This window comes from Bombina bombina, chromosome 2, assembly GCF_027579735.1.
Source record: "Bombina bombina isolate aBomBom1 chromosome 2, aBomBom1.pri, whole genome shotgun sequence".
NCBI lineage: Eukaryota > Metazoa > Chordata > Amphibia > Anura > Bombinatoridae > Bombina > Bombina bombina.
This window is the reverse complement of record NC_069500.1, coordinates 493997861-494069417: the sequence shown is the minus strand read 5'-3', so window position 1 is coordinate 494069417 and position 71557 is coordinate 493997861. Positions and strand designations below refer to the sequence as shown.

Here is a 71557-nt window from a genome sequence, read left to right as displayed (position 1 = left end):
CCTGAGATTCTCTTTTCTGGACAAGCATTACCAGTTTGTGGCTCTGCCGTTTGGCCTAGCTACAGCTCCAAGAATTTTTACAAAGGTTCTCGGTGCCCTTCTGTCTGTAATCAGAGAACAGGGTATTGTGGTATTTCCTTATTTGGACGATATCTTGGTACTTGCTCAGTCTTTACATTTAGCAGAATCTCATACGAATCGACTTGTGTTGTTTCTTCAAGATCATGGTTGGAGGATCAATTTACCAAAAAGTTCTTTGATTCCTCAGACAAAGGTAACCTTTCTGGGTTTCCAGATAGATTCAGTGTCCATGACTCTGTCTTTAACAGACAAGAGACGTCTAAAATTGATTGTAGCTTGTCGAAACCTTCAGTCACAATCATTCCCTTCGGTAGCCTTATGCATGGAAATTCTAGGTCTTATGACTGCTGCATCGGACGCGATCCCCTTTGCTCGTTTTCACATGCGACCTCTTCAGCTCTGTATGCTGAATCAATGGTGCAAGGATTACACAAAGATATCTCAATTAATATCTTTAAATCCGATTGTTCGACACTCTCTAACGTGGTGGACAGATCACCATCGTTTAATTCAGGGGGCTTCTTTTGTGCTTCCGACCTGGACTGTAATTTCAACAGATGCAAGTCTCACAGGTTGGGGAGCTGTGTGGGGATCTCTGACGGCACAAGGAGTTTGGGAATCTCAGGAGGTGAGATTACCGATCAATATTTTGGAACTCCGTGCAATTTTCAGAGCTCTTCAGTTTTGGCCTCTTCTGAAGAGAGAATCGTTCATTTGTTTTCAGACAGACAATGTCACAACTGTGGCATACATCAATCATCAAGGAGGGACTCACAGTCCTCTGGCTATGAAAGAAGTATCTCGAATTTTGGTTTGGGCGGAATCCAGCTCCTGTCTAATCTCGTTGCATCCGGGCGAATGGTCTCTTCACCCAGAGGTATTTCTTCAGATTGTTCAAATGTGGGAACTTCCAGAAATAGATCTGATGGCGTCTCATCTAAACAAGAAACTTCCCAGGTATCTGTCCAGATCCCGGGATCCTCAGGCGGAGGCAGTGGATGCATTATCACTTCCTTGGAAGTATCATCCTGCCTATATCTTTCCGCCTCTAGTTCTTCTTCCAAGAGTAATCTCCAAGATTCTGAAGGAATGCTCGTTTGTTCTGCTGGTAGCTCCGGCATGGCCTCACAGGTTTTGGTATGCGGATCTTGTCCGGATGGCCTCTTGCCAACCGTGGACTCTTCCGTTAAGACCAGACCTTCTGTCTCAAGGTCCTTTTTTCCATCAGGATCTGAAATCCTTAAATTTAAAGGTATGGAGATTGAACGCTTGATTCTTGGTCAAAGAGGTTTCTCTGACTCTGTGATTAATACTATGTTACAGGCTCGTAAATCTGTATCTAGAGAGATATATTATAGAGTCTGGAAGACTTATATTTCTTGGTGTCTTTCTCATCATTTTTCTTGGCATTCTTTTAGAATACCGAGAATTTTACAGTTTCTTCAGGATGGTTTAGATAAGGGTTTGTCCGCAAGTTCCTTGAAAGGACAAATCTCTGCTCTTTCTGTTCTTTTTCACAGGAAGATTGCTATTCTTCCTGATATTCATTGTTTTGTACAAGCTTTGGTTCGTATAAAACCTGTCATTAAGTCAATTTCTCCTCCTTGGAGTTTGAATTTGGTTCTGGGGGCTCTTCAAGCTCCTCCGTTTGAACCTATGCATTCATTGGACATTAAATTACTTTCTTGGAAAGTTTTGTTCCTTTTGGCCATCTCTTCTGCCAGAAGAGTTTCTGAATTATCTGCTCTTTCTTGTGAGTCTCCTTTTCTGATTTTTCATCAGGATAAGGCGGTGTTGCGAACTTCTTTTGAATTTTTACCTAAAGTTGTGAATTCCAACAACATTAGTAGAGAAATTGTGGTTCCTTCATTATGTCCTAATCCTAAGAATTCTAAGGAGAAATCGTTGCATTCTTTGGATGTTGTTAGAGCTTTGAAATATTATGTTGAAGCTACTAAATCTTTCCGAAAGACTTCTAGTCTATTTGTTATCTTTTCCGGTTCTAGAAAAGGCCAGAAAGCTTCTGCCATTTCTCTGGCATCTTGGTTGAATTCTTTAATTCATCTTGCCTATGTTGAGTCGGGTAAAACTCCGCCTCAGAGGATTACAGCTCATTCTACTAGGTCAGTTTCTACTTCCTGGGCGTTTAGGAATGAAGCTTCGGTTGATCAGATTTGCAAAGCAGCAACTTGGTCCTCTTTGCATACTTTTACTAAATTCTACCATTTTGATGTATTTTCTTCTTCTGAAGCAGTTTTTGGTAGAAAAGTACTTCAGGCAGCGGTTTCAGTTTGAATCTTCTGCTTATGTTTTTCATTAAACTTTATTTTGGGTGTGGATTATTTTCAGCAGGAATTGGCTGTCTTTATTTTATCCCTCCCTCTCTAGTGACTCTTGTGTGGAAAGATCCACATCTTGGGTAATCATTATCCCATACGTCACTAGCTCATGGACTCTTGCTAATTACATGAAAGAAAACATAATTTATGTAAGAACTTACCTGATAAATTCATTTCTTTCATATTAGCAAGAGTCCATGAGGCCCGCCCTTTTTTTGTGGTGGTTATGATTTTGTATAAAGCACAATTATTCCAATTCCTTATTTTATATGCTTTCGCACTTTTTTATCACCCCACTTCTTGGCTATTCGTTAAACTGAATTGTGGGTGTGGTGAGGGGTGTATTTATAGGCATTTTGAGGTTTGGGAAACTTTGCCCCTCCTGGTAGGAATGTATATCCCATACGTCACTAGCTCATGGACTCTTGCTAATATGAAAGAAATGAATTTATCAGGTAAGTTCTTACATAAATTATGTTTTTCTAATACAAGATACGACGAGTCCACGGATTTCATCCTTACTTGTGGGATACAATACCAAAGCTACAGGACACGGATGAAAGGGAGGGACAAGACAGAGACCTAAACGGAAGGCACCACTGCTTGAAGAACTTTTCTCCCAAAAACAGCCTCAGAAGAAGCAAAAGTATAAAATTTGGAAAATTTGGAAAAAGTATAAAGGGACGACCAAGTCGCAGCCTTACAAATCTGTTCAACAGAAGCATTGTTTTTAAAAGCCCATGTTGAAGCCACAGCCCTAGTAGAATGAGCCATAATTCTTTCAGGAGGCTGCTGTCCAGCAGTCTCATATGCCAGGCAGATGATACTCCTCAGCCAAAAATAAAGAGGTAGCCGTAGCTTTCTGACCCCTACGCTTTCCAGAATAAACAATGAATAATGAAGATGATTGACGGAAATCCTTAGTCGCCTGCAAGTAAAACTTCAAGGCACGGACCACGTCCAGGTTATGTAACAGACGCTCCTTCTTAGAAGGAGGATTAGGACACAAGAAAGGAACAACAATTTCCTGATTCATATTCTTATTTGAAACAACCTTAGGAAGAAATCCAGGTTTTGTATGCAAAACCACCTTATCAGAATGAAATATAAGAAGGCGAATCACATTGTAACGCTGAAAGCTCAAACTCTTCGAGCAGAAGAAATAGCAACTAAAAACAGAACTTTCCAAGATAATAATTTAATATCTATGGAATGCATGGGTTCAAACGGAACCCCTTGAAGAACTCAAACTAAATTCAAACTCCAGGGAGGAGTAATTGGTCTAAATACAGGCTTAATTCTAGTTAGAGCCTGACAAAAAGACTGAACATCTGGCACATCTGCCAAACGTTTGAGAAGGAAAATTGACAAAGCAGAAATTTGTCCCTTTAAGGAACTTGCTGATAACCCTTTTTCCAATCCTTCTTGGAGAAAAGACAATCCTGGGAATCCTAATTTTACTCCATGAGTAACCCATGGATTCACACCAATAAAGATATTTACGCCATATCTTATGATAGATTTTTCTAGTGACAGGCTTTCAAGCCTGTATCAAAGTATCGATGACCGAATCAGAGAATCCTCGCTTAGATAGAATCAAGCGTTCAATCTCCAAGCAGTCAGCTGTAGAGAATGTAGATTTGGATGCAGGAAAGGACCTTGAATGAGCAGGTTCTGTCTCAAAGGAAGTTTCCACGGTGGCAGAGATGACATGTCCACTAGATCCGCATACCAAGTCATGCATGGCCACGCAGGCGCTATCAGGATTACTGAAGCTCTCTCCTGTTTGATTTGAGCAATCACACGTGGCAGGAGAGGAAACGGTGGAAACACATAAGCTAGGCTGAACGACCAAGACACTGCCAAGGCATCTATCAGTTCGGCCTGGGGATCCCTCGACCTGAATCCATATCTTGGAAGCTTGGCATTCTGACGAGATGCCATCAGATCCAATTCCGGTCTGCCCCATCAGAGAATCAGTGAGGCAAACACCTCCGGGTGGAGTTCCCACTCCCCCGGATGAAAAGTCTGACGACTTAGAAAATCTGCTTCCCAGTTCTCTACTCCTGGGATGTAGATTGTCGATAGATAACAAGAGTGGGCCTCCGCCCATCGGATTATCTTGGTTACTTCTATCATTGCTAAGGAACTCCTTGTCCCCCCCCCCCCCCGATGATTGATATAAGCCACAGTCGTGATATTGTCCGACTGGAATCTGATGAATTTGGCTTAAGCCAACTGAGGCCACGCCTGAAGCGCATTGAATATTGCTCTCAGTTCCAGAATATTGATTGGAAGTAGGGACTCCATCTGAGTCCAAACACCCTGAGCCTTCAGGGAATTCCAGACTGCACCCCAGCCCAGTAGACTGGCGTCCGTTGTCACTATCACCCACGAGGGTCTGCGGAAACACGTCCCCTGGGACAGATGATCTGGCGACAACCACCAAAGAAGAGTCTCTGGTCTCTTGATCCAGATTTATCTGAGGAGATAAATTAGCATAGTCCCCATTCCACTGTCCGAGCATGCACAGCTGTAGTGGTCTGAGATGAAATCGAGCAAACGGAATGATGTCCATTGCCGCTACCATTAATCCAATTACCTCCATACACTGAGCCACTGATGGCCGAGGAATGGACTGAAGTGCTCAGCAAGTATTTAGAATCTTTCATTTTCTGACCTCTGTCAGAAATATCTTTGTCTACCGAGTCTATCAGAGTTCCCAAGAAGGGAACCCTTGTCTGTGGAACTAGTGAACTCTTTTCTATGTTCACCTTCCAACCGTGAGTTCTCAGGAAGGACAATACTATGTCCGTGTGAGATTTTGTCAAATAAGTTGACGACTGAATCAGAATATCGTCTAGATAAGGCGCCACTGCTATGCCCCGCGGTCTGAGAACCGCTAGAAGAGACCCTAGAACCTTTGTGAAGATTCTGGGTGCTGTGGCCAACCTGAAGGGAAGAGCCATGAACTGATAATGTTTGTCCAGGAAGGCAAACCTTAGGAACTGATGATGATCCTTGTGAATAGGGATATGAAGGTATGCATCCTTCAAATCCACGGTAGTCATATATTGACCCTCCTGGATCATTTGTAAGATTGTTTGTATAGTCTCCATCTTGAATGATGGAACTCTGAGAAACTTGTTTAGACACTTGAGATCTAAAATGGGTCTGAAAGTTCCCTCTTTTTTGGAAACCACGAAAAGATTTGAGTAAAACCCCTGTCCCAGTTTTGGAACGGGACAAATTACTCCCATGGTAGAGCGGTCTTTTACACATCGTAAGAACGCCTCTTTTTATCTGGTCTACAGATAATCGTGAAAGATGAAATCTCTCTCTTGGGAGAAAATCCTTGAATTCCAGTTGATACCCGTGGGTCACGATTTCCACTGCCCAAGGGTCCTGAACGTCTCTTGCCCAAGCCTGAGCACAGAAAGAAAGTCTGCCCCCTACTAGGTCCGGTCCAGGATCGGGGGCTGCCCCTTCATGCTGTCTTTGTAGCAGCAGCGGGCTTCTTGGATTGTTTACCTTTATTCCAAGCCTGGTTGGGTCTCCAGACTGACTTGGATTGAGCAAAATTCCCTTCCTGCTTTGTGGAGGAAGAGTAAGCAGAGGGTCCTCCTTTAAAGTTTTGAAAAGAACGAAAATTATTTTGTTTACCCCCCATCTTAACAGACTTATCCTGAGGTAGTGCATGGCCTTTACCTCCAGTAATGTCAGAAATGATTTCCTTCAATTCAGGCCCAAATAGGGTCTTACCTTTAAAAGGAATAGCTAAAAGCTTAGATTTTGAGCCATAACGCTCTACACACTAAAATGGCAAATCCTGCATTTTTCGCCGCTAATTTAGCAATTTGAAAAGCGGCATCAGTAATAAGAGTTAGCTAGCTTGAGAGCCTTAATTCTATCTAAGATGTCATCTAATGGAATCTCAACATTCAGAGACTCTTCTAGAGCCTCAAACCAAAAATCTGCTGCAGTAGTTACTGGAACAATGCAAGCCGTAGGTTGTAAAAGGAAACACTGATAAATTAATAATTTTTTTAGAAGACCCTCTAACTTTTTATCCATAGGGTTTTTGAAAGCACAACTGTCCTCAATAGGTATAGTTGTACGCTTAGCCAGGGTAGAAATAGCTCCCACCACCTTAGGGACCGTTTGCCAAGAGTCCCGAATGGCGTCTGATATAGGAAACATTTTCTTAAAATTAGGAGGGGGAGAGAACGGTATACCTGGTCTATCCCATTCCTTTTTTTACAATCTCCAAAATTCTTTTAGGAACTGGAAAAACATCAGTGTAAGTAGGCACCTGTAGATATTTGTCCATCTTACACAATTTCTCTGGTGGTATCACAATCATCCAGAGTTGCTAAAACCTCCCGAAGCAACAGGCGGAGGTGTTCAAGCTTAAATTTAAAGGACATCATGTCCGAATCTGTCTGAGGTAACACATTTCCTGAGTCTGAAAGTTCTCCCTCAGACAGGAATTCCCTGGCCCCCAACTCAGAGCACTGTGAGGGTACATCGGAAATAGCCAATAAAGCATCAGAGGATTCAGTATTCACATTAATACCTGACCTACTGCGTTTACCCTGCAACACTGGTAATTTAGATAATACCTCTGTAAGGGTAGTTGACATAACTGCAGCCATTTCCTGCAGAGTTAGAGAATTAGACGCACTAGAGGTACTTGGCGTCGCTTGTGTGGGTGTTCAAGGTTGTGACCCTTGGGGAGAATTGGATGGCATATCCTGATTCTCTTCAGACTGAGAATCATCCTTAGGCACACTAGCTTTACTTAAAATATGCTCTTTACAATGTAAGGCCCTTTCAGTACAAAAAGTACACAATGTAAGAGGGGGTTCCACAATGGCTTCTAAACACATAGAACAATGAGATTCCTCAATGTCAGACATGGTGAGCAGACTAGTAATAACCACCAATAGTCGTTTGAACACTTTATTAATTGCTTTAAATAACTTTTTGAGAACGTGTACTGCGCCTTTAAGAAGTAAAAAAGCATACAATTTTTCCAAAACTGCTTTAAACTGTTAATTTACTCATCAAAATGAACTAATCCTAAATAATGGCTCCAAAAATTATTGAACCCCAATAGTAAGGGGGAATTAACTTCTAAAATGTATTTATAGCCACAATTATGTTAAAGTCGGCAAAAATAACCTCTGCATCTCGCCACAGCACCTGCCCCCAGGGTACTTCGAAATGACTCGAAAACAATCCGGAGAGGAAAAACTCTCTGCTTAGGCTCCACCGGAGCTAATGCTTGCTGCTTCCCAGCCAGAATACAGAGGGCGTGAAAATAAGCCCCGCCCGCAAGTAGTTTCCAATATAAGCCATGTGGATCTTTACCCCTAAGTAACTTTCAATACGGTCCAAGTGTTTCCCAAACATCAAAACCGCTAAACATATCTACCAGTGTCTCTTTATAATGTAGCACTCAGCACTCTGTCCATTATAAATGTTTTTGGCCCAAAATGTCAACTGAATAAAATAAGGTATAGGTTTCAGTAACACCTCCTTTGTTTAACAGGTCTACTGCTTACCCCTTCCCTTACAGGGAAATAAATGTCAGCCAGCTCTGATATACCAAGTCTCCTCAGAAATAAAGGGCTGCACATACCTCAATGCTGCTTGTAGCATAAACCGTTTTCCAAACTGAAGATGTCTCATGGTTACCTTCAGAAGCACTGTGGGAACCAACGTGGATCTTAGTTACAGCTGCTAAGATCATTAACATCAGGGCAGAAATCTTCTTCCATATCCCCCTGAGGAAAATAGTACTCACCGGTACCATTTAAAATAAAAAACTTCTTGATTGAAGAAACTAAAACTAACACCTCACTTTACCTCTTCCTAGTACAAACACAGGCAAAGAGAATGACTGGGGTGGAGGGAAGGGAGGAGCTATATATACAGCTCTGCTGTGGTGCTCTTTGCCACTTCCTGTTAGCAGGAGGTTAATATCCCACAAGTAAGGATGAAATCCGTGGACTCGTCATATCTTGTAGAAGAAATGGGCTTGGCAGCAATAATAATTTTGTCTGGAAACTACAAGTAAAGCATAGCAAATACTTATATAGTGCAAATAACACATAAGCAAATTTTTAAGAGGTTTTGAAATGTGTAAAGTTTTTGTTGGGGGGGTTTACTATCCCTTTAATTCATTCTTTGTCCCTTTCATTGCAATACTTCACAACAAGACGGTATTACTTATAATTAGATTGCCCAATATCGAATCTCCACTTATATTAGTTTTCTGAGTATCTCGGCAGAGGTGACAATACTTTTACATGAGGCTTAATCTTCCCTTATAGATATCACATTGCGGGTATTCACAAACACTATATCCACTATAGCCTTGCGGCCTTTTGATTTAGCCTATTTGTGTCAATCTTCTGAAGTCATTGATGCCTTGTTTACATCGCCCTTCAAATTTATCTTTGACAGACTGTGGGTTTATAGTATATTTGAGAGCTTTGCTAATGTGAGAAGCTTTGCATTTGATTGGTAGATATACAATTTTACCTTGCAAGGCCCATGAGTGGTCTATCATTTCTTATGGAGGTCCACTCATATCTATTTTGGTACATAAGTGGCCTTTTCTTTGTTTTTCTTTCTCCCTTGTTTCTCCTTCTATTCTACACCAGCCAGTTAGGTGGTTCAACAGTGGCCACTATTTTGCATGTGGTGGTGGGGGGGGGACTCCTTTTCTTTGTTATAGATATCCTTTATAGATAATATAGAAGTAATATTACCTCCTAACTTTTTACAGATTTGTTTTAAAAATGAAGCATATTATCTGGCTTTGGCTACATAAAATTGTATTTTACTCCTTAAAGATGTTATGACTATTTTGGTTTTGTGAAATAGCAGCTTTAAACATATCATTGTGTTTGACCTGTAACTATTTGACTATCTACTTTAATTTAAAAAAAAAAAAAGATAGTGCAGTATTATAATCCAGAAGGTAATGTTTTAAATAAATATAGACAATAATGTGCATTTTAGAATAAAGCAATTATTCTGGAGTTTGAAATTCCATATTTGGGGACCTGTATATGATAATTTCCCATATCAACTTGTCCTGTGTTGTGTGTTTTTTTCTCTCCTGTGTATTTGTTTTTATTGTAATTTCATACAGTACACAGCTTTAGTTTTATTAAAGGGAGAAAATGTTTTTGTTTTTTTTAAAATGTCCTGAGAATTTTGTGCAATACAACATTAGACATTTAAGAGTCTTCTCTTTTGTGATGGTAGATGTCTTTTATTCCAAATAGCTAATAGTTGTTCCCTGGTTGTGTTAAAAAAAAAAAAGATGCATTTTATCCTCCTGCCTGTCTTATGGTCTAACATTTTTGCATGAGAAGGCCCTTGTGCAGTGGTCATTATGTCTGGATAGGGTTATACTGGGGGGGGGGGAAACGGTCATATTTGCATATAATAGTCAACCTACCTCTCACCCTAATGTCCCCTGCATTTAACCTGTGCAACCACATAACCTTTTTATTATTAAGAACAATATGACAGAATTCTTTATAACATATCGTTTTTGCACTTTGACCTGTTTAACCTCCACAATGGGGATGAACATTGTACAGGTAAAACCCGCTCAGGAGTTGCAAGTCAGCTAATCAGAAATGGCAGCCTCCTGTATCGTTAGCTTTTTCTGCTTGGACACTGCAAGGCTTCCAAATGGGACTGTAACTCCGTTTAAGGGGACATAAAACCCAAAACTTTTCTTTCATGATTCATAGTGTCATTTTTTTATTGTAATATGCAGCATCAGTGTTCTTGCAGTTCTATAACAGATGTAAATCAAAGTGGCAGCAATGTTTCCTGTCATGTACTGCTCCAGAAATGTGCATGGTACCTACCTAGGTATCTCCAACAAAATATGAGAACAAAGAACATTTTCTAATAGATGTAAATTAGAAACTTTTATGCTCTTTCTGAATCACAAAAGAAAAAAAAATGGTTCTCATGTCCCTTTAACACCTTTCTGGAGGTTAAACACATGTATTTTACCTCCACAACATGTGTAATTGCATGAAAATGTCCCTTAGAGGGACAGTCAATACCAGAATTTTTGTTGTTTAAAAAGATAGATAATCCCTTAAAGTTATAATACACGTTTTACATCTGTAATTACCTTGTATCTAAGCCTCTGCAGACTGTCCCCTTATTTCAGTTCTTTTGACAGACTTGCATTTTAGCCAATCAGTGCTCACTCCTCAGTAAATTCACGTGCATGAACTCAATGTCATCTATATGAAACACATGAACTAAAACACTCTAGTGGTGAAAAACTGTCAAAATGCATTTAGATTAGAGGCAGCCTTCAAGGTCTAAGAAATTTACATATGAACCTCCTAGGTTTAGCTTTCAACTAAGAATACCAAGAGAACAAAGCAAAATTGGTGATAAAAGTAAATTGGAAAGTTGTTTAAAATTGCATGCCCTATCTGAATCATGAAAGATTTTTTTTTTTGGACTTGACTGACCCATTAATGCACTTAAAGGGGCTACAATTGCCAGTGTTTGTGGCACATAGGAGTCAAACCTTTGCTACTACCTGGGGAGGTGCCATTTGGAGTTAGAAGTAAAACCAGCATAATTACTAAACCTTAACCAAGTGCTGTCATGAGCTGTAGCTATTCAGACTATTTTTAAAATCAAATAGATATTTATTTAAATATATCGTAAATCACATTTGTGTAAAAAACAAACTTGCATGATCAGTGCAGGAACTAAACGTTCCTTCATCTTCAGGACTGATAACATCAATTCTCAACTAGTAACTTTCAGCTGAGAACTTCATTCATGTCCTTTGATGTTAGATACATAGGTTCCTGTGCTATTCCTACAAAGAGACACTTAAGCTATAGCTGTATTCTTTAGCTTCAACGTTTAAAATAAATACAATGCCAGCAGGACTGCTGATCAGGATTCAGCACACTGCATTACTGGAGTATTTTAAAAGTTTTCCCTCCACCAACTTTTTTTTTACGAGCTTGCTACCTTGGAGCTGATTCTATCACTACCCTTATAAGTCTTCCTTTGTTTCATCTTGTTTGTTAGTTTGACCATCTTCACCATTCTGGGCTTCTTGCACAGGGGCTTTTGCTGGTGCCATTTGAAATTCCGGAGGAACTGGGGCATCTGGACTTTCCTTCTTGTAAAAACCTAGATCCTTTACAAACTGGTTAATTTCATCTCTCTTCATGTCACTGAGTGGGATCCGCTGCAAGAGAAACATTCAATATGACATTTTAAAAAATGTGTGTATATATAATGTATAATATATATATATATATATATATATATATATATATATATATATATATATATATATATATATATATATATATATAGAGAGAGAGAGAGATGGATAGAGAGAGATGGCTAGAGAGAGAGATATGGATATATATATATATATATATATATATATATATATATATATATATATATATATATATATAGAGAGAGAGAGAGAATATATATATATATATATATATAGAGAGAGAGAGAGAGAATATATATATATATATATATATATAGAGAGAGAGAGAGAATATATATATATATATATATATAGAGAGAGAATATATATATATATATATATATATATATATATAGAGAGAGAGAGAGAGAGAGAGAGAGATGGATAGAGAGAGATGGCTAGAGAGAGATATATATATATATATATATATATATATATATATATATATATATATATATATATAGATATAGAGAGAGAGAGAGAGAATATATATATATATATATATATATATATATATATATATATATAGAGAGAGAGAGAATATATATATATATATATATATATATATATATATATATATATATATATATATATATATATATATATAGAGAGAGAGAGAGAGAGAGATGGATATATATATATATATATATATATATATATATATATATATATATATATATATATATATATATATATATACAGGGAGTGCAGAATTATTAGGCAAGTTGTATTTTTGAGGATTAATTTTATTATTGAACAACCATGTTCTCAATGAACCCAAAAAACTCATTAATATCAAAGCTGAATAGTTTTGGAAGTAGTTTTTAGTTTGTTTTTAGTTATAGCTATTTTAGGGGGATATCTGTGTGTGCAGGTGACTATTACTGTGCATAATTATTAGGCAACTTAACAAAAAACAAATATATACCCATTTCAATTATTTATTTTTACCAGTGAAACCAATATAACATCTCAACATTCACAAATATACATTTCTGACATTCAAAAACAAAACAAAAACAAATCAGTGACCAATATAGCCACCTTTCTTTGCAAGGACACTCAAAAGCCTGCCATCCATGGATTCTGTCAGTGTTTTGATCTGTTCACCATCAACATTGCGTGCAGCAGCAACCACAGCCTCCCAGACACTGTTCAGAGAGGTGTACTGTTTTCCCTCCTTGTAAATCTCACATTTGATGATGGACCACAGGTTCTCAATGGGGTTCAGATCAGGTGAACAAGGAGGCCATGTCATTAGATTTTCTTCTTTTATACCCTTTCTTGCCAGCCACGCTGTGGAGTACTTGGACGCGTTTGATGGAGCATTGTCCTGCATGAAAATCATGTTTTTCTTGAAGGATGCAGACTTCCTGTACCACTGCTTGAAGAAGGTGTCTTCCAGAAACTGGCAGTAGGACTGGGAGTTGAGCTTGACTCCATCCTCAACCCGAAAAGGCCCCACAAGCTCATCTTTGATGATACCAGCCCAAACCAGTACTCCACCTCCACCTTGCTGGCGTCTGAGTCGGACTGGAGCTCTCTGCCCTTTACCAATCCAGCCACGGGCCCATCCATCTGGCCCATCAAGACTCACTCTCATTTCATCAGTCCATAAAACCTTAGAAAAATCAGTCTTGAGATATTTCTTGACCCAGTCTTGACGTTTCAGCTTGTGTGTCTTGTTCAGTGGTGGTCGTCTTTCAGCCTTTCTTACCTTGGCCATGTCTCTGAGTATTGCACACCTTGTGCTTTTGGGCACTCCAGTGATGTTGCAGCTCTGGAATATGGCCAAACAGGTGGCAAGTGGCATCTTGGCAGCTGCACGCTTGACTTTTCTCAGTTCATGGGCAGTTATTTTGCGCCTTGGTTTGTCCACATGCTTCTTGCGACCCTGTTGACTATTTTGAATGAAACGCTTGATTGTTCGATGATCACGCTTCAGAAGCTTTGCCATTTTAAGAGTGCTGCATCCCTCTGCAAGATATCTCACTATTTTTGACTTTTCTGAGCCTGTCAAGTCCTTCTTTTGACCCATTTTCCCAAAGGAAAGGAAGTTGCCTAATAATTATGCACACCTGATATAGGGTGTTGATGTCATTAGACCACACCCCTTCTCATTACAGAGATGCACATCACCTTATATGCTTAATTGGTAGTAGACTTTCGAGCCTATACAGCTTGGAGTAAGACAACATGCATAAAGAGGATGATGTGGTCAAAATACTCATTTGCCTAATAATTCTGCACTCCCTGTGTGTGTATATATATATATATATATATATATATATATATATATATATATATATATATATATATATATATATATATATATATATATATATATATATATATATATATATAGAGAGAGAGAGAGATGGATGGGGAGAGAGATATGGACATATATATAAATATAGAGAGAGATAATTTAATGACAATACATAGGTTGTAATAAAAATAAAATAAAGACCTTGTCATTTCAGAACCCTGGGCAAATACCATTGTAACCAGAATTTCCATCTAAAGGGGAGGAGAGTCCAAGGCTTCATTCATTACTTTTGGGAAATAAGAACCTGGCCACTAGGAGGAGGCAAAGACAACCGAGCCAAAAGCTTAAATACCTCCCCCACTCCCCTCATCCCCCAGTCATTCTTTGCCTTTCGTTACAGGAGGATGGCAGAGAAATGCCAAAGATTCAGAGTAGTCTCTTATGGAGGGTACTACTCTTCAGAATGGGACTGGAGTTTTAAGTAGTCCTGTCAGCCTCTCAATGAGAGCCTGGATGAAACTTAGAGTCCGTAGATGCAGGGAAAGTCTTTCTGCGAAACCATCCCGACTCATATTAACAGCTCCACAAGCAATCGGCGTTCACGAGTTCCGCTGCCTGCTTTCTGCATTCAAGTCCATGTCAGGACCGATGCTTCTACCTGTCACACTTGAAGGGCCGTGTTCCTGTTCTACGGCATTGATTCTGGTAAGATTGTTTTATTTTTTTATACATAACACAGAAGACAGGGTCACAGTGTGGTGCCTTTTATCTTATGAAATCAAGGGTTAATTTTCCTAGTGAGGGGATTATTGAACGGGGGGGGGGGGGGGGTTGTACATAATATTGTTTGTTATTGCTGCGTTATGTGCGAGATTTGGCTCTGGCAATGGTGGAACTTTAGATTGACTTCTGGGAGTATTTGCACGGCCAATTTTGGCACTTTTTTTGCTTAGTGCAGGGGTGGTCCTGCAAGGCATCCCAGGTGACCGGGTGTAAGTTTCACTTCCTCTGTTGATCAGCGGCATAGGAGACAAAGCAGTTTCTGTAGTCTGGGTCATAGGAGGTGGTGAGTGCCCCGGCCATTGGGGTATAATGGTGCCTGTTCTTTAAACTAGTCTAGTCCATAATAAAAGCACAAGCTATGGAGGACTCTGACGCGTTAGAGCGTTCTCCCTTTTTAACAAAGTCTCATTCCTTTGTTTATTGTGAGGAGGTTCTTGTAGATCAGCCTGCTTAACTATGTTCCACATGCTGTGAGGTGCGTTTCCTGCTTTCATCTCCGAGTGCACATGCAGCGCCCCAGGGTCCAACCATTACTCCTACGGGAGAGATTTGACCAACTGCAAACGGTGATATCGAAAGTGATCCATGCCTTACCACATTCTACTAAGCGCAAGCGTAGGGCGTATCATGGCGGCCCGGCCCAGGGGTTGTCTATGCCTATGGAAATATCAGAGGCGTTATACGATGACGAGGCCCACTCCGACTCTTCGGAGGAGGCGCCTTCTGGGTCGAGTCCATGTCATCTTTTCTCCAACATTGGTGTGTCCGGTCCACGGCATCATCCTTACTTGTGGGATATTCTCTTCCCCAACTGGAAATTGCAAAGAGTCCCAGCAAAGCTGGTCACATGATCCCTCCTAGGCTCCGCCCACCCCAGTCATTCTCTTTGCCGTTGCACAGGCAACATCTCCACGGAGATGGTTAAGAGTTTTTTTGGTGTTTAAATGTAGTTTTTATTCTTCTATCAAGTGTTTGTTATTTTAAAATAGTGCTGGTATGTACTATTTACTCTGAAACAGAAAAAGGATGAAGATTTCTGTTTGTAAGAGGAAGATGGTTTTAGCAGACAGTTACTAAAATCGATTGCTGTTTCCACACAGGACTGTTGAGATGAAGTAACTTCAGTTGGGGGAAACAGTTAGCAGACCTTTCTGCTTAAGGTATGACTAGCCATATTTCTAACAAGACCATGTAATGCTGGAAGGCAGTCATTTCCCCTCATGGGGACCGGTAAGCCATTTTCTTAGTTAAACATAAAAGAATAAAGGGCTTCAAAAAGGGCTTAAAAAACTGGTAGACATTTTTCTGGGCTAAAACGATTGCTTTACTAGGCATATTATGCAGATTCTAACTAATAATTGTTATTATAATCTTGGGGATTGTTTAGAAAAACGGCAGGCACTGTGTTGGACACCTTTTTCAGATGGGGGCCTTTTCTAGTTATAGACAGAGCCTCATTTTCACGCCACTAATGCGCAGTTGTTTTTGGTTAGCAAGGCATGCAGATGCATGTGTGAGGAGCTACACCAGTTATGCCCACACAGGAGGCCCCTAGTACATCTAGTGCGCCAATACTTATTACCATGCAACAATTAACGGCTGTAATGGATAACTCTATAGCAAATCTTTTATCCAAAATGCCTACTTATCAGAGAAAGCGCGATTGCTCTGTTTTAAACACTGAAGAGCAAGAGGACGCTGATGATAATTGTTCTGTCATACCCTCACACCAATCTGAAGGGGCCATGAGGGAGGTTTTGTCTGAGGGAGAAATTTCAGATTCAGGAAAGATTTCTCATCAAGCTGAACCTGATGTTGTGACATTTAAATTTAAATTAGAACATCTCCGCGCACTGCTTAAGGAGGTATTATCTACTCTGGATGATTGTGACAATTTGGTCATTCCAGAGAAGTTATGTAAGATGGACAAGTTCCTATAGGTTCCGGTGCCCCCCGACGCTTTTCCTATACCCAAGCGGGTGGCGGACATAGTAAATAAAGAGTGGGAAAGGCCCGGCATACCTTTTGTCCCCCCCACTATATTTAAGAAATTATTTCCTATAGTTGACCCCAGAAAGGACTTATGGCAGACAGTCCCCAAGGTCGAGGGGGCGGTTTCTACTCTAAACAAACGCACTACTATTCCTATCGAAGATAGTTGTGCTTTCAAAGATCCTATGGATAAAAAATTAGAGGGTTTGCTTAAAAAGATTTTTGTTCAGCAAGGTTACCTTCTACAACCAATTTCATGCATTGTTCCTGTCACTACGGCAGCGTGTTTCTGGTTCGAGGAACTAGAAAAGTCGCTCAATAAAGAATCTTCGTATGAGGAGGTTATGGACAGAGTTCAAGCACTTAAATTGGCTAACTCTTTTATTTTAGATGCCGCTTTGCAATTAGCTAGATTAGCGGCGAAAAATTCAGGGTTTGCTATCGTGGCGCGCAGAGCGCTTTGGCTAAAGTCTTGGTCAGCGGATGTGTCTTCCAAGACAAAATTGCTTAACATTCCTTTCAAGGGTAAAACATTATTTTGACCTGATTTGAAAGAGATTATTTCAGACATCACTGGGGGAAAGGGCCACGCCCTCCCACAGGATAGGTCTTTTAAGGCTAAAAATAAGCCTAATTTTCGTCCCTTTCGCAGAAACGGACCAGCCTCTAATTCTACATCCTCTAAGCAAGAGGGTAATACTTCACAACCCAAACCAGCCTGGAAACCAATGCAAGGCTGGAACAAGGGTAAGCAGGCCAAGAAGCCTACCACTGCTACCAAAACAGCATGAAGGGATAGCCCCCGATCCGGGACCGGATCTGGTGGGGGGCAGACTTTCTCTCTTTGCTCAGGCTTGGGCAAGAGATGTTCAGGATCCTTGGGCGCTAGAAATAGTTTCTCAAGGTTATCTCCTGGAATTCAAGGAACTACCCCCAAGGGGAAGGTTCCACAGGTCTCAATTATCTTCAAACCAAATAAAAAGACAGGCATTCTTACATTGTGTAGAAGACCTGTTAAAGATGGGAGTGATTCATCCAGTTCCAATAAGAGAACAAGGGATGGGTTTTTATTCCAATCTGTTCATAGTTCCCAAAAAAGAGGGAACATTCAGACCAATTTTGGATCTCAAGATCCTAAACAAATTTCTCAGGGTACCATCGTTCAAAATGGAAACTATTCGAACCTACCTACCTACTATCCAGGAAAATCAATTTATGACTACCGTGGATTTAAAGGATGCGTACCTACATATTCCTATCCACAAGGAACATCATCAGTTCCTAAGGTTCGCTTTTCTGGACAAGCATTACCAGTTTGTGGCACTTCCATTCGGATTAGCCACTGCTCCAAGGATTTTCACAAAGGTACTAGGGTCCCTTCTAGCGGTTCTAAGACCAAGGGGCATTGCAGTAGTACCTTACTTGGACGACATCCTGATTCAAGCGTCGTCTCTGTCAAAAGCAAAGGCTCATACGGACATCGTCCTAGCCTTTCTCAGATCTCACGGATGGAAGGTGAACAAAGAAAAAAGTTCTCTGTCCCCGTCAACAAGAGTTCCCTTCTTGGGAACAATAATAGATTCCTTAGAAATGAGGATTTTTCTGACAGAGGTCAGAAAATCAAAAATTCTAAGCTCTTGTCAAGTACTTCATTCTGTTCTTCGTCCTTCCATAGCGCAGTGCATGGAAGTAATAGGATTGATGGTTGCAACAATGGACATAGTTCCTTTTGCACGAATTCATCTAAGACCATTACAACTGTGCATGCTCAGACAGTGGAATGGGGATTATACAGACTTGTCTCCGACGATTCAAGTAGATCAAAAGACCAGAGATTCACTCCGTTGGTGGCTGACCCTGGACAATCTGTCACAGGGAATGAGCTTCCGCAGACCAGAGTGGGTCATTGTCACGACCGACGCCAGCCTGGTGGGCTGGGGCGCGGTCTGGGAACCCCTGAAAGCTCAGGGTCTATGGTCTCGGGAAGAATCTCTTCTCCCGATAAACATTCTGGAACTGAGAGCGATATTCAATGCTCTCAAAGCTTGGCCTCAACTAGCAAAGGCCAAATTCATAAGGTTTCAATCAGACAACATGACGACTGTTGCATATATCAATCATCAGGGGGGAACAAGGAGTTCCCTGGCGATGGAAGAAGTGACCAAAATAATTAAATGGGCGGAGGATCACTCCTGCCACTTGTCTGCGATCCACATCCCAGGAGTGGAAAATTGGGAAGCGGATTTTCTGAGTCGTCAGACATTCCATCCGGGGGAGTGGGAACTCCATCCGGAAATCTTTGCCCAAATAACTCAATTATGGGGCATTCCAGACATGGATCTGATGGCGTCTCGTTAGAACTTCAAGGTTCCTTGCTACGGGTCCAGATCCAGGGATCCCAAGGCGACTCTAGTAGATGCACTAGTAGCACCTTGGACCTTCAACCTAGCTTATGTATTCCCACCGTTTCCTCTCATTCCCAGGCTGGTAGCCAGGATCAATCAGGAGAGGGCTTCGGTGATCTTGATAGCTCCTGCGTGGCCATGCAGGACTTGGTATGCAGACCTGGTGAATATGTCATCGGCTCCACCATGGAAGCTACCTTTGAGACAGGACCTTCTTGTTCAAGGTCCATTCGAACATCCGAATCTGGTTTCCCTCCAGCTGACGGCTTGGAGATTGAACGCTTGATTTTATCAAAGCGTGGGTTTTCAGATTCTGTAATAGATACTCTGATTCAGGCTAGAAAGCCTGTAACTAGAAAAATTTACCATAAAATATGGAAAAAATATATCTGTTGGTGTGAATCCAAAGGATTGCCATGGAACAAGATAAAGATTCCTAAGATTCTATCCTTTCTACAAGAAGGTTTGGAGAAAGGATTATCTGCAAGTTCTCTAAAGGGACAGATTTCTGCTTTATCTGTCTTACTACACAAACGACTGGCAGCTAAGCCAGATGTTCAAGCATTTGTTCAGGCTCTGGTTAGGATCAAGCCTGTTTACAGACCTTTAACTCCTCCCTGGAGTTTAAATCTAGTTCTTTCAGTTCTTCAAGGGGTTCCGTTTGAACCCTTACATTCCGTAGATATTAAGTTACTATCTTGGAAAGTTTTGTTTTTGGTTGCAATCTCTTCTGCTAGAAGAGTTTCAGAGTTATCTGCTCTGCAGTGTTCTCCTCCTTATCTGGTGTTCCATGCAGATAAGGTGGTTTTGCGTACTAAACCTCGTTTTCTTCCTAAAGTTGTTTCTAACAAAAATATTAACCAGGAGATAGTTGTACCTTCTTTGTGTCCGAATCTAGTTTCAAAGAAGGAGCGTTTGTTACACAATTTGGACGTTGTCCGTGCTCTAAAATTCTATTTAGAGGCTACTAAAGATTTCAGACAAACATCATCCTTGTTTGTTGTTTATTCTGGTAAAAGGAGAGGTCAAAAAGCGACTTCTACCTCTCTTTCCTTTTGGCTTAAAAACATTATCCGTTTGGCTTATGAGACTGCCGGACGGCAGCCTCCTGAACGAATCACAGCTCACTCCACTAGGGCTGTGGCTTCCACATGGGCCTTCAAGAACGAGGCTTCTGTTGACCAGATATGTAAGGCAGCGACTTGGTCTTCACTGCACACTTTTGCCAAATTTGACAAATTTGATACTTTTGCTTCTTCGGAGGCTATTTTTGGGAGAAAGGTTTTGCAAGCTGTGGTGCCTTCCGTTTAGGTGACCTGATTTGCTCCCTCCCTTCATCCGTGTCCTAAAGCTTTGGTATTGGTTCCCACAAGTAAGGATGACGACGTGGACCGGACACACCAATGTTGGAGAAAATAGAATTTATGCTTACCTGATAAATTACTTTCTCCAACGGTGTCTCCGGTCCACGGCCCGCCCTGGTTTTTTTAATCAGGTCTGATGAATTATTTTCTCTAACTACAGTCACCACGGTATCATATGATTTCTCCTATATATATTTCCTCCTGTCCGTCGGTCGAATGACTGGGGTGGGCGGAGCCTAGGAGGGATCATGTGACCAGCTTTGCTGGGACTCTTTGCCATTTCCTGTTGGGGAAGAGAATATCCCACAAGTAAGGATGACGCCGTGGACCGGACACACCGTTGGAGAAAGTAATTTATCAGGTAAGCATAAATTCTGTTTTCCTCCGGCTGCGGAGGATCCTGACTTTAGGTTTAGGATGGAGAATTTGCGCTTTTTGCTGAAGCAAGTGCTTGCTATTCTGGAGGTCCCGGAACCGAAGTTTCCGGAGCAACCTTAGATTACTTAGCTTGATAAGGTATATGAGGACAGGATGGTGTCTCAGACCTTCCCGGTTCCTGTTAAGATGGCTAATATTAAGAATGAATGGGAGCGATTAGGTTCTTCCTTTTCCCCTTCTTTTTCCTTTAAGAAATTGTTCCCTGTTCCGGACTCTCAGCTTGAGCTGTGGGGGACTGTCCCTAAGGTGGATGGTGCCATCTCTAAGCTCGCAAAGTGGACTATTCCTCTCGAGGATAGTTCGTTGTTTAAAGAGCCCATCAATAAAAAGTTGGAAAACATGTTAAGGAAAATGTTTCAAAACACCGGGTTTGTTTTTCAGTTGGCAGTGGCTGTAGCCACAGTTACCTGAGCTACGACATATTGGTGTGAATCCTTGTGTGATATGGTCGAGAGGGAGACTTCCATCGACGAGATACAGAATAAGATTAAGGCGTTGAAGGTCGCCAATTCTTTCAATTGTGATGCCAATATGCAAATGATTCACCTGAACGCAAAGGGTTTAGTATTCTCCGTTTTAGCTCGCAGGGCTCTGTGGCTAAAGTCTTGGTCTGCGGACATGACCTCTAAGTTTCGGCTGTTGCCCCTGCCTTTTCAAGGAAAGATTCTGTTCGGTCCAGGATTGGATTCGATCATATTCACGGTTCCTTGTTCCCTTGGCAGATGACTGGGGGATGAGGGGTGTGGGGGAAGTATTTAAGACTTTGGCTGGAGTGTCTTTGCCACCTCCTGGTGGTCAGGTTCTTATTTCCCAAAAGTAATGAATGAACTCTCCTCCCCACGGTCGAAATAAAATTATCAGGTAAGCATAATTTGTTTGTTTTTTTAGCATTTTTGCTATCACTCCATTTAAACCGAAATACAGCCTTGTTTTTTTTATTTACCTGTCAAAACTATATATATATATATATATATATATATTTTTTTTTCACAATCTTTGGGTTTCTCAATTATTTATACTGCTTGTGCAATCATGGCACAAATGGTTGTAAAATCTTCTCTGGGATCCCCTTTTTTCAGAAATAGCAGACCTATATGGCTTTGCCATTGCTTTTTGGTAATCAGAAGGCCACTAATTGCAGCTGTGCGCCAAATTTGTATTATTCCTGTCAGTGAAGGAGTTAATTAGGTAGCTTGTAAGGTAAAAGGGACAGTAAAGTCAAAATTAAACTCATGATTCATATAGAGCACGCAATTTTAAACAACTTTCCAATTTACTTCTGTTAACAAATTTGCTTTGTTCTGTTGGTATCTTATTGAAGAGCAGACTCATAAGAGCTCAGGAGTGCACGTGTTTTTAGTACTCTATGGCAGCAGTGTTTTGCAACATTATTTGTAGCTTTGTTATACAATGTTGCAAAACTCTGCTGCCATAGAATACTAAAGACACGTACACACTCCTGAGCTCTTATGTGCCTACCTAGTTTTACTCTTTAATAAAAGATATCCAGAGAATGAAGCAAATTTAACAGAAGTAAATTGGAAAGTTGTTTAAAATTGCATGGTCTATCTGAATCATGAAAGTTTAATTTTAGCTTTAGTGTAGAGATTACCCTCCCACCTGACACTTCTCACCCTCACTGGTCATCCCATCTTAAGTACTGACAGTCTTCCAATATAAAATTTAAGGCATTTATTTATTTTAAATTAAAAAAAAAATGCCTGCAGGGTAGTATATACCCCTTTACCCTCCAACCTCCCTGATCCCTCCCAAACAGCTTTCTAACCCTCCCTCCTCTAACTCATGCTGCCATTTTAGGTACTGGCAGCTGTGCGCTGGAACCTATAAACCCCTTCCGCGATCTCCAGTTAGTGACCCTCCACACCCCTTTTTCTGAAGTGTAGCTGCCCCATCCTTCCCTGTCCCTTTTATTGATTTTTTCTGTAGCGTAGGGGACGCCCACCCACCTCCTGTCGTCACCAGCAACGATCTTTAGACGGTGACATACAGTGTCACATTCAAACGATCAGGCATCTGCCCTCATTTGGAACCGGAGCACCGATCTCGCTCTGGTTCCATATGTGGACAGATGCCTGGAGCGTCAGGAACTCAAGCTCTCGGCTGTAACTTAACGCACAGCGTATATATACATCTAAGTATCGCACAATGTGTGTGTGTGTGTGTGTGTATGTATGTATATATATATATATATATATATATATATATATGTCTTTTTGGGTGAAGAGGTTTAGTAAGGTTCACAATCCATTACTCCTGTGAATTACCCTCCTAACCACTCAGAGGCGGCAAAGATTCCCAAACCCCAAGAGCTCTATATAGCCCCCACCTCTATGGTAGTCCGCCATATCTTTTCCTCTGCTGGAGGAAGGTGAAGAATTTTGATGTGCAGACTTTCTTCACTGAGAGGGGTTCTCAGACAGAGTTAAAGGGACAGTCAACACCAGAATTTTTGTTGTTTAAAAAGAAAGATAATCCCTTTTTACCTCTGTAATTACCTTGTATCTAAGCTTCTGCTGACTTCCCCCTTATTTCAGTTCTTTTGACAGACATGCAGTTTAGCCAATCCGTGCTCAGTCCTAGGTCACTTTACGTGCATGAGCTCAATGTTATCTATATGAAACATGTGAACTAATGCCCTCGAGTGGTCAAAATGTATTCAGATTAGAGGCAGTCTTCAAGGTCTAAAAAATTAGCATATGAACCTCCTAAGTTTAGCTTTCAACTAAGAATACCAAGAGAACAAAGCAAAATTGGTGATGAAAGTAAATTGGGAAGTTGTTTAAAATTGCATGCCCTATTTAAATCATGAAAGTTTTTTGGGACTTGACTGTCCCTTTAAGGTCCATTTTCCCTCAGAGTGCAGTATTTGTCAAGAGGGAAGTTTAAGGAGTTTGGAGTGTCTAATTTTTTTTCTCTTTCCCATGAAAAATGAAGTCATTATCCTCCCAAGGATGTTTTAGGGACTTGTCTTTTGCCGCCTCCTATTAGGTCTACAATTAACTCCTATAGTGTGTCCTCTGCTGATATGTTTTAAGTACAGGCCTGATTTTCCTGCTATTGAGTATGCTATTAGTTTTTTGTTCCAGATGTGACTGAAAAGCGTATTCCCTCAGCAATCTATTTTGCCAGGAGCATAGTCTCTCCACCAGAAGATCTTAGGTTATCTGATTGACAGTGGCCTGAGGGCTTATCTTTGAATCTCTATCTGAAAACTTATTGTGCCAGATTCAGGGATCAAATTCAGCAAGGTATAAAAGTATAGTTCATTGTTCTTCCAAGTGTTATTGCCGGCATCATCAAGGGTCTGCTCTGTGCCTCTGAGAGCTTCAGTTTGACCCCGCAGGACATTCTATGCGGTTTTGGTTCAGATCTTATTTGCATGACTTCTTAGTCGGCGATTGAATGCTTATTTTCTTTCATGTAATTAACAAGAGTCCATGAGCTAGTGACGTATGGGATATACATTCCTACCAGGAGGGGCAAAGTTTCCCAAACCTTAAAATGCCTATAAATACACCCCTCACCACACCCACAAATCAGTTTTACAAACTTTGCCTCCAAGGGAGGTGGTGAAGTAAGTTTGTGCTAGATTCTACGTTGATATGCGCTCCGCAGCAAGTTGGAGCCCGGTTTTCCTCTCAGCGTGCAGTGAATGTCAGAGGGATGTGAAGAGAGTATTGCCTATTGAATGCAGTGATCTCCTTCTACGGGGTCTATTTCATAAGGTTCTCTGTTATCGGTCGTAGAGATTCATCTCTTACCTCCCTTTTCAGATCGACGATATACTCTTATATATACCATTTCCTCTACTGATTCTCGTTTCAGTACTGGTTTGGCTTTCTACAAACATGTAGATGAGTGTCCTGGGGTAAGTAAGTCTTATTTTCTGTGACACTCTAAGCTATGGTTGGGCACTTTATTTATAAAGTTCTAAATATATGTATTCAAACATTTATTTGCCTTGACTCAGAATGTTCAACTTTCCTTATTTTCAGACAGTCAGTTTCATATTTGGGATTATGCATTGAATTATCATATTTTTTCTTACCTCAAAAATTTGACTTTTTTCCCTGTGGGCTGTTAGGCTCGCGGGGGCTGAAAATGCTTCATTTTATTGCGTCATTCTTGGCGCGGACTTTTTTGGCGCAAAAATTCTTTTCCGTTTCCGGCGTCATACGTGTCGCCGGAAGTTGCGTCATTTTTTGACGTTATTTTGCGTCAAAGATGTCGGCGTTCCGGATGTGGCGTCATTTTTGTCTCCACATTATTTAAGTCTCATTATTTATTGCTTCTGGTTGCTAGAAGCTTGTTCACTGGCATTTTTTTCCCATTCCTGAAACTGTCATTTAAGGAATTTGATCAATTTTGCTTTATATGTTGTTTTTTTCTTTTACATATTGCAAGATGTTCCACGTTGCAACTGAGTCAGAAGATACTACAGGAAAATCACTGCACAGTGCTGGAGCTACCAAGCTAAGTCTGCTATAAACTTTTGGTATCTGTTTCTCCAGCTGTTGTTTGTATTGCATGTCATGTCAAACTTATTAATGCAGATAAAATTTCCTTTAGTACTATTACATTACCTGTTGCTGTCCGTCAACATCTAATTTTCAGAGTGTTCCTGATAACATAAGAGATTTTATTTTTTAAATCCATTAAGAAGGCTATGTCTGTTATTTCTCCTTCTAGTATACATAAAAGTCTTTTAAAACTTCTCTTTTTTTCAGATGAATTTTTAAATGAACATCATCGTTCTGATACTGATAATGGTTCTTCTGGTTCAGAGGTTTCTGTCTCAGAGGTTGATGCTGATAAATCTTTGTATTTGTTCAAGATGGAATTTATTCGTTCTTTACTTAAAGAAGTGTTATTTGCATTAGAAATAGAGGATTCTGGTCCTCTTGATACTAAATGTAAACGTTTAAATAAGGTTTTTAAATCTCCTGTAGTTATTCCAGAAGTGTTTTATCTCCCTGATGCTATTTCTGAAGTAATTTCCAGGGAATGGAATAATTTGGGTAATTTATTTACTCCTTCTAGACGTTTAAGCAAATTATATCCTGTGCCATCTGACAGATTAGAGTTTTTTGGGACAAAAATCCCTAAGGTTATGGGGCTGTCTCTACTCCTGCTAATGTACTACTATTCCTATGGCAGATAGTACTTCATTTAAGGATCCTTTAGATAGGAAAATTGAATCTTTTCTAAGAAAAGCTTACTTATGTTCAGGTAATCTTCTTAGACCTGCTATATTTTTAGCGGATGTTGCTGCAGCTTCAACTTTTTGGTTAGAAGCTTTAGCGCAACAGGTAACAGATCATAATTTTATAGCATTATTATTATTCTATAACATGCTAATTATTTTATTGGTGATACCATCTTTTGATATCATTAGAGTTGATGTCAGGTATATGTCTCTAGCTATTTTAGCTAGAAAAGCTTTATGGATTAAACTTGGAATGCTGACATGTCTTCTAAGTCAACTTTGCTTTCCCTTTCTTTCCAGGGTAAATAATCATTTCGTTCCTTTCCTCACAACAAGGAACAAAAGCCTGATCCTTCATCCTCAGGAGCGGTATCAGTTTGGAAACTATTTCCAGTTTGGAATATATCCAAGCCTTATAGAAACCTATAGTCAGCTCCTAAGTACCTATGAAGGTGCGGCCCTTATTCCAGCTCAGCTGGTATGGGGCAGATTACGTTTTCTTCAAAGAAATTTGGATCAATTCCGTTCTTAATCTCTGGTTTCAGAAACATTGTTTCAGAAAGGTACAGAATTGGCTTCAAGTTAAGGCCTCCTGCTAAGAGATTCTTTTCTTTCCCGTGTCCCAGTTGACACAGCAAGGCTCAGCATTTCTGAAATGTGTTTCAGATCTAGAGTTGGCTGGAGTATTTATGCCAGTTCCAGTTCTGGAACAGGGGCTGGGGTTTTATTTTATCTCTTCATTGTACCAAAGAAGGTCAATTCCTTCAGACCAGTTCTGGATCTATCATTATTGAATCGTTATGTTAGGATACCAACATTCAAGATGGTTACTGTAGGACTATCCTGCCTTTTGTTTAGCAAGGGCATTATATGTCTACAATAGATTTACAGGATGTGTATCTGCATATTCCGATTCATCCAGATCACTTTTAGTGTCTGAGATTCTCTTTTTAGACAAGCATTACCAGTTTTGTGGCTCTACTGTTTGGTCTAGCCTCAGTTCCAAGAATTTTTTTCAAAGGTTCTCGGTGCCCTTCTTCTGTAATCAGAGAATAGGGTTTTGGTATTTCCTTATTTGGACGATATCTTGGTACTTGCTCAGTCTTCTCATTTTCGAAGAATCTCATACGAATCGACTTGTGTTGTTTCTTCAAGTTCATGGTTGGAGGATCAATTTACCATTCAGTTCATTGATTCCTCAGACAAGGGTAACCTTTTTAGGTTTCTAGATAAATTCAGTGTCTATGACTCTGTTCTTGTCAGACAAGAGAAGTTTAACATTGATATCAGCTTGTCAAAACCTTCAGTCACAATCATTCCCTTTGGTAGCCTTATGCATGGAAATGTTGGGTCTTAGGACTGCCGCATCAGATGCGATCTCCTTTGCTCATTTTCACATGCGACCTCTTCAGCTCTGTATGCTGAACCAATGGTGCAGGGATTACTCAAAGATATCTCAATTAATATCTTTAAACCGATTTTACGACACTCTCTGACATGGTGGACAGATCACCATCGTTTAGTTCAGGGGGCTTCTTTGTTCTTCCGACCTGGACTATAATCTCAACAGATTCAAGTCTTACAGGTTGGGGAGCTGTGTGGGGGTCTCTGACGGCACAAGGGGTTTGGGAATCTCAGGAGGTGAGATTTCCGATCAATATTTTGGAACTCTGTGCAATTTTCAGAGCTCTTCAGTCTTGGCCTCTTCTGAAGAGAGAGTTGTTCATTGTTTTCAGATAAGACAATGTCACAACTGTGGCATACATCAATCATCAAGGAGGGACTCACAGTCCTCTGGCTATGAAAGAAGTATCTCGAATTTTGGTTTGGGCGGAATCCAGCTCCTGTCTAATCTCTGCGGTTTATATCCCAGGTATGGACAATTGGAAAGCGGATTATCTCAGTCGCCAAACGTTGCATCCGGGCGAATGGTCTCTTCACCCAGAGGTATTTCTTCAGATTGTTCAAATGTGGGAACTTCCAGAAATAGATCTGATGGCTTCTCATCTAAACAAGAAACTTCCCAGGTATCTGTCCAGATCCCGGGATCTTCAGGCGGAGGCAGTGGATGCATTTTCACTTCCTTGGAAGTATCATCCTGCCTATATCTTTCCGCCTCTAGTTCTTCTTCCAAGAGTAATCTCCAAGATTCTGAAGGAATGCTCGTTTGTTCTGCTGGTAGCTCCGGCATGGCCTCACAGGTTTTGGTATGCGGATCTTGTCCGGATGGCCTCTTGCCAACCGTGGACTCTTCCGTTAAGACCAGACCTTTTGTCTCAAGGTCCTTTTTTCCATCAGGATCTGAAATCCTTAAATTTAAAGGTATGGAGATTGAACGCTTGATTCTTGGTCAAAGAGGTTTCTCTGACTCTGTGATTAATACTATGTTACAGGCTCGTAAATCTGTATCCAGAGAGATATATTATAGAGTCTGGAAGACTTATATTTCTTGGTGTCTTTCTCATCATTTTTCTTGGCATTCTTTTAGAATACCGAGAATATTACAATTTCTTCAGGATGGTTTAGATAAGGGTTTGTCCGCAAGTTCCTTGAAAGGTCAAATCTCTGCTCTTTCTGTTCTTTTTCACAGAAAGATTGCTATTCTTCCTGATATTCATTGTTTTGTACAAGCTTTGGTTCGTATAAAGCCTGTCATTAAGTCAATTTCTCCTCCTGGAGTTTGAATTTGGTTCTGGGGGCTCTTCAAGCTCCTCCATTTGAACCTATGCATTCATTGGATATTAAATTACTTTCTTGGAAAGTTTTGTTCCTTTTGGCCATCTCTTCTACCAGAAGAGTTTCTGAATTATCTGCTCTTTCTTGTGAGTCTCCTTTTCTGATTCTTCATCAGGATAAGGCGGTGTTGCGAACTTCTTTTGAATTTTACCTAAAGTTGTGAATTCCAACAACATTAGTAGAGAAATTGTGGTTCCTTCATTATGTCCTAATCCTAAGAATTCTAAGGAGAAATCGTTGCATTCTTTGGATGTTGTTAGAGTTTTGAAATATTATGTTGAAGCTACGAAATCTTTCTGTAAGACTTCTAGTCTATTTGTTATCTTTTCCGGTTCTAGGAAAGGCCAGAAAGCTTCTGCCATTTCTTTGGCATCTTGGTTGAAATCTTTAATTCATCTTGCCTATGTTGAGTCGGGTAAAATTCCGCCTCAGAGAATTACAGCTCATTCTACTAGGTCAGTATCTACTTCCTGGGCGTTTAGGAATGAAGCTTCGGTTGACCAGATCTGCAAAGCAGCAACTTGGTCCTCTTTGCATTCTTTTACTAAATTCTACCATTTTGATGTATTTTCTTCTTCTGAAGCAGTTTTTGGTAGAAAAGTTCTTCAGGCAGCGGTTTCAGTTTGAATCTTCTGCTTATGTTTTTTGTTAAACTTTATTTTGGGTGTGGATTATTTTCAGCAGGAATTGGCTGTCTTTATTTTATCCCTCCCTCTCTAGTGACTCTTGTGTGGAAAGATCCACATCTTGGGTAGTCATTATCCCATACGTCACTAGCTCATGGACTCTTGTTAATTACATGAAAGAAAACATAATTTATGTAAGAACTTACCTGATAAATTCATTTCTTTCATATTAACAAGAGTCCATGAGGCCCACCCTTTTTTTGTGGTGGTTATGATTTTTTTGTATAAAGCACAATTATTCCAATTCCTTATTTTATATGCTTCGCACTTTTTTTCTTATCACCCCACTTCTTGGCTATTCGTTAAACTGATTTGTGGGTGTGGTGAGGGGTGTATTTATAGGCATTTTAAGGTTTGGGAAACTTTGCCCCTCCTGGTAGGAATGTATATCCCATACGTCACTAGCTCATGGACTCTTGTTAATATGAAAGAAATGAATTTATCAGGTAAGTTCTTACATAAATTATGTTTTTTTTAAATATTGAGGATTTTTTCAAACACTAGGAATCTAGGAAACCTGTGATCATGAGATCTATTTAAAGTGTTTTCTGGTTTTCCTTAGCATTTCGAGACTTCAAGATAATCTTCACAAAGAATATCTGCTAGCTTTTTTTTTTTTTTTTATTGAGGTGAAATCAGTTACATGACAATTAAACAATAATTTGCATGACATACAAATACAAAGCAAATTACAACAATACTGGAAAAAGAAAAAGAATATAATAGCATTAACGTCCACCAAATTTCCAGATAAAGTCATGTCACAAAAAGAAAACAAATATTATATAGGCTTACAGATAAAAAAAAAATTCAACCTCCTATTGTCTAATATAGTGAGACCCATTAGCATATGATAAAATAAAAACATAACATTTACCCCTAGTGAAATATGGAGGCCGCTCTTGGACCCCCTGAAATGTTAGTAAGTTATAGCGGGGGTATTTGGGGGAAGGGAAAACAGCAAAATGGGCCACTCTTGGACCCGAAATGTAATTTAAGGAAATATATGGCCAACACTTAGGTACATAGGGATATTAAATCGTGCACCCTTAGCTATTTAGTCGCTTGCAGGGATATCGCCCATTAATACAAGTTTACAGGAAAGGTTGGGTGAGGAGGAAGAGGCAGGTCTACTGTAATTCTACACATCTAATGTTTCAAGGGGCCAAACAGACATTGTTGTGTTGGTAAATTTTAAAGCGTTATCGCCATCTAGTTGAAAGACCTGGAATCTATGTATAGTAGTATGGTTATACTATTAAAGCAGGGGAGAACATACTAGTTAGAATAGCGATTTATACATACATAAAAGGGGGGGGGGGATTAAATAAACTTTAAACTTTATCTGAGAAAAATTAAAACAGGATAGACTCCATTTCAATATCAGCCATGCGGAGGAAAACTTAAGAGCAGGAAGACAAATATATTCTTGTCAGGGACTTTAAATACTCTTTAAACAGCTGGAAATGATTACCACATAGCTCACCATGGAGGGACTAGTACTGGTCACATGCATTTTAAAATACTGACAAATCGGTGCGTGCAGTAACATATTATCTGCCTCTGGTTAGACTGTATGTTTATAAGACCAAACCCCCCATTTTGGAGCAATACAGAAATTCAAAGGAATATGTAAATACCACTCTCCCCTATAGCAACATAACATCCTACCCATCAAATGAGCGTGAAAGCGGGTCGCACCAGTTCAAAAAGTGCAGTACACAGGCGGTCCATAAATCAATGTGACAAAGTTCTCTTTCCTTACCCCAAAACGCGCCCAGTCAAATGGCAGGCTCGCTACAGTATAAACACAAGTCTATTAGCCCCCAGGGTCAAAAGGCCGGCAATAGCAAAGTGTATCTGCATAAACCATGGGCTGATAACAAGTGTCCTGAAAAGTGTCCCTCACTGATAGTCGGCCCCTCAGTCTCATTCTTACCGGAGGAAGGTGATAATGTGCAGCTGTAAGTCCCACCGCTAAAGTCAGATATTCCATTGTAGGGCTCTTCCCACGATTAGCTAATGTCATCCCGGATTGTTCCTGTAGTTCACCCACTGTCACCTTACCCTCACAGTGTTCCATAGGCATCTTGTTGGCGTCCGTAACGGCATATGCGAGGTGAGCTATTTCTAGGGGTAGGAATGCGGCAGTCACATCAGTTGCTGTCAGCTGTGGCCTGGAGACTCGGAGTTGTAGCCCGCTCATACCCGTTACATCCTCTGGGTAGTCATCCCCGGCTGGGGGGTTCCAGTCAGGTATACTCAAGTGCGGCGCTGCCGCAGTCGGGGCTAAAGATGCTGGGCTCGACAAGCCTAGAGTAGGCTCCTGAAGACTTGTAACTGCATTGGTTTTCTCTACCCAGTCTCCTGGCTTCTTGTGGCGGTGCTCCGACTTGTCTCGCTAACTCACGGAGGCCATCCCACTCGGCATCCCAAGCTTGTTGTATTCGCACATGGTGGTCATGCAGTAGCCTTGTTACGGCTGCAAGCATCATCTCAGCGCCTGACGCCATCTTTAGTAGGTATGTGCTAGAGAGGGTGGCACTGATATCTCCTGCTATCTATCCCGTATAGCAAGGATGGTATTGAATAAACGTAGATAGTGTTGGTATGAGATGAAATAGGTAAAATAAATCGTTCAGTGTCTATGCACTGCTTACCCGGCCAATATTATTACCGGGGGGGGGTGTTGAGAGCCTCTCTGTGTAGAGCCTGCCTTAGGCCTCAACGCTCTGGATTGGTGTGCAACGGTGGTATACTCAAGGAAAATACTTCTTTGGCTTTATCTTTATCTGTAGTATCTGTATATGAAAGTAGTATCATTGGATGGTCAATTAATACACTGATAATAGGCAAATTAACAGTGATCCACACAGAGCTCCCAATATTGCTGCCATTTAAGGTGGTGCCCAGAGACACGCTCTATCTGCTAGCTTTTAAAGGGTTAAAAATGAGCGTTCTTTATATGAAGTATTTTTGTTTTTTTCTAGGTTGCTTCCTAAGAATTTTTCAATCAGGAATTTTTGCTTCCAAATCATTTTATTGTTAACCCCTTAATGACCACATCACTTTATTGTTAACCCCTTAATGACCACAGCACTTTTCCATTTTCTGTCCGTTTGGGACCAAGGCTATTTTTACATTTTTGAGGTGTTTGTGTTTAGCTATAATTTTCCTCTTACTCATTTACTGTACCCACACATATTATATACCGTTTTTCTTGCCATTAAATGGTTTCTCTAAAGATACTATTATTTTCATATCTTATAATTTACTATAAAAAAAAGGAAAAAAACTTTTTCTAACTTTGACCCCCAAAATCTGTTACACATCTACAACCACCAAAAAACACCCATTCTAAATAGTTTCTAAATTTTGTCCTGAGTTTAGAAATACCTAATGTTAACATGTTCTTTGCTTCTTTTTTTTTGCAAGTTATAGGGCAATAAATACAAGTAGCACTTTGCAAATTTCCAAACCACTTTTTTTCAAAATTAGCGCTAGTTACATTGGGACACTGATATCTTTCAGGAATCCCTGAATATCCCTTGACATGTATATATTTTTTTTTAGAAGACATCCCAAAGTATTGATCTATCTATATTTCATGCCACCATTTCACCGCCAAATGCGATCAAATAAAAAAAAATGTTCACTTTTTCACAACCTTTAGGTTTCTCACTGAAATTATTTACAAACAACTTCTGCAATTATGGCATAAATGGTTGTAAATGCTTCTCTGGGATCCCCTTTGTTCAGAAATAGCAGACATTTATGGCTTTGGCTTTGATTTTTGGTAATTAGAAGGCCGCTAAATGCCACTGCGCACCACACGTGTATTATGCCCAGCAGTGAAGGGGTGAATTAGGGAGCATATAGGGTGCTTCTAGAGTTAATTTTAGCTTTAGTGTAGTAGACAACCCCAAGTATTGATCTAGGCCCATCTTGGTATATTCCATGCCATCATTTCACTGCCAAATGCGATCAAAGGCCGCTACATGCCACTGCGCATCACACGTTTATTATGGCTAGCAGTGAAAGGGTTAATTAGGTAGCGTGCAGGGTTAATTTTAGCATTAGTGTAGAGATCAGCCTCCCACCTGACACAACCCACCCCCAGATCCCTCCCAAACAGCTCTCTTCCCTCCCCCACCCCACAATTGTCCCTGCCATCTTAAGTACTGGCAGAAAATCTGCCAGTACTAAAATATAAGGTATCTGTCACGGATACCAGACAGCTAAGGCTACCCCCCACCCCCCTACAACCTCACCCCTGTTGTTTCTCAGTGGTTTTGGGCTCCTCAGAGCAACCACAATCTCTGGAAGCTTTTGTTTGCTTGTTTTGTGAAGAGCTAGTGTATGACCAGGAAAACCCTCCTAGGCTGTCCGGGCTCCTGGAACTCCCGGTCGGCCACAGGACAGCAGGACACCCGCTAACTTTACCCCTGGTCGCTCCAGCAGCCCTTTGCCCCAGAGCTCCGCTCTTTTGGGGATTGGTAGCCCCTAGTGAGGACAAGAGCTGGGGGAATTATCGGAGGGGAGCTCCTTTTGGAACCGGGGGTTTTGGACACCCCTACCCCCAATAACTTCAACAGACTAACTCCGGTCCCTAGTAACGAATCACGCTTGCATCTGGGGACCGAGAGCTTTAAAATGACACCCTGGAAGTGCCGCCGCTCCACCGGGTTCACCCCGTAACGGCCACCCCTAGGTACTGGGATTATGTGGGACTGTGGCTCCTATGGAGGTGCCAGGCTGTCTGGAGGGGCGGGAAAATAGTGGGATTGTCCAGGGTCTTATCAAGATGAGCTGTGTGTATAAAAGGAGTGTGTGTTTTCAATAAAATCAGTTCCTGTTTCACCTGAATGCTAGTATGTCTAGATATTTGGGTGGGCTCCAGCTAAAATCACTTTCCTGGGCTACATAGCAGCCTGTTCCAGGCAGAGGAAGGACCCTCAGGCAGAGCTATCTAGTCTGGGTAGCCGGATTCTGCCACAGGGTGGGACCCTGAGTACTTGTGCTGTCGGGCATCAGGGGTGGCTACAGGCTGTGGTCACTTGCCAGCTACATAGCTGCAGTCGGCAGGGAGGAAGCAGGACCCGTTTGTGGGAGCTACCCAGTCGGGGTAGCCGGGGTATCCGCCCCAGTATCTTTTATTTATTTTATTTTTTTATAGCATATTTATATATGCTGCTGTGTAGGATCCCCCATTAGCCCCCAACCTCCTTCACCCCCCCCCCCCAAACAGCTCTCTAACCCTCCCCCTCTACCTTATTGGGAGCCATCTTGGGTACTGGTAGCTGTCTGCCAGTACCCAGTTTAGAATAAAATAGATTTTTTTTCTTTACATTTTTTTTCTGTAGTGTAGCTTTCCCCCCAAAGACCAACCCCCCACCCTCTCCCAGATCCCTTAGATACTTTTTTTTTTATCCATTCCCCCCCCCCCCCACTTTTCCCCACTTATTAACATAAACTTTTTCTGTAGTGTAGCGGTTCCCACCTGCTCCCTCCCCATGCACGCCCGCCGCCCCCCGTGTGTGACCCTGACCCCGCCTCCCTCTAACTGAAAGAAGCCATTGATGGCTGCCCACCCGCCTCCCACCCACCAACGATTGTGTCCATCGATGTCTGTTGCAGAGAGGGCCACAGAGTGGCTCTCTCTGCATTAGAGGGGTAAAAAATGTTATTCCAGGATGCCTCAATATCAAGGCATCACTGCAATAACCGGAAAGCAGCTGGAAGCGATCAGGATCACTTCCACCGCTTTCCAAGACCAAGGACGTTCACCATACGTCCTCTGTTGTTAAGTGTATTTTTTTTGAGGGCGTACGTCCTTGGTCCTTAAGGGGTTAAGGAAAGGTTTTTGCACTACCTCTGAAGTTATTAGAGAGTTGAGAGAATGAATTCTTTACCTACTCAAGTATTAGTCTTTTTTCAGTGTACTGTTTTTTCATTGTAGTTTTTGTAATGGGCAGTCCGCTACTGCTGTAACCTAAGCTTCTTTGCTCACTTATTTCTCAAATGTTTACTTGGTGGTATGATAGTCTCCCCTTAAGTGTATCACAGTTCATTCCTCTAGATCAGTTGATATTTCCTGGGTTTTAAAATGGTATCCTTGAAATAGATTTGAAAGCTGCATACATTCTGTATATTTTACTGTTTGTTGGGTTGTTGTTTTTTTTTGCTTCTTCATGAGCTGTTTTTGGTAGGAAAGTCTTTTAGGTCATGGTGTCAGGCAGTTAGGAGCTGCCTTATCTTGTCCCACCCTTTCTTTAACATGAACTCTCAGCTTGGGTCTCAAACCCCACATGTTATGGATCCCTATGGACTATTATCATAAGAGAGAAAACAATGTTTGCTTACCTGATGATAAACTCTTTTCTTTCGGGATGATGATAGTCCATAGGCCCTGCCCTCTAATATTTCTGGGTGACCGTTCTAATGGCACCTCTGTAGACCCTGCTTTGTCTTTCCTACCTCTCTGTTGAACTGAGGAGAGATGTCTTCTTCAAATACACAATATAAGCTCTTGGGCTCATAAAAAAACAATAGGTACACTGCTTTATACTGAAATAAGATATTAAGTGTACTGCGGCAATAATTAATAAGTCTGCAGTATGAAAAGGGTAATAAATGGGTATACTAGATATGAAAGTGCTACCAAGTTAGGAAATGCTTTGTTATACCCTTTGCAAGATTTGAAGCAGCATGTCCAACAGAGCGGAAACACTGCAAAAAGACCTGCTTTAAATAAACTAAGGGGACAATTGGCATATATAGTATGTGAAAATAAACTTAAAGGGACAGTCTACATCGTAGTCATCTCAAAGTCTTACCTTAGATTAAGCTGCAAATAGTCTCTTGCACCCTTTCTATATCATTCAGCAGGCACAGTAAAAAAGTTATTTTAAAATGAATATTGTTTCTGGCCAGTTTGAAATGGCTGCCAAGCTCAGCCCACTGATGACATAATGATATGGACTGCATCTAGGCACTCTGCTGAATAGCATTGACAGTCTGTTGAATTCAACTAGTGAGCCTTTTGTCATTGGATGCCATATACAGATCATGTCATCAGTGGGTGGAGCTTGGCAGTCATTTCAAAGTGGCCAGAAACAATATTTATTTTAAAATAACTTTTTTACCATTCCTGCTGCATGATATAGAAAAGGTGCAGGAGGCTATTTGCAGCTTAATCTGTGGTAAGACTTTAAGGTGCCTAAGGTGTAGACTGTCAACTAACAAACTAGTGATATAAAAGTGCAGCGGTATAACAACATCTGTAAGTGCTATCCACACTGCATGCAGGTTTCTCATAAAAGCTAACAGCCATAGATACCTTATAATAAACTGGTATGTGAAGTATTAAAATACAGAATTATGCTGTTTGTAATTTGTATCCTCCTTGCCTGGTCTCTACATCATTACTGAAAAAGGGGCCTGTCTCCTACTAGGAGAGAACCATTGAGTAGTGCTGAAGAGCAGGAGGCGAGTAGCACCGCTGGAGACAGCAATGGCATCCTAGAGAAGGAGCGCAAGTTGCGGCAGAAAGACGTCCAATGACTACTCAAGTGTGCCTTCCCGCCACACCAACCCCACACTGTGCTTAGCTTATGGTCCATACAGCAAGTGATAAGGACCTCACTAGGCTCTCTAACCACATTGTCTTGATGGTAAAATAGGAAACCATCTTATAAATAGTTTCCAAAACTACAGAGAATGAAAGTGACCCAAAACTAAAGTGCTGTGTACACAATAAAATGAAGTGTGCAATAGCTTAAAATAATCCCCTTATTAATACAAATAAAGAGGTATTTGTAAGTACTGATTCACAACCCTGATATAGCTAAACATCAGAAGCACTATATATAATATCAGCATTACGCCATTAACCCCTTTCTGAGGTATTTGTGTACAGTTATGTAAGTAACCTGGCTGTGCTATATCGTTACCCAATGTCACCTAATTGCCTTTGGGCTGTGTGAGTTCTTCTGATAGACACTTACCTTGAAGTAGCACCACTCCACTTTTGCTGAGGGACATGTCCCAGCGACACCTGAGGGTAGTTATGGCTGAAATCCCTAAGGAGATAACTGTACACATAACAAGGTATTTTTATGTCCCAGTATCATTCATGGTGTGAATTTTTTTATTTTTTTTTATGACGTCCCAGGGATAAAGGGTCTCAGATTGGTATGAGCTCTCAAAGAGTAATCCATAACCATGGCCGGACTGTTATCAGATGGACATTTGTGTGACGGTCAGATAACAGTCCAGCCACGAGATAGATAAGGATAGATATAGATCGAAAGAATCACAAGAACAGTACTCACACATTCTGTTTGCGCGTTAAAAGCACATTGTGGGACCCATGGTTAGGTTCCCAGAGGCGATTGCAGCGCCCAAGGCTCTGATTAAAACAGAGCACTCTGGAGCATATCTGCCCTCAGTCGTGTCTCTGACATATGTCTGACGGACAAATGTGCTTCAGCATTCTGTCCGAGAACCATCAATAACACCTCTTTTCTCAACCTTCTCCTGTGGAAAAGAATTGCAGGTAAGCATAATTTTTTTTTTTCCCCCATCAAATAGTTCACACATAGCCATGCATGAACCTAAATAGGAAGGGCATTGGGTTATGTAGATGTAAGGATTCCCCCAATCTCAAAAGTCAGGGAGACTTTTCAGCTTATCTTTTCCAATTAAATCTACCTACCAGTATTATAAATTCATGGGGGGGGAACTATATCGCTATTATCTACTACTTAAGTGAAAGAAATAACTAGTCTACCTTTCCACCCTCTTCCTAGTAAAAAATATTTAATTTTGTATGTATGTGTAATAAAAAAATGTGTATATATATATATATATATACTGTATATAATAATAATTCTTAGAACTAGGAAAATACTGTGGATCTATTTGTCTTTTTGCACATATCCACATCTATTTTATAAAAATGTTTTAGACAGAAAATTTGTATTAATCTAATAGTCCTGCACAGATTTTAAAATGGATAGTCTTTGGAGCTGTAATTTTTCATACAGTCCGCAGTACTGGTTCCTGTGTGCCTAAAAAAACGTCAGCTCGTCTTGTATGGAGCAGTACCCTTCAATGTGAGGTCCCTCCCAAGATGTCTGAAAAAGTGTAAGAATAGACAAGTGCACAGAGGCACTCCTAGTGTAATACGTTTTTTGTAAAGATGCACATATAAAAAGGAAGAAATATCCGCACTCAGTGTTACCTCATCCACTATGAGGTATTTTATCAGCACAGTGTTAGTAGATGTTATCTCCTTGATCAGAGCTCTCCAGTATCCTTTTGTTGACCCTGTCAACATTTTATCCAAAAAATAGAAAATGTTTATAGTTCCGTTTCTACTCTGGATTAGCATATAATTATTGAAGGAGATTTCATGCAAGGGAACGGGCCCTTGGGATGGCTGCACGGTGTAAGTACATATTATCTTATTTGCCAAAGCAAATTAAAACTCTGGAGACTGAAAAGAGCAACAGTGGTGTACTGAAATGTATTTACCTTGCTTCAGCTGCTGTTTTTCTGTATTGTGCATATTAGAGGCAGGAGAAGGTCACATTTTCTGGGGGGTTTTATTTTATTTTAAACGTTACAATATTTTTTCTTGTGAACTACTTCAAGGAAGCAGCAGCAAAAGCTGTAGTATTTTCTGATAGTGACAATCACTAAAACCAGGACTGTTGTTAGATTGACATTTGGGTTAGCATATTTATAGTCTTATCCAAAATATATACAGTGGGGCAAAAAAGTATTTAGTCAGCCACCAATTGTGCAAGTTCTCCCACTTAAGAAGATGAGAGAGGCCTGTAATTTTCATCATAGGTATACCTCAACTATGAGAGACAAAATGTGGAAACAAATCCAGACAATCACATTGTCTGATTTGGAAAGAATTTATTTGCAAATTATGGTGGAAAATAAGTATTTGGTCAATATCAAAAGTTCATCTCAATACTTTGTTATATATCCTTTGTTGGCAATGACAGAGGTCAAACGTTTTCTGTAAGTCTTCACAAGGTTGTCACACACTGTTGCTAGTATGTTGGCCCATTCCTGCATGCAGATCTCCTCTAGACCAGTGATGTTTTGGTGCTGTCGCTGGGCAACACAGACTTTCAACTCCCAGACTTTCAACTCCCTCCAAAGGTTTTCTATGGGGTTGAGATCTGGAGACTGGCTAGGCCACTCCAGGATCTTGAAATGCTTCTTACGAAGCCACTCCTTCATTGCCCGGGTGGTGTGTTTGGGATCATTGTCATGCTGAAAGACCCAGCCACGTTTCATCTTCAATGCCCTTGCTGATGGAAGGAGGTTTGCACTCAAAATCTCACGATACATGGCCCCATTCATTCTTTCATGTACACGGATCAGTCGTCCTGTTCCCTTTGCAGAGAAACAGCCCCAAAGCATGATGTTGCCACCCCCATGCTTCACAGTAGGTATGGTGTTCTTTGGTTGCAACTCAGCATTCTCTCTCCTCCAAACACGACCAGTTGTGTTTCTACCAAACAGTTCTACTTTGGTTTCATCTGACCATATAACATTCTCCCTATCAGCTTCTGGATCATCCAAATGCTCTCTAGCATACTTCAGACGGGCCCGGACATGTACTGGCTTAAGCAGGGGGACACATCTGGCACTGCAGGATCTGAGTCCCTGGCGGCGTAGTGTGTTACTGATGGTAGCCTTTGTTACGTTGGTCCCAGCTCTCTGCAGGTCATTCACTAGGTCCCCCGTGGGGTTCTGGGATGATTGCTCACCGTTCTTGTGATAATTTTGACCCCACAGGGTGAGATCTTGTGTGGAGCCCCAGATCCAGGGAGATTATCAGTGGTCTTGTATGTCTTCCATTTTCTAATTATTGCTCCCACAGTTGATTTCTTCACACCAAGCCTATTGCAGATTCAGTCTTCCCAGCCTGGTGCAGGTCTACAATTTTGTTTCCGGTGTCCTTCGACAGCTCTTTGGTCTTCACCATAGTGGAGTTTGGAGTGTGACTGTTTGAGGTTGTGGACAGGTGTCTTTTATACTGATAACAAGTTCAAACAGGTGCCATTAATACAGGTAATGAGTGGAGGACAGAGGAGCCTCTTAAAGAAGAAGATACAGGTCTGTGAGAGCCAGAAATCTTGCTTGTTTGTAGGTGACTAAATACTTTCCAAATCAGACAATGTGATTGTCTGGATTTGTTTCCACATTTTGTCTCTCATAGTTGAGGTATACCTATGATGAAAATTACAGGCCTCTCTCATCTTCTTAAGTTGGAGAACTTGCACAATTGGTGGCTGACTAAATACTTTTTTGCCCCACTGTATATACCACCTGCCTGTCTTCTCATAAGCTTTAGTTCTATTTATAGCAGTGCAGTTAATAGTTGTGCTCACACCTGAAATGTTTTTATACCTACAAAAGAAAAATTGTGATACAAATATTTTGCATTGGTGTAACCACCCCTAATGTGCCACCAGCTGTGCCATTTAATACAATCCTTGGTTAACTACCATGTTATTACTGAATTTTACTTATCTCTAAAGTTCATCCCTCAGGTTTCTTGTCAGAACCAATATTCTGTGTGGCAGGCAAGGCTTGTGGTAGTGGATTTCTTCTCTGGACCTTCTTCCACTATAAAATCCTGTACCCTGAGCTCTGCTGAGAGTCTAATCCTGCTCCACCAGGTATTTCTACAGCACAACCACATATTTCTACAGCACAACCACAGATTCCACTCTAGAGGATGCATATTTTGGTATCTTATCTAAATATTAGTAAGTTGGTCTTTAATCAGTTAAATGGTGTGAACAGACAGGTCTTCAATGTCTTTCCCCCCCCCCATTTAGTTGAATTCTAGATTTTGTTTTCTGGATGTAAATATGGTTTTAGTCATCAGCTGTTACTTGAAAGATCAGGTTTCCCACTCTTCACCCCATGAGATTTTTTTACAGGCACAAGAACAATTTTCATGTTTTAAGCTTCTGATTCCTACATGAGTCTTCATTTTAGACTGCTGTCTCACATTTAAGTTAAGAAAAACGGATAGTATACAACTATATATCCAATAGGGGGCGCTAGTATATAAAAATATATTGCTAATAAAACACAATATCAGACAGTGATGAAATATGTGACGGATACCCTGGCTACCCCGACTGGGTAGCTCTGCCAAAGGGTCCGTCCTCTGCCTGGAACAGGCTCCTATGTTGCCCAGGAAAGTGATTTTAGCAGAAGCCCACCCAAATAACTAGACATACTAGCATTCAGGTGAAACAGGAACAAATTTTATTTGAAAACACACACTCCTTTTATACACAAAGCTCATCTTGATAAGACACTGGACAATCCAAAAATTTTCCTGACATTCCCGCCCCTCCAGACAGACCGACGCCTCCAAAGCAGCCATAGTCCCACAGAATCCCAGGACCCAGGGATGGCGGTTTTGGGGTGATCCCGGAGGAGCTGCAGGTGTCATTTGAAAGCTCTCGGTCCCCAGATGCCACAGTCCAAAAAGCGGGTGATTCGTTGAAGTAATGGGGGTAGGAGTGTCCAAAACCCCCGGTTCCCAAAGGAGCTCCCCTCCGGAAATACCCCCACCTCTTGTCCTCCCTAGGGGCTACCAATCCCCAAAAGAGCGGAGCTCTGGGGACAGTGAAATGCCTTCCATATAGGTACGGTTGAAGCTTTTTGAGGACCCATACCAGGGCAAAGCATTCCTTTTCCACCACATAGCCTACCTCTCTGGGTAACAGCTTCCTACTGATGTAGGCTATGGGGTGGTCTTGTCCTCCTTCGTCCACTTGGCTTAGGACTAATCCCAACCCGAACATAGAGGCATCTGTGTGAACACAAAAACGTTTGTTGGGGTTAGGGGCGGCCAAGACAGGGGCAGTGACCAAGGCTGATTTGAGGCTTAGGAGGGCAGCTTCGCACTCTGGGGACCACAGGACCTGTCGGGAGTTTCTTATGGGTTAGGTCGGTCAGGGGTTTGGCGAGGGTACTATAATTGGGGACAAACCTCCGATAATAGCCGGCAGTTTCTATGAAGGCTAGGACTTGGGTCTTGGTGCGAGGAGTGGGCCAGTTTGCCACTGCCTCGACCTTAGCAGGCTCTGTTCGCTGCTTTGCGCAGCCCACTCGGTGGCCCAGATATTGGACTTCTGAACGCCCTATGGTGCTCTTGTCTGGTTTCAGGTTTAAGCCAGCAGCTCTAAGGCGATCTAGAATGACGCCTAGATGGATTGAGTGGTCCTCCCAGGTGTTGCTATAGATGGCAATGTCATCTAGGTAGGCACAGGCATAGTCCTGGAGGCCATCTAGGAGGCGGTCAACCATATGCTGGAAGGTAGCTGGGGCATTCTTCATCCCAAACAGCATGACCTTAAACTGGTAGAGGCCGAAGGGGGTGATGAAGGGGGCCGATTCGGGGGCTAAAGGGGTTTGTCAATACCCCTTACAGAGGTCAAGTGTAGTTAGGAAGTGTCCACGGGCGATCCTGTCATATAGGTCATCGACCCGGGGCATAGGGTAGGCATCAGTGGTGGTTCTGTCATTGAGTTTACAGTAATCAATGTAGAACCGGGGGGTGCCATCTTTCTTGGGGACCAACACCACCAGGGATGCCCAGGGGGACTGCTGGATGGTTCAACAACACCGAGGTCCAACATTCCCCGGAGCTCCCGCTGCATACTGTCTCTGACAGCTTCAGGTACTCTGTAAGCTGCCTGTCTCAGGGGAGCCTATCCTGGGGTTTCCACTCGGTGGAGGGTCGCTGTGGTATACCCAGGGAAAACATTTCTTGGTGGTCCTCTAGTAACTGCCGGACTTGCTGTCTCTGGCCCACCTCTAACCTCGCGTTGATGGTTATGTCTCCGACCCCCTGGGGGATCTCATTTGGGCCGGGGACCTCCGGCATTGGAAGGCTCTCAGAGTCCTCCACAGCCGGAGCACAGATAGTGGCTACGTCTATCGGTCGCTCTTCATATGCTTTGAGTATGTTCACATGAAAGGTCCACTGGACTCATTCATCTGAACATTTGGCTACAAGGTAGGTGGTGCTATTCAGTTGTTCCACCACATTGTAGGGTCCCTGCCATGAAGCCTGTACCTTTTACGTTTTGACAGGCTTCGAAGCTAGGACCTTCTGCCCTACTACCAGAATTTGGCTATGAGCATTACGGTCGTACCACCGCTTCTGGTTCACCTGAGCAGCCTGAAGGTTTGCCCGCACCATGGCAGTGAGGTCCTTCAGCCAGTCTCTGAACTTTAGGACATACTCCACAATGGAGGGTCCTCCCTCCTGTTCTGACCCCTCCCAGTGAGCTCTCAACAAGTCTAGGGGTCCCCTGATCTTCCGGCCATACAGCAACTCAAAGATGTTAAAAACGGTAGATTCCTGGGGCACCTCTCTGTAGGCAAATAGAAGGTGCAGCAGGTTCCTGTCCCAGTCTTTGTGAGTGGCCAAGAATGTCCGAAGCAACTGCTTCAGGGTCCTGTTGAACCTTTCACAAGACCCATTGGTCTGGGGGTAATATGGGGCACTGAACAGGGGTTGGATCCCGCACAGTTCCCACAACTTTTGGTGACCTCGGCAGTGAACTGAGGCCTCCGATCAGAGACCATTTCTCGGGGGAAGCCCACCATGGTGAATATCTGCAGCAGCGCATTGGCCACTATCTCTGCTTGGATTTTTGTCAGGGGTACTGCCTGCGGATACCTAGTGGCATAGTCTACCACCGTGAGTATGTACTTTGTCCCGGAGGGACTGGGGCGAGATAAGGGCCCTACTATATCTACAGCAACCCTGCTAAAGGGTTCATCAATAACGGGGAGGGGGTTTAAGGGGGCTTTGGTATGGTCCCCGGTCTCCCCTACTTTCTGGCATACCACACACATTCTACAATAGGCCTTAATGTCTTTTGTGATTCTTGGCCAGAAAAAGATTTGGGAAATGCGGTGGTGGGTTCGGGAGCTGCCCAAATGGCCGGCCAGGGGGATGTCATGCCCTATGCACAACAGGTTAGACGATACCTTTGCGGTACTACCAGCTGTCGCTTGGGCACTGGCCCTTTCTTCCTCTGGGAGACCCGGTACAGCAAGCCATTCTCCCATTGGAAGCGCTATTCCCCCTGGGCCTTGGAGGTCGGCCCCTACGCAGGCTCGGAAGGGGACAAGGGTTGGGTTGCTCAGAGTTTCTTGGGCAAAGTCGGAGGGGGAGGCCCAGGATAGCGGATGGAGAAGGGGAGTTCGGATAGGATGTCGAGGGGTCAGGGTAGGACTTCAGAAATTCAGGAATGTGGGTGGAAGGTCTTACCTGGGTGTCCCCATCTGCGGGACGTTGGCTTGGCATTGCCCACGGGTGGTCACTGGCCAGGAGTCCGGGGGAGTATCCCCCAAAAAGATTGAAACGAGGAGGCCAAGGTCATTTTCCAGTAGGACCTCTGTGGGAAGGTCCTTCATCACACCCACATCGACAGCATGGGCCCCGACTCCCCAAGCCAGATGGACAAGGACTATGGGGACTCAGACAGTGGTGCCTCCGGCCACCTGAACAACAAGGGTCTGCCCAGTGGGTGTAGATGGGGAGACCAGATGGGGCTGAACCAGGGTAATGGTGGACCCAGTGTCCCTTAATCCTTGGGTCGCCTTCCCATTGACCCAGTCAGGTAGTGGTGCTGACAGTTAGCAGAGGCCACCAAGTTAGCTTCCTGTAGGGTGCCAATCTCCTCTTCAGCCCATTCGGGGTAGTCCACTGTGGCCGGGGCATACACATAGTGGGCCGCAGCTTAGAAGGTCTGGGCTGGGGCAGTTACCCAGGAGGTGGGCTGGGGGTGTCTTTGCTGGGCTGCTGGATGAGGTCAGCACATTTACCTTCTTGATAATTACTTTTTTGACACAGGTGAACCAACTATATTACTCTGAGATGAAGGGTCATGATTGGTTTGCAAGCCCTTGGGAAGGGGTGGGATTTAAACTATTAGGTGGCGTAGGCCTATTTAAAGATATTATGGAAACAAACACAATATGTCTGATGAAACGGTTTTAACCGAGAAACGCGTTGCATAGTTTCTCACACTGAATGCTTTGCTTACACAGTCTATAACATGAGTGTTTTTTTTATCTGTTTTAATATTTTAATAAATATACTGGACATTTTAAGTACTGAGTGCACTGTGTTAATCTTTGAGCCTACGCTACCTTGAGGGTTTCCTCCACCTGAATCCCACGCTGTGGATCCTGTGTTCCAGCACCACTGGAGTTCAGCTAGCTGGACTGCTGTAAAAAAATCCAGCCTGCACCTGTTGGCATAAAAGAGTGCCTTTCCCATATGTGAGTACCCTGTATCTTCCTTCTCTGTATCAAGAAGCCTTATTTGACTGATACACACACATGCAGCGCCTCTCTTGTTCTGTCATCCTGTTTTAGAGTCATCACATTTAAGTTAGTCATCCTCCTCCCAAATTTAGAGCTGTGATTGTTTTCTTATTTTAATCTGCATCAGACAATTCTCTAAATTATATTTTTTTTGGATTTTATGAATTTTCTATTTCCCCTATCCTCCTATAGAATAATGAATCTCTTTATTGGTTTTAAAATTCCTTTGTCCTTCTTACAGAGCTAAAAATGCATAAAAATAGATATGCAAATCATTTGGAGCAAAAAAAAAAAACCTTGGAAGCACACTGCCCTCTTCTCATATAGACGTTTTCAGTCTTTTTTTCAGTTGCTAAAAAGATGTATGTACATAGTAGATAACAAAATAACTGTGCATTATTACTTGAAGGACAATTAAAACAGGACCTGAGGACCTCTTAATTCATCAACGGTCAAAGAACCCTGAGTTGAGTTCCACAATTCTCCTCATTAGGTAAATAAAAGTGTATTTTGTAAATGTTTCTTATTTAAAATATCATCATAATCTAGCCTACATATGAGTATAATGTAATATGGTATACACACATTACTTCTGTTAGCAACCAACTATCCCCAAAAAAAAAGTGTGGGAACCACTGCCCTTAAGTGAAATATTTTCCCTAAATTAAAGGGACAATAAATTCCTTGTATATTGATATTTCTGCATTATTCCAATAGATTAACATATCAGTTGACCATCTTGTTTGCTGCAATTGTTTTTCAAAAAACTCCACCCACCCCTTTCCTTAGTTGGAGGAACCGATCTGCAAAGTCTGCAGATGACCTGACTTATCACTACCATTGTATTAACAAAATCTCCATTGTTTGACTTCAATAGAAGTGATTATATAACAAGCTGCAAATTAGGGACAGATATGTGACGAGGTTAGGCTTGTGAAGCCTGCCATGTGACCTTTAAGTTTTCAGACTAAAATTACAGGAAAATGATGGAACAATAAAGTATATTGCTTTTTACTATACATAATAAAGATTTTATATTACAATCTCAAAAGTGTTTACTGTCCCTTTTGTTTGTACTAATATCAGGGGCCTATTTCTCACATAACGCATCCCTTACCTCAAGTTCTTCATAAGGGGAGGCAATTAGAACAAGCTCAGGATCTGCACCAGGGACATGCTTCATTTCAAGGTTGTGGCTGAGAGGGAGGGAAGTTAAGGATCAAACATAAAAGGAGAAAATCATTTCCACAGCTGCCACATCACAATCTTTCTAAACACTAACTGGTTAAACTCAATCAGCGTGCTGGGGTTCAGTTTGAGGATATATAATAAGCATTTGATAAATATTCTTAAGATAAGCATGTTTTGTATTTCATCACTTTGACTTAAAGGCAATAACATGACTGAAAAGGATACGGTATCAGTGTACATCACTTAATGGAGAAAAGAATAAGATACATCTTTAAAGTGACACTGTAGTGCACAAATAAAATGCGCTGTGTCATTTTAGCACTAAAGACCATGCTAGTCTATATATATAGCCCTGCAAAGTTAAAGTGCCTCTCTGTAGCTGCAGAGAACTGCTGGTCCTTGGTGAGCCTATCGGCAGCAGTATTCACACAACCCTGCCAATCATTGACCATACCTGCTCATAACCAGCAGTTCATCTTCCTAGCAGGACTAGGTTTAACTCCTGCAGGGTTTGAGCACATAGAATTGCAGGGTCAGTAGTGCTAAACTTACATGCTGTAAAGATTTAGAGTGTGTACATTTTTTGCACGGCAGTGTCCTTTTATTCCATCCCTGGTCACCTGCAGTAATATAGTACTAGCATACGTTTGCTTCTCCTGTATTCCCATACACTGTGTTCAATTTTATACTATATTACACCAAACAGGATTGTAGCTAATCTTATGTAAACACTACGCATTCAAAATGTCTCAGTCACTTATTCATCGTCTATCCCAAAGTATAAATATTTCTATATAGCTTGGTGTATTATTGAGGAGAGGTTAGAACATAATTTAGTGTCTAAGTATTAGAGACCTAAAACCAATTTTTTTAAGATTCCAATAGGTCATAGATTTTTAACCCCTTGAGTGCTAACGATTGCTCTGAGCCGTTGCAGAGTTTCCCATTCTGGAGCTAATGACGGCTCAGAGCAAGTCTTGGGGGTCTGAAAAAAATAAAAAAAAAGTTTAAAAAAAATAGTTAAAAAAATAAATAAATAAAAAAAAAAAACATTAAAAAATCTTAGCACCCAGGTGGGAAAGTGCTTAGCACTCAAAGGGTTAAACAATGTTCCATTTGACTTCTATTATCAATTTTGCTTTATTCTCTTGGTATCCTTTTTTGAAGGAGCAGCAATGCACTACTGGGAGTTAGCTGAACACATCAGTAATCCAATTAAAAGAGGCATATATATGCAACCACCAATCAGCAGCTAGCTTCTGAACCTACCTAGATATGCTTTGCAACAAAGGATACAAAAAAAACTAAGTTAATTAGATAATAGAAGTAAAATGGAAAGTTATGTAAAAGTGTTTGCTCTATCTTGGGTTTCATGTCCCTTTAAGTAACAGCGGAACAAAAAACACACACAGGCTTATGAAATAACTGGATAACAAATATTGGCTGCTATGTGCAATGGTAGAATCAGAGTGGTTATATACATTATATATATATATATATATATATATATATATATATATATATATATATATATATATATATATATATATATATATATATATATATAAATAATAATAATTATACAAAACAAGTGCAAATGTAATGTGACGTTTCGGGGATCAAACCGTCCCCTTCTTCAAACCGTATATATGTGCAGGAATAGGGACTGTTGCAAAAACCTAAATGCAAAATAAGTCTAGAAGTTTTGCAAACATTGCAGCAGACAATTAAAGGATACTAAAGAGGGATATCCTCCATTACGAAGGCCTTCACCTGGAAGAAAGCACAGAAGTTACTTGTGGTACTGACTAATCCTGGCCTAGGGCCAGCACTTTATAACTTTTGGCAGTGCTTTTTCCTGGTTAAACATAAAAGGCTTTATTAAAAGTAGAAAGGCTTATTTTTTGTTTGTTTAGCCAACTGCAAGTGTTCACAGCTCGTATATCCCTGAGTAACCCTTTAATTATTATTATTTTATTATTATTATCAGGTATTTGTAGAGCGCCAACAGATTCCGCTGCGCTATAAACATAGGCGGTATACAAGATAACATTTACAGGGATCAAATGGGTAGAGGGCCATGCCGAGAGTTGCACTGTTGTAGTCTGCTTTTATGAAGGCGATCTACAAACAGCTGGGCTCATAGGCTTACATTCTAAGGGGTTCAAGGGGAAAGCAATGGAGTTAGCGTAGGTTGTATGCATCCCTGAACAGTAGAGTCTTTAGGGAGCGCTTGAAGCTGTTAAAACTAGGGAGAGTCTTGTGGAGCAAGGCAGGGAGTTCCACAAGATGGGAGCCAGTCTGGAGAAGTCCTGTAGATGGGAATGTGAGGAAATAACAAGAGAGGAGAAGATGAGGAGATTGTGAGCAGAGCGAAGGGGACGGGAGGGAGAGTATCTGGAGATAAAGTCTGAAATGTGAGGATTTTATGTTTAATCCTTGAGGCAAGACGAAGCCAGTGAAGGAATTGGCAGAGAGGTGCACCAGATGAGGAGCGATGTGTAAGGAAGATGAGCCTGGCAGAGGCATTCATTATGGATTGTAAAGGAGCTAGGGAGACCAGAGAGGATGGAGTTGCAGTAGTCGAGGCGGGAAAGGATGAGAGAGTGGATTCAAATCTTAGTTGTCTTGTGTAAGGAAAAGTCTAATTTTAGAGATGTTTTTAAGGTGGAAGCGGCAGGCTTAAGCCAAGGACTGAATGTGAGGAGTAAAAGAAAGCTCTGAGTCAAGTGTGATCCCAAGACATCGGGTATGCGGGGTAGGGGTAATGATGGAATTATCAACAGTTATAGAAAATTGGGGGGGTGGAGATTTTGGAGAAAGGGGTGAAAAATGAGTTTTTGAGAGATTTAGCTTAAGGTAGTGAGAGGACATCCAACATGAGATATGTGAAAGACAGTTAGTTACACGGGTTAGTAAGGAAGGAGGTAGGCCTGGTGCAGAGAGGTAGATTTGGGTGTCATCGGCATACAAATGGTATTGAAACCCGTGGGACTTTATTAAGGAACCTAATGATGATGTGTAGATTGAAAAGAGAAGGGGACAGAGCCTTGAGGTACCCCAACAGAAAGTGGTAACAGGACAGAGGATGCTCAAGAGAAGGCTACACTAAAGGTACGCTTAGATAGATAGGAAGAGAACCACGAGAGAGCTATGTCGCAGATGCCGAAGGATTGGAGGGTTTGGAGCAAAAGAGGGTGGTCAACAGTATCAAAGGCTGCAGACAGATCAAGGAGGATAAGCAGAGAGAAGTGGCCTTTAGATTTTGCTATAATTAGGTTGTTGGTAACCTTGAGAATTGCTGTCTGTCGAGTGATGGAGACTAAATCTAGATTGCAGTGGGTCAAGAAGAGAATTTAGTGTAAGGAAATAGGATAGACGTGCATATACTAGCTTTTCAAGGAGCTTGAAGCAAGAGGGAGTAGGGAAATAGGACGGTAGTTGGATGGGGATGTTGGATCGAGAGAAGGTTTTTTGAGGATAGGTGTGACCAGTGCATGTTTTAGAGATGAGGGAAATATACCAGTGCTGAGGGAGAGGTTGAAGATGTGTGTGAGTATAGGGGTAAGAGTAGAAGATAGGGAGGGAAATAGCTGTGAGGGGATGGGGTTGAGGGGACAGGTAGTGAGGTGGGAAGGACAGTATAAGGGCTGAAACTTCGTCCTCTGTAACAGGGGCAAAAGAGCTAAATTTATGGCTATTTGGGTTTTGGATGATTGTGAGCTTTTGAAGGGATGGGAGATTGGTAGTATGTTGAGAGCTGATTTCATATCTGATGGAGTCAATTTTGTTATTGAAGTGGCTTGCAAAAGTTGAAGTTGGGGGTGGGCGGAGAAGAGTATTGAACGTGGAAAACTGACATTTTGGGTTAGAGGAAAGGAGATGAGAGTAGAGTTACTTATAAAGATTAACCCCTTAATGACCACAATGTACCCTGTATGCCACTGGTCGTTAAGGGTTTTTTCAGGACATAATAGCACAAGTCTAGCAAGAACACGCTATTAATTCACTCCCTCCAGCAGGCTTTGTGGAATAAAGCAGTCTCAAAGCTGGTGGCAAGACCGCGCTATAAAACAATCAAGTTCCAAAAAAAGGCCAGTGACATACAGGGTACGTCGCTGGTCCTTATGGGGTTAAGGTCAGAATAGTAGGAGTTCAAGATGAACTTGTAGTGAAGAAAGTCAGCTGAACTCCGAGATTTTCTCCAGTGTCACTCAGCAGAACGGGTACGTACTGCGTATGTACTGTGTCAGAGGAGTATGCCATGGCTGAGGATGAGAGCGTAGTTTCTGAGCTATGGTAGGTGGGGCCAGATTGTCAATGACCGATGTAAGGGTGGAGTTATAGTGGCAGATAGGTCAGGGCAGGAAAAAGAGGGGATGGAAGAGAGGAGAGGTTCGAGAGAGCTAGCGAGCTGTTGCTCATCTAATTAGTGCTTCTGTGAAGTTTGGTGTGAGGGGCTGAGGGAGGGGGAAGTTGTAGGGAGGGATGTGATGTTGTAAATGAGGAGATGATGGTCAGAAAGAGGAAAAGGGAAGTTTGTGAAATTTGAGATAGTGCATCGATAGCTGAAAATCAGATCAAGGGAGTGACCATCTTTGTGAGTGGGAGAGTCAGTCCATTGTGACAGTCCAAAGGAGGAAGTGAGTTGCAGGAGTTGTTTTGCAGAGGAGGCAGTGGGATTGTCAAGAGGGATGTTGAAGTCACCAAGAATGAGGGCAGGGGTGAATTGAGTTGAGGAGCCAGGGGGGCGGTATATGACTGCAACACGTATAGACAGGGGAGAGAATAAACAAATCATGTGTGCTTCAAATGAAAAAAATGTGAGGGAAGAGAAGGACTTTATTTATTGAAAGGTGAAATGAGAGGAAAATAAAATACCAACACCACCTCCTTGTCTATTACCAGACCTAGGAGTGTGGCTGAAGTGGAGGCCCCCATGTGACAATGCAGCAGTGGATGCTGTGTCTGAAGCAGAGAGCAAGGTTTCTGTAAGGTTGAGAGAGTGGGAGATAAAAAAAGGTCATGGATTGAAGTGAGCTTGTTGCAAACAGAGCGAGAGTTCCAGAGTGCACAAGAGAAGGGGGTGGCGGCTTTAGATGGAAAAGGAATGAGAATAAGGTTACCAGAGTTTTGTTTTTTAAGTCTATTGAAAGGCACACATGGATGTGCAAGGCTATGAAGTTGTGGGGGACCAGGATTAGGAGAGATGTCACCAGCAGCTAGTATGAGCAAGAGGGTGAGTGACATGAGATGCATATTTGCAGTAATGAGACAGTTTTTTTGGATGAAGTACAAGGGGGAAGAGAAAGTCTTTAGGAATGTGTGAAGTTCATGAATACAAAAGTAAGGTGAGGTTAAGAGAGATGGGCTAATGAACAGCTCAGGTGGTGAGGGGGAAGGAGTAATAGAATAAAGCAGTTTGCTATATGGACAAAAGGTAGCAAAAAGGAATAGAATAAAGTAGTTTGCTATATAGACAAAAGGTAGCAAAAAGGAATAGAATAAAGTAGATTGCTATATAGACAAAAGGTAGCAAAAAGGAATGTAAAGATATCGAGCATTATTACAAACTAATCAAAAAGTGGATAAAACCTTGTCCAATCCTTGTATAATTCTTTGCCCAACTGTTAATGCCTCACTTATAAATGTTAACTTAAAGTGAAAGTAAAGTAGTAGTAATTAATAGGAGTTTAATTCATAGTTTTTAATTCATTTTCGGTAATCTTACTCTAAATAACATTTTCGCCGCAAATAAACTGATATTTTTCCGATTTTAAAATCATCCCGTTTTTCAATACCTATTTCACTTCCTTGTCACGTTTAGATTTTATCCAATTGATTTTTTGGCCGATCGGCAGCCGTGAGGCTATGTCATCATAACATCTAATCTATTGCGCATGCGCCCAATCTGTTATACCCAGAATTCTGTCGGACGCGCATCCCCAATTCGCGCATGCGCACAGCATTTTCTCTGTTGCTGCCAAGAAATTCATCTGTTTACACTGCTGCTCCGCAGTAACATTGAAGAGCATATTAGTAGCGATCTCTGTTACAAGTATGTATGAAACGGTATTTCTAACTCAATCTTTCATGCCGATTCGCGCATGCACAATGTGCTCGGTGATCGTGAACGCGCATTTCAGCTACGTATAGAGCGGGTGGGACCACTCTATACATAAAGGCTAGAAAATACAGGAAGAGGAGGGTGGGCGGAGCAAGGATGAACACGGTAGGAAAATAAGATATTAAAATTTATTATACAGGATTGGTCTACTACATCAACCATCACTACACCATGAGAGTACTGCCCCCCAGGCCCAGTCCCTTTAGAAAAAAAAGTGCAAAATCGACGTAAACCTAAAAATAAACTGATGGTGTTAAAGAAAAGAAGAAAAAAACACTGCAAATAACAACATACTTGTTTCTTTCATGTAATTGGCAAGAGTCCTTGAGCTAGTGACGTATGGGATATACAATCCTACCAGGAGGGGCAAAGTTTCCAAAACCACAAAATGCCTATAAATACACCCCTCACCACACCCACAATTCAGTTTTACAAACTTTGCCTCCTATGGAGGTGGTGAAGTAAGTTTGTGCTAAGGTTTCTACGTTGATATGCGCTTCTCAGCATTTTAAAGCCTGATTCCTCTCAGAGTACAGTGAATGTCAGAGGGATGTGAAGGGAGTATCACCTATTGAATGCAATGGTTTTCCTCACGGGAGATCTATTTCATAGGTTCTCTGTTATCGGTCGTAGAGATTCATCTCCTACCTCCCTTTTCAGATCGACGATATACTCTCATATTCCATTACCTCTACTGATAACCGTTTCAGTACTGGTTTGGCTATATGTGGATGGGTGTCTTTTGGTAAGTATGTTTTCATTTCTTAAGACACTCTCAGCTATAGTTTGGCCCTTTATGTATTTATATACAGTTCTAAATATATGTATTTTACTTATATTTGCCATGAGTCAGGTTTAAGTTTATTTCCTTTTGCAGACTGTCAGTTTCATATCTGGGAAATGCATTTTTTAGGAACATTTTTTTTTTCTTACCTGGGGTATAGTCTTTTTTCAATTGACTGTTCTTTTTCATTCGCGGGCAAAATTAGGTTCGCGAGGGCGCAAAATGCAAAAATATATTGCGTCATTTTTGGCGCGAGATTTTTTTTGGCACAAAGTTACATTCGATGACGCAAATTCGTCATTTCGGCGTCTTTGTCAACGCCGAGTCCTTTCACAAGGTTGCGTCTTCACATTTCTCTGTTTGTTTGTGCGTCATACTTGGCGCCAAATATTTTCATTATTTTAAACCCCATTCCTATATGCCTCTTGCCTTTTTTCTCTATCAGAGGGCTATGCTGTTTGCGTTTTTTTCCCATTCCTGAAACTGCCATATAAGGAAATTGATAATTTTGCTTCATATGTTGTCTTTTCTCTTACATTTGCAAAATGTCTTAATCTTATCCTGTCTCAGAAATCACTGTTGGAACCCTGCTGACTGATATCAGTTCTACCAAAGCTAAGTACATTTGTTGTAATCTTGTGCAGATTATATCTCCAGCTGTGGTTTGTAATAAATTGTCATGATAAACTTTTACATGCAGAGAATGTGTCCATCAGTAATAGTACATTGCCTGTTGCTGTTCCTTCAACATCTAATGTACAAGATATACTGTACCTGTGAATTTAAAAGAATTTATTGCTGATTCTATTCAGAAGGCTTTGTCTGCCATCCGTCTTCTAATAAATGTAAAGGTCTTTTAAAACCTCTCATGCAGGCCCATTTATCAAGCTCCGTACGGAGCTTGAAGGGCCGTGTTTCTGGCGAGTCTTCAGACTCGCTAGAAACACAACTTATGAAGCAGCGGTCTAAAGACCGCTGCTTCATAACCCTGTCCGCCTGCTCTGAGCAGGCGGACAGGAATCGCCGGAAATCAACCCGATCGAATATGATCGGGTTGATTGACAGCTCCCTGCTGGCGGCCGATTGGCCGCGAGTCAGCAGGGGGCGGCGTTGCACCAGCAGCTCTTGTGAGCTGCTGGTGCAATGTTAAATGCGGAGAGCGTATTGCTCTCCGCATTTAGCTAGGTCTTGCGGACCTGATCCGCAGTGTCGGATCAGATCCGCAAGCCCTTTGATAAATGGGCCCCATAAAGTTGATGAAATTTCAAATGACCGACAACATACTGAATTATCCTCCTCTGATAAAGATCTTTCTGATTCAGAAGATCCTTCCTCAGATATTGACACTGACAAATCTGCTTATTTATTTAAAATGGAGTACATTCGTTCTTTGTTAAAGAAGTGTTCATTATATTGCATATTGAGGAGACTAGTCCTCTTGATATTAAAACTAGTAAACATTTAAATTATGTTTATAAACCTCCTGTGGTTATTCCAGAGGTTTTTTCCAGTTCCTGATGCTATGTCTGATATGATTTCTAAGGAATAGAATAGGCCTGGTACTTCTTTTATTCCTTCTTTAAAGGGTTTTTTTAAAACAAAAATAATTGTATCCTTTGCCAGCAGTTACATTGGAGTTTTGGGAAAAGATCCCCAAAGTTGATGGGGCTATCTCTACTCTTGCTTAGCGTACTACTATTCCTATGGAAGATAGTACTTCTTTTTTAAGATCCTTTAGATAGGAAACTTGAATCTTATCTAAAGAAAGCCTATTTATATTCGGGTCATCTTCTCAGGCCTGCATTTTCTTTGGCTGATGTTGCAGCTGCATCAACTTTTTGGTTGGAAAATTAGCACAGCAAGAATTGGATTATTATTTGTCTAGCATTGTTCGCTTGCTTCGACATGCTAATCAGTTTATTTGTGATGCCATTTTTTTTCATCAAAATTGATGTTAAATTTATGTCTAGCTATTTTAGCTAGAAGTGGCTTAAATCTTGGAGTACTGACATGACTTCTAAGTCCAGATTGCTATCTCTTTCTTTCCAAGTTAATAGGTTATTTGGTTCTCAGTTGGATTTGATTATTTCAACTGTCACTGGGGGAAGGGAGTTTTGTGCCTTAGGATAAGACTTAAGGGTAAATCTAAAGCTTCTAACCATTTTCGTTCCTTTCAACTAAATAAGGAACCCCCAAGGAATCTGTTTCCAATTGGAAAATGTTCTTCAAATGGATTAAATCCAAGCCTTTTAAGCCAGCCCCTAAGTCCGCATGTAGGTGCGGCCCTCATTCCAGCTCAGCTGGTAGGGGGCAGATTAAGATTTCTCAGTGGTACCGAATAGTATTCAGAGTAAGACCTCCTGTGAGAAGATATTTTCTCTCAGGCATTCCAGCAAATCATGCCAGTTCCGTTTCAGGAACAGGGTTTGGGGTTTTATTCAAATCTATTCATTGTCCCAAAGAAAGAAAATTAATTCAGGCCAGTTCTTGATCTGAATTTTTTTTTGAATCGTTATGTAGGAGTACCAACTTTCAAAATGGTGACTATAAGGACTATTCTGCCTTTTGTTCAGTAAGGGCATTATATGTCCACCATAGACTTACAGGGTGCATATCTTCATATTCCGATTCATCCAGATAATTTCCAGTTTCTGAGATTCTCTTTTCTAGACAAGCTTTACCAATTTGTCGCTCTTCCTTTTGGCCTAGCGACAGCTCTAAGAATCTTTTCAACGGTTCTTGGTGCCCTACTCTCTGTAATCAGAGAGCGGGGTATTGCTGTGTTTCCTTATTTGGACGATTTCTTGGTATTAGCGCAGTCTTTATATTCTGCAGAATCTTACACGATTCAACTAGTGTTGTTTCTTCGAAAACATTGTTGGAGGATCAATTTACTAAAAAGTTCTTTGATTCCTCAGACAAGGGTCACCTTTTTAGGTTTCCAGATAGATTCAGTGTCCATGACTCTGTCTCTAACTGACAAGAGACGTTTTGAATTGGTTGCAGCCTGTCGGAACCTTCAGTCTCAGTCATTCCCTTCAGTAGCTATGTGCATGGAAGTTTTAGGTCTCATGACTGCAGCATCAGACGCGATCCCCTTTTGCTTGTTTTCATATGAGACCTCTCCAACTTTGTGTGCTGAACAAATGGTGCAGGGTTTTTACAAGGATATCACAATTAATATCCTTAAATTCGAATGTTCGACTATCTCTGACTTGGTGGTTAAATCACCATTGTATAGTTCTAGGGGCCTCTTTTGTTCGCCCAACCTGGACTGTGATCTCAACAGATGCGAGTCTTTTAGGTTGGGGAGTTGTTTGGGGATCTCTGACAGTGCAAGGGGTTTGGAAATCTCAAGAGGCGAGATTACCAATCAATATTTTGGAACTCCGTGCATTTTTCAGGGCTATTCAGATTTGGCCTCTGTTGAAGAGAGAACCGTTCATTTGTTTTCAGACAGACAATATCACAACTGTGGTATGTGTCAATCATCAGGATGGGACTCACAGTCCTTAAGCTATGAAAGAAGTTTTCCAGATACTTGCTTGAGCGGATTCCAGCTCCTGTCTAATTTCTGTGGTTCATATCCCAGGTATAGACAATTGGGAAGCGGATTATTTCAGCAGTCAGACTTTACATCCGGGGGAGTAGTCTTTCCATCAAGATGTGTTTTCTCAGGTTGTTCAGATGTGGGGTCTTTCAGAAATAGATCTGATGGCTTCTCATCTAAACAAGAAACTTCCCAGGTACCTGTCCAGGTCTAGGGATCCTCAGACGGAAGGAGTGGATGTGTTGACACTTCCTTGCTGTTATCAACTTGCTTATATTTTTCCCGCCTTTAGTTTTTCTTCCAAGAGTGATCTCCAAAATCATCATGGAGCAATCGTTCGTGCTGCTGGTGGCTGTTTTATTTCACAGGAAGATTACTAAGCTTCCTGATATTCACTGTTTTGTTCAGGCTTTGGTTCATATCAAGTCTGTCATTAAATCAATCTATCCTTCTTGGAGTTTTAATTTGGTTTTAAAGCCTTTACAGGCTCCTCCGTTTGAGCGTGTAAGTGTTGTTCCTTTTGGCCATCTCTTCTGCTAGAAGAGTTTTTGAATTATTTGCTCTCTCTTGTGAATCTCCTTTCTGATTTTTCATCAGGATAGGGCAGTTTTGCAGACTTCATTTACATACTTATCTAAGGTTGAGAATTCTAACATTAATAGAGAAATTGTTGTCCTTTCCTTGTATCCTAATCCTAAGAATTCTTTGGAGAGATCCTTACATTCTCTGGATGTGGTGAGAGCTCTGAAATATTATGTTGAAACTACTAAAGGTTTCAGGAAGACTTCTAGTCTATTTCTTATCTTTTCTGGTTCCAGGAAAGGTCAGAAGGCTTCTGCCGTTTCTATGGCATTGTGGTTAAGCTTTTGACTCATCACACTTATTTGGAGTCGGGTCAAGTCCTGTCTCAGAGAATTACAGCTCATTCTACTAGATCAGTCTCCACTTTGTGGGCTTTTAAGAATGAAGCTTCAGTTGATAAGATTTGCAAAGCAGCAACTTGGTCTTCTTTGCATACATTTACTGAATTCTACCATTTTGATGTATTTGCTTCTTCGCAAGCAGTTTTTGGTAGAAAAGTTCTTCAGGCAGCTGTTTCAGTTTGATTCTTCTGCTTATGATTTAAGTTTTTCCTTTCATTTATGAGAATAAACTTATATTTGGGTTGTGGATTAATTTTTTTCAGCGAAATGGCTGTTTTTATTTTCCCCCTCCCTCTCTAGTGACTCTTACGTGGAGTTCCACTTCTTGGGTATTGCTATCCCATACGTCACTAGCTCATGGACTCTTGCCAATTACATGAAAGAAAACATAATTTATGTAAGAACTTACCTGATAAATTCATTTCTTTCATATTGGCAAGAGTCCATGAGGCCCACCCTTTTTATGGTGGTTATGATTTTTTTGTATAAAGCACAATTATTTCCAAATTCCTTTGTTGATGCTTTTTACTCCTTTCTTTATCACCCCACTACTTGGCTATTCGTTAAACTGAATTGTGGGTGTGGTGAGGGGTGTATTTATAGGCATTTTGAGGTTTGGGAAACTTTGCCCCCCCTGGTAGGATTGTATATCCCATACGTCACTAGCTCATGGACTCTTGCCAATATGAAAGAAATTAATTTATCAGGTAAGTTCTTACATAAATTATGTTTCTTTCATGTAATTAACAAGAGTCCATGAGCTAGTGACGTATGGGATATACATTCCTACCAGGAGGGGCAAAGTTTCCCAAACCTTAAAATGCCTATAAATACACCCCTCACCACACCCACAAATCAGTTTTACAAACTTTGCCTCCAAGGGAGGTGGTGAAGTAAGTTTGTGCTAGATTCTACGTTGATATGCGCTCCGCAGCAAGTTGGAGCCCGGTTTTCCTCTCAGCGTGCAGTGAATGTCAGAGGGATGTGAGGAGAGTATTGCCTATTGAATGCAGTGATCTCCTTCTACGGGGTCTATTTCATAAGGTTCTCTGTTATCGGTCGTAGAGATTCATCTCTTACCTCCCTTTTCAGATCGACGATATACTCTTATATATACCATTACCTCTACTGATTCTCGTTTCAGTACTGGTTTGGCTTTCTACAAACATGTAGATGAGTGTCCTGGGGTAAGTAAGTCTTATTTTCTGTGACACTCTAAGCTATGGTTGGGCACTTTATTTATAAAGTTCTAAATATATGTATTCAAACATTTATTTGCCTTGACTCAGAATGTTCAACTTTCCTTATTTCCAGACAGTCAGTTTCATATTTGGGATTATGCTTTAATTATCATATTTTTCTTACCTCAAAAATTTGACTTTTTTCCCTGTGGGCTGTTAGGCTCGCGGGGGCTGAAAATGCTTTATTTTATTGCGTCATTCTTGGCGCGGACTTTTTTGGCGCAAAAATTCATTTCCGTTTCCGGCGTCATACGTGTCGCCGGAAGTTGCGTCATTTTTTGACGTTATTTTGCGCCAAAAATGTCGGCGTTCCGGATGTGGCGTCATTTTTGGCGCCAAAAGCATTTAGGCGCCAAATAATGTGGGCGTCTTATTTGGCGCCAAAAAATATGGGCGTCGCTTTTGTCTCCACATTATTTCAGTCTCATTTTTCATTTGCTTCTGGTTGCTAGAAGCTTGATGTTTGGCATTTTTTTCCCATTCCTGAAACTGTCTTATAAGGAATTTGATCTATTTTGCTTTATATGTTGTTTTTTCTCTTACATATTGCAAGATGTCTCACGTTGCATCTGAGCCAGAAGATACTACAGGAAAACCTCTGCCTGCTGGATCTACCAAAGCTAAGTGTATCTGCTGTAAACTTTTGGTAGCTATTCCTCCAGCTGTTGTTTGTATTAAATGTCATGACAAACTTGTTAATGCAGATAATATTTCCTTTAGTGATGTACCATTGCCTGTTGCAGTTCCCTCAACATCTAAGGTGCAGAATGTTCCTGATAACATAAGAGATTTTGTTTCTGAATCCATAAAGAAGGCTTTGTCTGTTATTTCTCCTTCTAGTAAACGTAAAAAGTCTTTTAAATCTTCTCTCTCTACAGATGAATTTTTAAATGAACACCATCATTCTGATTCTTTGGACTCTTCTGGTTCAGAGGATTCTGTGTCAGAGATTGATGCTGATAAATCTTCATATTTATTTAAGATGGAATTTATTCGCTCTTTACTTAAAGAAGTACTAATTGCTTTAGAAATAGAGGATTCTAGTCCTCTTGATACTAATTCTATACGTTTGGATAAGGTTTTTAAAGCTCCTGCGGTTATTCCAGAAGTCTTTCCTGTTCCTAATGCTATTTCTGCAGTAATTGCTAAGGAATGGGATAGATTGGGTAATTCATTTACTCCTTCTAAACGTTTTAAGCAATTATATCCTGTTCCGCCTGACAGATTAGAATTTTGGGACAAAATCCCTAAAGTTGATGGGGCTATTTCTACCCTTGCTAAACGTACTACCATTCCTACATCAGATGGTACCTCGTTTAAGGATCCTTTAGATAGAAAAATTGAATCTTTTCTAAGAAAAGCTTATCTATGTTCAGGTAATCTTCTTAGACCTGCTATATCATTGGCTGATGTTGCTGCAGCTTCAACTTTTTGGTTGGAAACTCTAGCGCAACAAGTAACAAATCGTGATTCTCATGATATTATTATTCTTCTCCAGCATGCTAATAATTTCATCTGTGATGCCATTTTTGATATTATTAGAGTTGATGTTAGATTTATGTCTCTGGCTATCTTAGCCAGAAGAGCTTTATGGCTTAAGACTTGGAATGCTGATATGGCTTCTAAATCAACTCTACTTTCCATTTCTTTCCAGGGAAATAAATTATTTGGTTCTCAGTTGGATTCTATTATTTCAACTGTTACTGGTGGGAAAGGAACTTTTTTACCACAGGATAAAAAGTCTAAAGGTAAAAACAGGGCTAACAATCGTTTTCGTTCCTTTCGTTTCAACAAAGAACAAAAGCCTGATCCTTCGTCCTCAGGAGCAGTTTCAGTTTGGAAACCATCTCCAGTCTGGAATAAATCCAAGCCTGCTAGAAAGGCAAAGCCTGCTTCTAAGTTCACATGAAGGTACGGCCCTCATTCCAGTTCAGCTGGTAGGGGGCAGGTTACGTTTTTTCAAAGAAATTTGGATCAGTTCTGTTCACAATCTTTGGATTCAGAACATTGTTTCAGAAGGGTACAGAATTGGTTTCAAGATGAGACCTCCTGCAAAGAGATTTTTTCTTTCCCATGTCCCAGTAAATCCAGTGAAAGCTCAAGCATTTCTGAATTGTGTTTCAGATCTAGAGTTGGCTGGAGTAATTATGCCAGTTCCAGTTCCGGAACAGGGGATGGGGTTTTATTCAAATCTCTTCATTGTACCAAAGAAGGAGAATTCCTTCAGACCAGTTCTGGATCTAAAATTATTGAATCGTTATGTAAGGATACCAACGTTCAAGATGGTAACTGTAAGGACTATATTGCCTTTTGTTCAGCAAGGGAATTATATGTCCACAATAGATTTACAGGATGCATATCTGCATATTCCGATTCATACAGATCATTATCAGTTCCTGAGATTCTCTTTTCTAGACAAGCATTACCAATTTGTGGCTCTACCGTTTGGCCTTGCTACAGCTCCAAGAATTTTCACAAAGATTCTCGGTGCCCTTCTGTCTGTAATCAGAGAACAGGGTATTGTGGTATTTCCTTATTTGGACGATATCTTGGTACTTGCTCCATCTTTACATTTAGCAGAGTCTCATACGAATCGACTTGTGTTGTTTCTTCAAGATCATGGTTGGAGGATCAATTTACCAAAAAGTTCTTTGATTCCTCAAACAAGGGTAACCTTTCTGGGTTTCCAGATAGATTCAGTGTCCATGACTTTGTCTTTAACAGACAAGAGACGTCTAAAATTGATTACAGCCTGTCGAAACCTTCAGTCTCAATCATTCCCTTCGGTAGCCTTATGCATGGAAATTCTAGGTCTTATGACTGCTGCATCGGACGCGATCCCCTTTGCTCGTTTTCACATGCGACCTCTTCAGCTCTGTATGCTGAACCAATGGTGCAGGGATTACACGAAGATATATCAATTAATATCTTTAAAACCGATTGTTCGGCACTCTCTAACGTGGTGGACAGATCACCATCGTTTAATTCAGGGGGCTTCTTTTGTTCTTCCGACCTGGACTGTAATTTCAACAGATGCAAGTCTCACAGGTTGGGGAGCTGTGTGGGGATCTCTGACGGCACAAGGAGTTTGGGAATCTCAGGAGGTGAGATTACCGATCAATATCTTGGAACTCCGTGCAGTTTTCAGAGCTCTTCAGTTTTGGCCTCTTCTGAAGAGAGAATCGTTCATTTGTTTTCAGACAGACAATGTCACAACTGTGGCATACATCAATCATCAAGGAGGGACTCACAGTCCTCTGGCTATGAAAGAAGTATCTCGAATTTTGGTTTGGGCGGAATCCAGCTCCTGTCTAATCTCTGCGGTTCATATCCCAGGTGTAGACAATTGGGAAGCGGATTATCTCAGTCGCCAAACGTTGCATCCGGGCGAATGGTCTCTTCACCCAGAGGTATTTCTTCAGATTGTTCAAATGTGGGGGCTCCCAGAGATAGATCTGATGGCCTCTCATCTAAACAAGAAACTTCCCAGGTATCTGTCCAGATCCCGGGATCCTCAGGCGGAGGCAGTGGATGCATTATCACTTCCTTGGAAGTATCATCCTGCCTATATCTTTCCGCCTCTAGTTCTTCTTCCAAGAGTAATCTCCAAGATTCTGAGGGAATGCTCGTTTGTTCTGCTAATAGCTCCGGCATGGCCTCACAGGTTTTGGTATGCGGATCTTGTCCGGATGGCATCTTGCCAACCATGGACTCTTCCGTTAAGACCAGACCTTCTGTCTCAAGGTCCTTTTTTCCATCCGGATCTGAAATCCTTAAATTTAAAGGTATGGAGATTGAACGCTTGATTCTTGGTCATAGAGGTTTCTCTGACTCCGTGATTAATACTATGTTACAGGCTCGTAAATCTGTATCTCGAGAGATATATTATAGAGTCTGGAAGACTTATATTTCTTGGTGTCTTTCTCATCATTTTTCTTGGCATTCTTTTAGAATACCGAGAATTTTACAGTTTCTTCAGGATGGTTTAGATAAGGGTTTGTCCGCGAGTTCTTTGAAAGGACAAATCTCCGCTCTTTCTGTTCTTTTTCACAGAAAGATTGCTATTCTTCCTGATATTCATTGTTTTGTACAAGCTTTGGTTCGTATAAAACCTGTTATTAAGTCAATTTCTCCTCCATGGAGTTTGAATTTGGTTTTGGGAGCTCTTCAAGCTCCTCCGTTTGAACCTATGCATTCATTGGACATTAAATTACTTTCTTGGAAAGTTTTGTTCCTTTTGGCCATCTCTTCTGCTAGAAGAGTTTCTGAATTATCTGCTCTTTCGTGTGAGTCTCCTTTTCTGATTTTTCATCAGGATAAGGCGGTGTTGCGAACTTCTTTTGAATTTTTACCTAAAGTTGTGAATTCCAACAACATTAGTAGAGAAATTGTGGTTCCTTCATTATGTCCTAATCCTAAGAATTCTAAGGAGAAATCATTGCATTCTTTGGATGTTGTTAGAGCTTTGAAATATTATGTTGAAGCTACGAAATCTTTCCGTAAGACTTCTAGTTTATTTGTTATCTTTTCCGGTTCTAGGAAAGGCCAGAAAGCTTCTGCCATTTCTTTGGCATCTTGGTTGAAATCTTTAATTCATCTTGCCTATGTTGAGTCGGGTAAAATTCCGCCTCAAAGAATTACAGCTCATTCTACTAGGTCAGTTTCTACTTCCTGGGCGTTTAGGAATGAAGCTTCGGTTGACCAGATCTGCAAAGCAGCAACTTGGTCCTCTTTGCATACTTTTACTAAATTCTACCATTTTGATGTATTTTCTTCTTCTGAAGCAGTTTTTGGTAGAAAAGTTCTTCAGGCAGCGGTTTCAGTTTGAATCTTCTGCTTATGTTTTTTGTTAAACTTTATTATGGGTGTGGATTATTTTCAGCAGGAATTGGCTGTCTTTATTTTATCCCTCCCTCTCTAGTGACTCTTGTGTGGAAAGATCCACATCTTGGGTAGTCATTATCCCATACGTCACTAGCTCATGGACTCTTGTTAATTACATGAAAGAAAACATAATTTATGTAAGAACTTACCTGATAAATTCATTTCTTTCATATTAACAAGAGTCCATGAGGCCCACCCTTTTTTGTGGTGGTTATGATTTTTTTGTATAAAGCACAATTATTCCAATTCCTTATTTTATATGCTTCGCACTTTTTTTCTTATCACCCCACTTCTTGGCTATTCGTTAAACTGATTTGTGGGTGTGGTGAGGGGTGTATTTATAGGCATTTTAAGGTTTGGGAAACTTTGCCCCTCCTGGTAGGAATGTATATCCCATACGTCACTAGCTCATGGACTCTTGTTAATATGAAAGAAATGAATTTATCAGGTAAGTTCTTACATAAATTATGTTTTTTCTTGTACTTAGAAATTAATTTATTAGACAGTTCAAGGTACCGACTACTAAATAATAATGGAAGCAAGTGTCATATATTAATATTTAAAAAAAACAAAAACATTATAAACATTTTAAGTAGTAGTACATAGTTTGAATTGAGAGTAGTACTTATTTTCATCCATTCATTTGATTTTTGCAGCAAAATTAGTATGGTCAAGAAACTGACTGGAGATAGCAATCGTGTCACCTAGCAACAACTTAGAAAGGTTAAAGGGATACGATACCCAATTTGTTTCTTTCGTGATTCAGATAGAGCATGAAATTTTAAGCAACTTTCTAATTTACTCCTATTATCAAATTTTCTTCATTCTGTTGGTATCTTTATTTGAAATTCAAGAATGTAAGTTTAGATGATGGCCCATTTTTTTGGTGAACAACCTGGGTTGTTCTTGCTGATTGGTGGATAAATTCATCCACCAATAAAAAATTGCTGTCCAGATTTCTGAAACAAAAAAAGCTTAGATGCCTTCTTTTTAAATAAAGATAGCAAGAGAACGAAGAAAAATAGATAATAGGAGTAAATTAGAAAGTTGATTAAAATTGAATGCTCTATCTGAATCACAAAAGAAAAAATCTGGGTTCAGTGTCCCTTTAAGCAAATTTCTAATTTACTCCTATTATCAATTTTTCTTTGTTCTCTTGGTATCTTTATTTGAAAAAGCAGGAATGTAAGCTTAGTAGCTGGTCCATTTTTGGTTCAGAACCCTGATTAGCACTTGTTGATTGGTGGCTACATTTTGCAAGTTCTCCCCAGGTGTTAAACCAAAAATGAGCCAACTCCTAAGCTAACATTCCTGCTTTTCAAATAAAGATACCAAGAGAACAAAGAAAAATTGATTATAGTAGAAAGTTGCTTAAAATTGCATACTATGTCTGAATCATGAAAGAACAAAATGTGGGGTTCATATCCTTTTAACCTTTCTTTGCTATCCTGTAAAGACCACAGACCCTGGGGGGGACCCCTTAAGTTTAAAAAAAATAAATATTTAAAATAATGACTAATCCATACTGCAGTGATTTCCACTGTCTGTTGCATGAATATTGTTTGTTTTGTTGTTTTATTTCATTGATATTCCATTAAAAAAAATCTAATTTCAATAATGATTTTGTAGCACCCAGATGGAAAGAGTAAAAATCACTGTTTCTACAGCTACAACTCACTGTGCAGAAAAAATCTATGCTCTATCTGAATGAAAGTTTAAATTATGTTATTGCAAGACAGGAGGCTTTGTATGTTGTATTGTACCATATGTATGACATTATCAGTATATAATATGCAAATGCACAGGAGGCTTAGTATGTTGTATTGTACCATATGTATGACATTATCAGTATATAATATGCAAATGCACAGGAGGCTTTGTATGTTGTATTGTACCATATGTATGACATTATCAGTATATAATATGCAAATGCACAGGAGGCTTAGTATGTTGTATTGTACCATATGTATGACATTATCAGTATATAATATGCAAATGCACAGGAGGCTTTGTATGTTGTATTGTACCATATGTATGACATTATCAGTATATAATATGCAAATGCACAGGAGGCTTTGTATGTTGTATTGTACCATATGTATGACATTATCAGTATATAATATGCAAATGCACAGGAGGCTTTGTATGTTGTATTGTACCATATGTATGACATTATCAGTATATAATATGCAAATGCACAGGAGGCTTAGTATGTTGTATTGTACCATATGTATGACATTATCAGTATATAATATGCAAATGCACAGGAGGCTTTGTATGTTGTATTGTACCATATGTATGACATTATCAGTATATAATATGCAAATGCACAGGAGGCTTTGTATGTTGTATTGTACCATATGTATGACATTATCAGTATATAATATGCAAATGCACAGGAGGCTTTGTATGTTGTATTGTACCATATGTATGACATTATCAGTATATAATATGCAAATGCACAGGAGGCTTTGTATGTTGTATTGTACCATATGTATGACATTATCAGTATATAATATGCAAATGCACAGGAGGCTTTGTATGTTGTATTGTACCATATGTATGACATTATCAGTATATAATATGCAAATGCACAGGAGGCTTTGTATGTTGTATTGTACCATATGTATGACATTATCAGTATATAATATGCAAATGCACAGGAGGCTTTGTATGTTGTATTGTACCATATGTATGACATTATCAGTATATAATATGCAAATGCACAGGAGGCTTTGTATGTTGTATTGTACCATATGTATGACATTATCAGTATATAATATGCAAATGCACAGGAGGCTTTGTATGTTGTATTGTACCATATGTATGACAATATCAGTATATAATATGCAAATGCACAGGAGGCTTAGTATGTTGTATTGTACCATATGTATGACAATATCAGTATATAATATGCAAATGCACAGGAGGCTTTGTATGTTGTATTGTACCATATGTATGACATTATCAGTATATAATATGCAAATGCACAGGAGGCTTTGTATGTTGTATTGTACCATATGTATGACATTATCAGTATATAATATGCAAATGCACAGGAGGCTTTGTATGTTGTATTGTACCATATGTATGACATTATCAGTATATAATATGCAAATGCACAGGAGGCTTTGTATGGTGTATTGTACCATATGTATGACATTATCAGTATATAATATGCAAATGCACAGGAGGCTTTGTATGTTGTATTGTACCATATGTATGACATTATCAGTATATAATATGCAAATGCAGTTTTGATTGTAAACAAACAGCTTCAGGAGGTTTCTCACCTCTCTCAGCCTGTTGAGCTGTCATCCTCCACATGTCTGTAAAAAAGAAAAACAACAACAACAAAAATTAGCATCAGACCTTAATAAGGAATCTTTTCACAGTATAATCACTGAAATATATAACAACACTTAGTCTGTATGTGTGTGACTGTGTACATAACAGCATCTCTCTACACTGGTATATTAAAGTTTCACTTCTATAAGGTGTTTTGTATTATACACACAACGTTTTTTTCTTTAATAAACAAAAACACCAGTATCGCCGATTTCAGTTTAGAGGGTAAAATTCTGCAGAATTCATTTGTGGAAGTACTTTATTATGGAAAGGATGGTTGATTCATGGAGCATACTGACAACAGGGGTGGCTAAGAGAAAGCGAGTAAAGAAATGTCATTAATGTTTGGTACATCCATATGGTTATACTGATGTTTAATTAAGGGGAAAACAATTTTACACTACACTATCCCTTAATGTGTTTACAATGACTTCTTATACCAGCTGCAGTGTAAAATGTATGTGAAATCACACATTTAGGTATATTTTAGTATATAGAATGGCTGTTTCTGCTCATTGAGTCCACAACCCAATCAAATGGGCTGAGCTTGCCGAGAGAATTACTCATTAGTTTATCACTCTATATGTATACAAAATCTTCTTTATCTTTTCTCTCACTGTCTGTACAGTTAGAGAGAACGATGGAAAATTCAAATGCAATTATCTCTCTGGTGCCCCCCTACTGCGAGCCTGATTTCTACACTGTATTTTTTCTTTTGTCTTTTTTCTTTAGACAGCTTTTGGGGACACAACAGGCAAAAGTAGCTATTGCAAATGACAAAATAAAGGTAAAAGATATATCTATAAACAATTTAATACACTCCAGCAGGTAAACTGGTTCTTTAGGAACATATTTAAAGAGAGAGAGAAAAAAGTTATATGTTAATATATGTTTGTTCTTTATTATAGAAACTCAAAAGTGACAGCTTGCTCGCTATCCCTGTACTACTTCATAATTAATGCTGGGTATTGCTGTAAACACAAGTTACTACCATGCAAGTCTGTGCTGTGGTACCATCCATCAATGCTGTGCAAATGGTTACACTTCACAGGCTGATTGGCAATTCCAGTTATTATTAAATATCTTGTTCTGACAGATGATTAACTGATCCTACGACCAGAAAAGTAGATTCTAAAAGTAAACTTATCGAGCCCAAAGGGAGATGACCAGAATAAGAGAAAGTGGACGGTGGGCGAACGTTTCAAGTAGTAGGAACAAATTCTGTAACTATTGATTGCAGCTAATACATCAGTTATGTGCAGATGCTGTGTATCTATCAGTAAGTGCACCGTGCTTGTCCTTGCACCACAGCTGCTAAATACATCACTCAGGCTGTGTCTGTAATTCAATACGATTCCATCCTTACCTCTACTTTCCCACGTGCGATCCTCTCCAGCTTCTTGTGGTCAATCTGGTAGCCCAGGACGGGCTGCAATAGGCCCAGCAGCAGTAGAGGCAGCCACATCTGTACAAACCGCTGGTGAGATTAAAAGTAAGGAGGAAATGAAGGCAGAGCAGACTTGTGTGCCACGTCAGTGAGAGAGGGGAGGAGGAGACTCCGGGGTATAGCTCTCTCCCCCTCTCTCACACTAAATCTGCCCGCGGGCCTGAGGAGAAGATGATGACTACTCTCTGTCTACAGAGCGCACCGTTACATCACTCAGGACTCGTGAACAAAATCCTCAGTGAAATGCAAAAAATCCTTTTGCCCTAGGGGGCATTAATAAAAACCACTGTCACTGCATGAAGGTGGTTAACTGGCTCCCGGAGTGAGGATGCAAATCAATGCTATAACACTATTTTTCTGCTTACTGCTGGTAACTAAAGGGGTTAAACTCTGGTAGTTACTTTTTTATTGTATGTTTTCCATCTAGTTTGCATCTGCTTTGTATATACTGCACTGAACGTGCTGGTACAGTGTGTTTCACAGTATCACATGGCCAATGTTATTTTGGTAATAAAGGGTTAAGATTATATCTCCACAGGATGAGTTAGAGATTATCAACCAGCTGTGATTTGTTCAAATCCGCACTTTCAGATAGATTACCAGTTTTGCGTTATGATGAGTGAAAAAGCAGCGTTATGCTTCATACTTTTTCCCTAACGCTGCTATTACAGGTCTTGTAGGTATAGCTGTACCGCACACCTTTTTGGCCGTCACGCAACGTTGGTACCGCACTTTTTAAAAAGTCCTTTTTCAATGGGACTTCCATAGCGCCGGTATTACGAGTTTGCCTGGGAGGCCAAAAAGTGAGCGGTACACCCTATACTGACAAGATCCGTACCGCCATCTAAAGTCAGTAGCTATGAGTTTTACGTTACAAATCTGCAACATAAAACTCATAACTAAAGTGTTAAAAAGTACACTAACAGCCATAAACTACCTATTAACCCCTAAACCGAGGACCTCCAGCTTGGCAAACACTATAATAAATTTATTAACCCCTAATCTGCCGATCCGGACCTTGCCGCCACTATTAAAATGTATTAACCCCTATCCCGCCGCTCCCCGAGATCATCGCCACTATAATAAACCTATTAAACCCTAAACCGCCGCCCTCCCGCATCGCAAACACTATTTAAATATTATTAACCCCTAATCCTAACGTAACCCTAAGTCTAACCCTAACATAACCCTAAGCCTAACACCCCCTAACTTAAATATAATTAAAATAAATCTAAATAAACCTTAAAATTATTAACTAAATAATTCCTATTTAAAACTAAATACATACTTACCTGTAAAAAAAAACGAAACTAGCTACAAAATAACTAATAGTTATATTGTTGCTATCTTAAGTTTTATTTCTATTTCACAGGTAAGTTTGTATTTATTTTAACTAGGTAGACTAGTTAGTAAATAGTTATTAACTATTTACTGGCTACCCAGTTAAAATAAATACAAAGTTACCTGTAAAATAAAACCTAACCTGCCTTACACTAAAACCTAACATTACAATAAAAAATAATAAATTCAATTAATAAAATACAATTTACTAATTCACAAAAAAAAAACCCCACTAAATTACAAAAAATAAAAAACGAAATTATCAAAAATAAAAATGAATTACTCCTAATCTAATAGCCCTATCAAAATAAAAAAGCTCCCCCCAAATAAAAAAACCCTAGCCTACACTAAACTGCCAAAAGTCCTTATTGGCTGATTGGAACAGCCAATAGAATGAGAGCTCAATTCTATTGGCTGATTGGATCAGCCAATATGATGAAAGCTCAATCCTATTGGTTGATTTCAACAGGCTATAGGATTTTTCCCCTTTAATTCCTATTGGCTGATAGAAATCTTTCAGCCAATAGGAATGTAAGGGACGCCATCTTGGATGACGTCACTTAAAGGGAACCTGTTTACACAGACGACCGTAAGAAGAGGATGCTCCGCGCCGGATGTCTTGAAGATGGACCCGCTCTGCACCAAATGGATGAAGATAGAAGATGCCGTCTGGATAAAGACTTCTTCTCGCTTGGA

At 40.6% G+C, this 71557-nt stretch overlaps 1 protein-coding gene across 1 annotated transcript; it reads right to left on the bottom strand.

The window, feature by feature from the left end:
• Positions 1-11107: 11107 nt before the first annotated feature.
• SELENOM (selenoprotein M) lies at positions 11108-69584 on the bottom strand. Its single transcript, XM_053702215.1, has 5 exons — positions 69440-69584; positions 68019-68054; positions 48955-48989; positions 47143-47221; positions 11108-11685 (listed from the first exon to the last, which is right to left on the bottom strand). Exons 1-5 carry the CDS (start codon positions 69536-69538, stop codon positions 11488-11490), a joined length of 447 nt encoding a protein of 148 aa, XP_053558190.1. The 5' UTR covers positions 69539-69584; the 3' UTR covers positions 11108-11487.
• Between the last annotated feature and the right edge of the window lie 1973 nt (positions 69585-71557).